We start from the raw sequence: 72089 nt of genomic DNA, 5'->3' as shown, positions 1-72089 counted from the left end.
AACAAATCACAGAGAAAACACAGAGAACATACAAGTATCATGAACAAACGTAACACGAAACTTAGACACTGGGGAACAGGTAACGAGGGGGCGGAGCTACAGATTACAATCAAAAAACATGGAGACTGTCAGGAGACAACAGGGGACAGGACAAGGACGTGACAACAGCCCAAAAACTCATTTTGATTTTGTGAAAGCTAAATGTCTCTACATTTTTTTTTGTATTAGGTATATAAATTTATCTAAAAATGGAAATTGAACCATATTAATGGTATGCATTTATTTCAACAGTCTAAAAGTCTCTGGATATTAAAAAAAATAAATAAATATGCATTAAAAGCTTGATTTATTGATTTGTTATTAGTCTACTGATATCTGCTTATAATTTTATGTCCCCCACCTCTCCTAGTTTCTTCAATTTATTTTTGCCATCAGCTCTTTTAGTAGATTGTACAATTTGGTAACAATACAAACTGAACTGAAGATGCTTGCAGTAAAAAAACGCACAATTTTTGTGATCATTTAATTATTTTGTAAGTTTTCCTTTAATTAGTCATGTTTTCAATGATAATAAAACACAGGACAAAGCTTTCAGGCGAATAAATATACTTTTATAAGGTAACTCTCTGAGAGGTCCAGCGGTCTAAAGCGCTGCCACTATGAGCAGGAGGTCGCAGGTTCAAACCCCCGCTCATGCAGCATTGCCATCAAGCTGCCGGCGCTCAGAGGGAGCAAAATTGGCCCAGCTCCCTCCGTGTGGGTAGATGGCGCTCTCTCCCCACATCACTACTATGGTGATGTACACAGCACAGGGCGTCTGTGAGCTGATGTATCGGAACCAAGTCGCTGCGCTTTCCTCCGAGCGCATTGTGATGCTGCTCAGCAATGCTGCATCAGCAGCAGCTCGAAAAGAAGCGGTGGCTGACTTCACATGTATCAGAGGAAGCAGGAAGGGGAGGGGCTAATTGAGCGAGTGAGTGAAGTGAGAGAAGAGCGATGTTGTAAAGGTGTTGTCACTCTGTAAATGCCTGGAGTTGAAGCGAAGAGAATCTGAAACAAGAATCAATCTCATCACACATTGGGTATCGATCAATACTTAGTACCAATATATTTTAAATCGATCCGCACACCCCTACAAATCAGAGTAAAATTTAATAAAAGAAAAATTATTTTTCACTGAATTATTTCACAAATAGTCATAATGGAATTGAATCATGAGGTCAGAGAGTTCCACCCCAAATGTCTATGGGTGTTTTCAGACCTAAAGACAGTGTGTGTGTGTGTGTGTCCGTATGTGTGTGCATTTGCGTGTGTGTGTTGACCACAGGAGAAAAGACAGCAGGCAGCAGGGACTGACCTGTGAGCCAGCGCCATCACATCAGTTCTGTCAGGACACATTGTGCCTCAGTGCCCTGATGGAATAAGCCTGCGAGGGGTGTAAGACAGCCTAGCGACAGCACTCCACGCACACACACACACACACACACACACACATGCACACACACGCTTACATGCATGCACGCACAAGAGCATAAACACACAGGCTGATTATTAACTCCAACAGAAACACAATGAGACACAATCCCACACACACACGGCATGAACATAAACATCTCAGGTCAGTAAGTTCACCCATAGACATACATTTAAATCTGGATCCCATCAGCCTGTAGCCCCCAGTGCTTACGTTCTGGACCTCCTAATGCTCAGCAAGGTCCCACATGCACTCCAACCACCATTAAGGCGTAATGTTCATAAAGTTCAAACTCAATTTTGTGGCTTATACGAAATTGAGTAGTCTGAAAAACAAAAAGCCACATAAAATCCATGGGTTTTTCCAAATGGACTGAAGCCTCATTTGCATGTGGCTTGAAATCTAATTGGATTTCAGGACATGCTCTGTCAGAATTGAGGACATTTTAGAAACGTAAGTATTTGAGGGAACCTGATTGAATTAAATTCATAAACAAATAGCTCAACATTTTGTGATTTCAACAGTTGTTGGTTTCTAAAAGTCAGATTTCATGTGGAAGTTAAGTTCTTAGGGGTGTTAAGGCCAAACTAAAGGCTAAACCAAGGTTCACGTGTTTGTTACATTGTACTAGTGCATCTCAAAAAAATGTAATACCGTTGAAAAAAAGTTACTTTATTTTAGTAATTTAGTTAAAAATGTCAAAATTATATATTATATAGATGTATTACACACAGAGTGATCTATAAATGTAATCTTTAAACATTATATAATACCAATATGTACTTTTGGCAGTGTGGGCAGTGTGCCAAGTCCTGCTGGAAAATGAAATCCGCGTCTGCATAAAAGTTGTCAGTAGAGGGAAGCATGAAGTGCTGTAAGAGTTTGAGGGAAAACAAAACTGCACTGACTTTAGACTTGATAATAAAACACAGTGGATCAACACCAGCAGATGACATGTCTCTCAAACCATCACTGATCATCAGTAAATTTTACATTTCACTTGGAAATCAAGGGAGCAGAGTCTGGAGGAAGAGTGGAGAGACACACAGTCCAAACTGCTCGAGGTCTGGTGTGAAGTTTCCACCAATCAGTGATGGTTTCTAAAGTCAGTGCAGTTTTGTTTTCCCACAAAATCTTACAGCACTTCATGCTTCCCTCTGCTGAGAACTTTTACACTGCAAAAAACTAAATTTAAGGCAATAAATCGTATTTTCTTCTCTGATAAGACTTTTTGTCTTACTAAGCATGGTGTAAGTGTTAGATTATTTTGCTTATTTTCGGGATAATTATCTTAATTATTCTTACTTAGAATTTGTACCTTATTTTAAGTCATTTGAACTCAAAATAAGCACAATCAAGCAGCAATCAAGTTATTCTAATTCTTGTGTCCAAAAACAGTGACTTTTTTGCTTGATTTAGGTGCTACTTCACTTATTTTGAGACTTTGCCACTGCTTTTTGTAAGAAATCTTACTAAGAAATGTTTGCTTACCCCATTGGCAGATTTTTTTGCTTAATATACATATATTTGTGTGATTTGCATATATTTTGTCTAGTTTTTGCCAAAGGATTTTTTGCAGTGTATGGAGATGTGGATTTCCTTTTCCAGCAGCACACTGCCAAAAGTACCAATTGGTCTTGATATAATATTCTAATTTTCTAAGAAATTTACTTTTGGGTTTTTTATTGGCTGTAAGCCATAATCATCAACAATAAAATAAATGAACGCTTAAAATAAATCACTCTGTGTGTAATATATCTATATAATATATGAGTTCAACTCAATTACTGATTTATTTCTGTGTTTTGAATGGGATTTTACACAAAAACAGCATTTAGATTAGATTATGGCAGGGAGGCAGAATTTAGTACAATACCTGGAAAGTCAATTTACCAAATTAGCAACATGTGGACATCAAAAACAGGACATTCTACAAACCAATCAGTAGAAAAGATAGGGAGACACACCCCTTATAGATGAAAACGACAGGAGACAGGAGTTACGTATTTAGTCCCCCTTAATTAACCACAGTAAAAAAGAAACTAACAGGACTAAATGTATCCAATGTAAAACTAAAACATATTAGAGGAGCATAGTTATTTCTCTCTATAAAAATCAAGGGACTCCTAAGATATAAAACAGTAAATACTTTATATTGACCCCCACCCATCTTCTCTTCTGATTAAATGATGAGTCCAGAATCAGATCTTGACACATTTGCTGAATGACTTTACTCTAATTAACTCTGATTAATTTCATTTAGATCACTGCATTCTTGGGAATTATTCCCCCAGATGTCTTTTGGGGTCATCTCTTGGGGTTGATCTAATTTTTGACATTGGATAAAAGTGAACAGTGAATTCATATGAACTATATAAATTAGATAAAAAAGTAGACACATGTAAAAATAAAGGGATTTAGAAAGAGTCGCACAAGAGATATGAATTATTATTACTGAGAGTAATGCACACCTGCATTCCTCTTAGAGGAAATTACAACTGCCACACTGATTGGTTTATTTTACATTACGCCCAAAACACACCCTTGATTAATTAAGAGAATTAGTGCACTTCGAGTCGCGCAAGACATATTTTCTCTCCTTCACACACCATGTGGCCTCAGTTGCTCGATCCTGCCGCATCGTGCTTTATAACATCAGAAAAATTAGATTTCTGACGCAACAGGCCACCCAACTCCTGGTACAAGCAGTCGTCATCTCACGCCTCGACTACTGCAATGCCCTGCTAACTGGCCTCCCGGCCTGTGTAGTAAAACCACTCCAAATGATCCAGAATGCAGCAGCACGTCTGGTCTTCAACCAGCCAAAACCAACGGGCACATGTCACCCCGCTGCTCATTGAGCTCCATTGGCTACCAGTTGATGCTCGCATCAAATTCAAAACTCTTACAATCGCCTACAAGGTGATGACAGAACAGCTCCTTCCTACCTGCACTCACTCCTGAAGGCTTACGCTACCTCCCGGCCGCTGCGCTCCTCCAATGAACATCGCCTCGCTTTACCAAACAAACATTCACACAAAGCAATCCAAACCGTTCTCATACAGAGTTCCCTAATGGTAGAACAAACTACCTTCCACTACCAGATCAGGAGAATCTCTCACTATCTTTAATAAACTCCTGAAGACAGAGCTCTTCAAAGAGCACTTACTCTCCTAACACCTCTAGCTAACTACCTTCCACTACCAGATCAGAGAATCTCTCACTATCTTTAATAAACTCCTGAAGACAGAGCTCTTCAAAGAGCACTTACTCTCCTAACACCTCTAGCTAACTACCTTCCACTACCAGATCAGAGAATCTCTCACTATCTTTAATAAACTCCTGAAGACAGAGCTCTTCAAAGAGCACTTACTCTCCTAACACCTCTAACTAACTAACTACTTCTAACTACATTTCCTTCTTCCCCTCCTTCACTCCTCTATCCCATTATTTCCCTTTGACCTCCTTTAGGCCCTATATAAAGATGTTTTTACCTTCTATTATTTTTGTACTTCACTATTGTAAGTTGCTTTGGACAAAGGCGTCTGCCAAATGTAATGTAATGTAATGTATTTTTTTTACCAAGATACACAAAAAAGGCCCTAAATCCAGCTGCACTATAAATCACAAAAATAGAGCTCTAAATAACCTGCTGCCCATATTTACACATTACTCATACACCAGACATTTCACCACATTTTCTCTATAATTTCCCAATAATATCTTGCAAAACATGAACGACCATTTAGTTTTAATAGACCTTAAAATAATCCAACAGTGAGTCTTATTAGCATCAAGCTGAATCCATAAATCATTAGGTTTCCTTTCATGCATGGATTTACTCACCCATAAAATCATGACCACAAGCTGTGACCTGTGATCATATGTACTGTACATTATAACTACTATATAGGTATTAGACGCCATATATGGGTTACAGCATATGGAACCAACATGAGATGTGTAAGTGTGTAGGTGTTCTTCTGTGCTCTTCTATGAAACTTACAAGAATAAGCACCCAAACAAGTTCATTAAATTTCACCCCCCCCCCCACACACACACACCCTTACACACACACACACACACACACACTCATGCTCCCATACAGTGATGGCATTATCACACTCTGATGGCCACAACTGTTCACATGACTGACTTTCAGTGTTTCTGAGTACGCAGCTCACCCACAACAAGCATGGCACATATGCTAATGTGCAAAATGTTTAGGCCTAATGTTTACCACACACGCACACACACACACGCACACACACGCACACACACACACAACCCTCCTTGACTAAATATGACCGCAGGGGCTTACCAGAAAAACACTGCCTTCTCCCCTTGGCTGCTGTATAATTGGAACATTAAGTGTTTATGTGTCCACGTTCGTTTTATGTCAGAAATGATCTTGCAGGGCATTTCCATTCGCTGCCTGGATCTTGATGCAAAACAGATGCTCCAGAGACCGAATGAATATTCAGCTTAAATTAACCAATTATACCTTTTTATTTTAGAAAATCACTATATAGGTTATGGTAAGATTTAGATTTTTTGTTATTTTTTTCCCAGAATTTGACTAAAAAAGACATTATCTTATTTTATTGCAAAATTTAGGGCACTAGATTTGGAGGTATAGTATATGCTGTATTGAAGATGATTTATATTGCAAAGGATGATTTAGTAATGCTTTAATCATTGGTTATATTGTATACTTAATATCTATCAAATATTGAGTAAGATGTTTTCATTTTTCATGTTAAAATGTATTGTAATCACATACAGAACCTTAAACATATGTATAACACAGCTATGAAGCATTATTCCCAATAAACATAACATATACAAATCATGAGATCTAGTTAAGAATGTTATTTCTTACTTATGTTTACTTCTTCCAATGGGTCCGTTTTGTTTGAAAAGCAGTGGTATTAAGCCAGTAGTGCGTAAACTTACACTGTTAGCTGAAGCCACAGAAATTGTAATTTTATTTTATTTGAAGTTTATATTCTATACATATACATAGCACAGCGTTACCTATCCTAAATCCTACACAAGGCACATCGCAATGCTCATTACTATCTTACACCCCATCAACAGTCTATTTTTCACACCTTGCGCCCACGCCTTTATAATAGTGTTGGAGTTCAGGAATAAATCTACACTGATGGGCGTGGTGGTCTGGAAGTGAGGTGTGTTTAAGTAAATTACTGGTGCATTTGTATCTTGAAGGCAGAAATTACAGGTGCGCCACTGACCGATTTAAACCCTGAGAACAGTCAGTAGTCACCTGTCCATACCTCTCTTGGCTACACAGGTACACCATCCACAAGGCATGCACTCAGCAAACAAATTCAGCTTTTACATCAACAATAAACAGATTACAAAATAAAATAAAATTGCTATTCCCATAAATTACCTTTTAGCGCACCTTCACAGCGTGAACATGCAGGTCAGTCTTGTCTGCTGAGACGCACTGAAACAGCACTGTGCTGTTAGATACGAACACCAAAGTCAGAGCTCACCTGCCTCTTAAAGGGAATGGCCATTGTTTTGTTTTTTTTCATTTTCACATTCCATTTAAAACACACCTATGATTAATTAAGAGAATTAGTACACGTCTTTTGCGCGTTTTGTGCTGCACAAGGCAAGCTTTTTGCGTCCTCACGATACCAAAGACACATCGACACGCCTTAAATCCAGCTCCACAGTGCTCAATTGATGTCTCGCTTATAGATCCCTAAAATCAGGTCCCTAATATCATCTGAAATCTTGTTTTTTCCTATTTTTCTCAATGCTTTCTCAATGAACATCTAATTTAGTCCTTCAAAGTCTGCCTTCAAACACTGTGAGTAAAGAGTAAAGCTCACGTCTAGCTGTTGACAGAAAGGATGTAGAGAAGGTTTCTTCATCTCTTCAGTAACTTCGCTACCAATTCCCCGTTCACCTTGTTGGTGTGAGCGATTAGGAGAGCAAACTGTGCTCATGTTAAATATTCTGTATTGGTTTAATGTAATTCTTTTCTAATTCTTGGTTTATTCAATTTCAGCTGCTCAAGGCTGCTGGATATGGTAATAAGGCCCTTTTCTTTTTTTTTCCTCCCTCCTCCCCTTCCTTGTGTAAATTGCAGCTATCACCTGGAGCATTTTGAACAAGATTACCCAGATGGCCTAGCGTTATGTGCCCCAAGTTTTATTTTTCCTCTCTTTCCCCTCCCTCCTCCCTCCTTCCCTTCTTTTCCTCCGTGGCTGGAGGGGAGAAAGCAGTGGCAGGGCCCGATGAAGGCCTGGGGGACGGCCTGCGAGGCGACAGCTGTGGTGGAGGGGAGAGAGAAAGTGAGAGAGAGAGAGAGAGAGAGAGAGAGACAGAGAGAGAGAGACGGAGGTGGTGGTTAAGTTCATACCTGAAGCTGTTCTAAGGCTGCCTCTTTAAGACACAAACACACACACACACACACACACAAACACACACACACACCCCTCCTCCCAGTGCCGAAGGGACTGGATTAATCATCCAAGTAGTGTCTACCATGTGTGGTGTGTTAGATAGAATTAAAACCCATTTACCAACAAACGGCTATACTGAGGTGAGATGGACCAATGGGTAACAATAACATCACCACAGAAATCACACCGAACATAATAAAGACCATTCTACAGTAGCGGTCAAAAGTTTGGACACACCTTCTCATTATTGTCTGCGGGGCGAGGACAAGGTGAGACAAGTGCTGATTAGAAAACACAGGTTTATTGTAAACACTGATCCCAAAGGGATTAGTGTACACAGTACCGCAAGTAAACTAAAGAGCAGCAATAAATAACAACATACCAGAAGGTAAAGCCAAAACCAGAGTCGGTACATGGTAAGGCAAGCAGGTTAAACGGGGATAAGCAAGAGAGAAGCCGAAGAATGAATTATTACTCGGCTGGGAACAAAGGGAACAGAGGACTATTTATAAGGGTACACACAGGTGAGAGCAATTAGCAATCAGTAGGTAGGTGAAGCTGAACTTTGCAGAGTCACATGATCAGCTGAGACACTGTAGTCCATAGACAGGGATTGCTGCTGAGAAATTACACCATTACAATCCATCATGACTACCCACCTATTCAGATTCCTAACTTCCTATTTGTTGATGATTAGTGTACCCCAGAAATCCAACCTGACCCGACCCTTTTTATCTGCAGTAAAATAACTTATTTGCATTCTGAAAACTTTTTTGAAATCTTTTACAGGACACTTGGAGAAGCTGCCTGTTCACTCCCTACTCCACTTAATAATTACAGATCAGTAACAGGAATCAAACCCAAATTCTGCAGGTTTAGAAATATATTGGACATAAAAACTAGACAAACATAAAGAAACGACAGGTTTAGAGGACACGAACTGTTTAATTTGTATTCAGGTAAATACTGATTTTAAAATAAAGTTTAGGAAAGTGACAATTTTATGACTGTTATTCATTATATCTTTAATGTTGCAGATTTACTTGTTTTACTATTGTTTTCAATCATTTCTATCCCAATTACAATTAGAATTTATTTGTAATGTTTTTTTATTAAACATGAAACCTTTTTATTTAACGCTTAAATAAAAGTCCTCAAGATTTAGATGTGTAATATCAGGCAGAAAATTTACAAAAATGCTGGCCTGTACAGGGGTAACATTGCAACACTGAAGAAGCATAGACCTATCATTTAGGAAAAATGTTAAGAATATTAAAATCCGATCTTCCCATCTACTTTAATACAATTAACAATGTCTAAGAATAAAATAACATTTTACAAACATTTTAAACATAAAGCCTTAGTGCTAAACACAAAAAACAACAATAAGGCTATGCACAGACAAGTGGAGGAGCTCATGTGTGCACAGTGCTCACTGCGCAGTTCCAGAGCTGTGTGATTATATCCTTCTAACTTGTGCAACTAAAACACAGTGTGATGTGTTACTTTACTATATTGTGATTATCATGCCATAGCCTTATATACAGTGCCCTCCATAATTATTGGCACCCCTGGTTAAGATGTGTTCTTTAGCTTCTCATAAATTGAGTTTTGTTCAAAATAATATAGGACCACGATGGAAAAAAAGAGTAAAATACAACCTTTAACTCAAGTGAATTTATTCAGTAGGAAAAAAATCCCACATTAAGAAATAATTATTTAACATCAAATCATGTGTGCCACAATTATTAGCACCCCTGATGTTAATACTTTGTACAACCCCCTTTTGCCAACAAAACAGCACCTAATCTTCTCCTGTAATGTTTCACAAGATGGGAGAATACAGAAAGAGGGATCTTTGACCATTCCTCTTTGCACATTCTCTCTAAATCATCCAACGACCTGGGTCCTCTCCTCTGCACTCTCCTCTTCAGCTCACCCCACAGGTTTTCAATGGGGTTGAGGTCTGGGGACTGAGATGGCCATGGGAGGAGCTTGATTCTGTGTGCGGTGAACCATTTCTGTGTAGATTTGGCCACATGTTTAGGGTCATTATCTTGCTGAAAGACCCAGTGACGACCCATCTTCAGCTTTCGGGCAGAAGCCACCAGATTTTGTTTTAAAATGTCCTGGTATTTTAGAGCATTCATGATGCCATGCACCCTAACAAGGTTCCCAGGGCCTTTAGAAGAGAAACAGGCCCACAGCATCACTGATCCCCCGCCGTATTTCACAGTGGGCATGAGGTGCTTTTCTGCATACTCAGCTCTTGTGTTACGCCAGACCCACTTAGAGCATTTGTTGCCAAAAAGCTCTATCTTTGTTTCATCTGACCAAAGCACACGGTCCCAGTTGAAGTCATAGTACCGCTTAGCAAACTCCAAACGTTTGCGTTTATGATTGTGAGTGAGAAATGGTTTCTTCCGTGCATGCCTCCCAAACAGCTTGTTGGCATGTAGATAGCGCCTGATGGTTGTTTTGGAGACTTTGTGACCCCAAGAAGCTACCATTTGTTGCAATTCTGTAACAGTGAGCTTTGGAGAACTTTTTATTTCTCTTATCATCCTCCTCACTGTGCATGGTGGCAAAATAAACTTGCGTCCTCGTCCAGGCTTGTTTACCACTGTTCCAGTTGTTTTAAACTTCTTAATAATTCCTCTGACAGTAGATATGGACAGGTGTAGGCGAGTAGCGATTTTCTTGTAGCCATTGCCTGACTTGTGAAGGTCAACACACATCTGCCTCACTTGAATGGTATGTTCCTTTGTCTTTCCCATGTTGAAGATAAATGGCCTCTGTGTCACGTCATATTTATACCCCAGGGAAACAGGAAGTTGTGAATTACTAATTAAATGTTCCTACATACTCTGATCAACTTCGTAAACTACTGTAGAAGTGACAGAAATACTTTTATTAAATTTATTTCCTAAGAATTGTTAGGGGTGCCAATAATTGTGGAACAGGTGATTTTATGAAGAATAATTGTTTCTTAGTCAGGGATTTTATTTCCCCCTTAAAATTTACTTGAGTTAAAGGTTGGACTTTACTTTTTTTCCCATCGTGGTCCTATATTATTTTGAACAAAACTCAATTTATGAGAAGCTAAAGAACACATCTTAACCAGGGGTGCCAATAATTATGGAGGGCACTGTAGAATAAAAATAGCCTTAAAGAAAACAGAGCCTGACCCAGCCCGAGGAAAGTGGTGGGAAATCTTGACCCGAGTTCGGGTCAGGCTTCGGGTCGTGTCAGGCACTGGCAGAGAATCTAAACTCTAGTACAATACAATGATACTAAGACCTTGTGGTATAAGCTGTAGCCAACTGTTACCAAGAACTGACAACATTAAGTTGAGAGACCATCGCTTTTTTACGGTTCTCAATATGTCCTAAACAATCAGCCATTTCACAGCATCATATTCCCTTCAGTCATGCGGTTTGTGTCCCCCTTATAGCTCTATATAAGACAGAATCATGGCAGGCGTCTTCAAAATGCACAGTAGCATCATGCCTGTCGTCTTATCTCAGCTATAATTCCTCTTTACCTCCCAGAACTCCACGGCCTGGAGTCAAATTACAAATACTGTATAAACATAAACACGCCCGAGTGTCTCGCAGTGCTGTTGTTGCCACATTATGCGAGACGGCAATGCTCACCTATTTAGCATTCCCCCGCTCCACAGCACGCAGCTAATCTGCCCGGCAACAGGCGCTGTGATTGGTGATCTTGGCCTGAGGGCCAGCGGTGGAGCAGATTCTCACCTGAGATAGGTGCTGCTGGAGGTGAGGAGAGCGGCGGCCGCCGCAGCAGACACGGAGAAGGCCAGACCCGTCAGTTTCCTCATTAAAGAGAAAGAAACGGGCAAGGCTGATTGCTAGCCTTAGTGTTTCTAGATGCTGAGAACGTACTAAAGCCTCAGGTCCGGTGACTCATCGAGTAAGATACTCTCACAGATACAGACTTAGGCCCAAGGTCCACTCTCGCTTTTATGCCAAAATAACATTGGTGTGAATATATATTAAAAACTTCAACAGCCTATTGCTAAACTAGCATAGAACAGGTTATCTGAAGAGTTCTATAGGAGATGCACTGATATGCTACATGCCTGTCATGTCCCATGACTTTTGTCCTGTCCCATGCAAGCTAAAGAGCACTGCCCTGACCTCTAGGATATGCATGTACACTGAAAAAAATGATGCACAAAATTTACTTTTCGCTACTTTCGCTACTAAAGTTTTGCTACTTTCTGCAGTTGCTTTTTTGTTAATTTAATTTTAGATAAATGTAAATAACTTCAACTCGGTTTCAAGACTTAAATGTTACATAGAGTAAATAAGTGAACCAAACTTCAGTCAATCCTTTCTTTTATTAAACTTTACTCTTAGCAACATTCAATTAATTGCTGCATACAATATTACCTAATTACAATTACTTAATTTATATTACTCAAATAATGTATGATACATAATACATATTACTTAAAACTAAAATATACATTAAAACTAATATATTTTTAGTTAAAACACACATATTACACTGTCTCGACACATCCCTATCCTAATTAATCATGGGTGTGGTTAATTCTGGGTGTAACGTGAAATAAACCAATTGGTGTGTCACTTGTTGTTCCCTTTAAGAGCCAGGTGAGTTCTGACTTTGGCACGCTCGTATCTAAACAGCGCTGAGCTTTGTATGTCTCAATAGAGGATACTGACTTGCGCTTTCACTCTGTGAAGATACACCAGCAGCTCATTTAAGGGAACATTAAAGTTATTTTATTCTTTATTCTGTTTATTTTTTAGTTAAAAGACAGGTTTAAAATGGACTCTAATGATTGACTGTAGGTTCATTTCAGTCAGTGGCACACCTGCGTTTTCTGCACCCAAAATAGCAACACACCAGAAATTTACCTGAAAACACCTCACTTCCAGACCACCACACCTATCAGTGTAGATTTATTTCTAAATTCTGGAGCAAGGCGTGAAAACAGACTGTTGACGGCATGTAAGATAGCAAAGAGCATTGCAATGCACTGTGCACAGGGTGTACAATATGGACATATGTGGAAAACTTCAATTCCTGGTTCATTTCCTTGTTTGGGTGACTATGCCGCGCTGCACCAATAAAAGTCCTTGGGCAAGACACTTAATACTGCATTGCCAGCTTTGCCATAAAATTAATTCAATCTGGTTAAGAGCCATAAATATAACAATCAGAAGAAGAGTGTAAGGAAAGTAAGAAAGTAAGAACATGATAATCCACCACATAATTCACCAATGGTTCTTAATAATGGAGCCAGTTGTCTGATTAAAAATCAGATGTGGAAATAACTGAAAGGTTATTGACATTTTACTGTGATTTAGACATTATTATAACACTGTAATTGTAGAATTGATTTTTATTGATTGTCTTCTGGCTGTCAGGCATATTTATGAAATTGTATACCTCATTATCCCCAGGCTGCTACATTCCCCAAGGCCTTAATCTTGGTCAACCGTGTTTTCGGCCTCTGTTCTAATTGGGTTTCTTGGTTATGGTTTTGCTTTCAATCATAATGAACAAACCGCCATCCCTCTTTCTCTCTCTCTCTCTCTCTGTTTCTCTCTCTCTGTCTGTCTCTTTCTCTCCCTCTGTGTGTTCCTTTCCCCCTCCACTCTCCTGATATTTAGTTATTCACATGACTGGAGGGGAGAAAAGGAGAGAGAGAGACAGAGAGAGAGACAGAGAGAAAGAGTGAGGGAGAGAGAGCCGTGGTTTGATGAGAGGTTGAAATGAACTGAGCCTCAGCCATGGCCCCGAGCGGCTGAATATCTTAACATAAGTGATGGGCCGCCCGGGGCCCGAGCGTTAGCCGCCAGCGCCCGTGGGCGCGCCGAGCTGACAGATCATGTATTTATAGGTCTGTTGAAAGAGCGCCATTGTGTCCCACATAGCCTGGGACCATGTCTGTCCTCTGTATTAGAGGAAAGCCTCGGGGCTGGTGCTGCACCGTGATGGATGGCTAGTCCCTCAGACGGCCAGCAACAGAATTATCCCAGCGCACACAAAAACATACCGGACGAGCAGGTTTGGGTGCGCCTGCCCACCCCGCTGCGGGGAGAGTTGCTGACCAGGTGATCCAGCCCACTTACCCTTTCAGGTGAAGGACAAACGAATAGGGAAGGTGTGTTCTCTGTACAGGATGTTATGAGTGTGTGTGTGTGTGTGTGTTTGTACAGCAACTGTCCGAAAGTTTTACTTGTGTCATAAACCTTTTTTTGGATGATTTGCACGCAGTAAGATAACAATTATATATAACATACAATATAAAGTGTTTTAATGTGTTTAAATGTAATGAACTAGATACTCAGAGGTAGTACAGTTTACAGGTGCATCTCAAAAAATGTTTTGAATATTGTTGAAAAGTTACTTTATTTCAGTAATTCAGTTTAAAACACCAATGAAAACCCAAAAATCAGTGTTTTAGAAAATGATAACATTCTATAAGACCAATTGGTACTTTTGGCAGTGTGGGCAGTGTGCCAAGTCCTGCATGAAGTGCTGTAAGATTTTGTGGGAAAACAAAACTGCACTGACTTTAGACTTGATAATAAAACACAGTGGATCAACACCAGCAGATGACATGTCGCTCCAAACCATCACTGATTGGTGGAAACTTCACACTAGACCTCAAGCAGTTTGGACTGTGTGTCTCTCCACTCTTCCTCCAGACTCTGCTCCCTTGATTTACAAATAAAATGTAAAATTTACTGATGATCAGTGATGGTTTGGAGAGACATGTCATCTGCTGGTGTTGATTTTAACACCTTAGTATCACTACTGGACTGAAATTAGACCACCAACAGCATCCTGTGGGCTGTGAATAGAGTGAAAGAGTGTAATAAAGTAAACAGAGAAACAGATACATGGCTACAGTCTTTAATTATAGAAATACAAATTGCTCCTGTGAAGCTATGATCAGGGAAGCTGATAAAATGGGCACTGAGTACAAAAACTAGTCAAAGTTCATAGAAGTATTTTATCTGTATATTTAAATTTAAATTAAATTTTATATAGTGGTTTTTACAAGATAAGTGTACCCTTTTTATTTTAAAGATGATGTCCGTAAGTTTTGGGATTTGGGGGATTGAGGGTCCTCTCTGTTGAGAATGGGTAATTGCACTGAGCATGCGGAAGAATAATTTTAAACTGGGTGGGTGTGATGCGGTCTCCTTTCTGAGTGGATAATTCTGATTCCAGGTTATGGTTAGTCAAAGAGAGAAATCATGGTCCCAACGCTCTCTCCACCATTTAAATGCCAATCCCATATTAATCCTGTTTTTATCATGGACTCTATTGTGTTCCTTTTTGGCTTCAGAGCTTGCTTTATTTCTTCATTTCTTTGTTTTTACTAAACAATGAATGAATGAGCCCTTCTGAAGTCTCCAATGCTCCACCAGCCACTTGCCTTGAGTAAAACTGAGCCAGATCCTCTTTTAGAAGCTGTACGTGTGATGAAGTACATAAAGACGAATGACGTGGCCAGAAGAACCCCTGCGAAAAATGAATCAACACCCCAGTTTTTAATAATAAATATATTAGGCTTAGCAGGGATGGTCGTTCCAGCACACTGGTACCATTAAACACAATATTTTGTTCCTTTTCCACTCGGAAATGCTTCTGCTTTCAGTTTAGAAACAAAATAATATGGACTGCCACTTTAAATCACAGTATTATTCGCCTTAAAATTTCATCACTACTTGAAGTGATGAAACATTCATAATTTGATCGTGACTTTACTCTTGCTGTTGTGGCGCTTTCGGAATCATTTTTAAATTAAATAATATGTACCTTTTTTACAAGGTCTAAAAATGAGATGTTTACAGATCAGTAACAAGATGAGCTTATTACAAACCATCTGTATAAGAAGTATGTACCTGCAAACCCTTTTTTTCATATAAAAATATTTTAAATTATAATAAAATCTATTTAAAGGCTGATTACCAACTTGATTATGGCCAGTATTGTGAGCATCTATATCTATATGTATACGTATGTGTGTGTGCTTGTCAGTTAGTGTATGGGTGTATGGGTGTGTTCTGATGTTCTTGTAAGACTTGGCTGCAGGGCGTGGCTCAGAAAAGGCAAAGCGCAGTGAGAAACACAGAGCCTGGGCCTGCGAGGCTTTTATCCCATAAACACACATCCAAGTGAATGAGTAACTCGGCTGGAGCGCTTGCATCAGTTAGCTTTCTCATTACTATGAGGGGGCACTGCGCCTGGTTTTGAGGAGCGGCCAGACTTTCGGAATCTGTAATAAATAACTATTTTAATATTCTCCATAACATACCAGCTCCGCGGCCCTCAAGCGCCCGGGGCCACTTCGGAGTGGAGTTTCGACTGTCTCCCCAATCTCATGTTCCTCTCTAACCTCAAGAGTGGAATATAAATGATTCTCGGGAAAAAAGCACATGCCAAGCAGCCCGCAGCCAATGTGCTCCAGCCCGAAAATGTCTCGGCGAGATGGCGGCGTGACCCAAGGCTACACTGATAAATAAACAATGCAAAACCCCTGCAAGTTGGCTATTAGTCCCTCCTCACATCCCCCCCCCCACGCTCCCCAGCCCCCGTCCTCCATCCTCTGCTTGGAACCCTGCCACGCATGTTGGAGCCATGGGTCACCTCGGGGATGGGCCTGGCCCCGGGGTGCTTTCACGCCACGACCAAACAGCGCAGGGGCAGGTCTGGGTTTCCGGGCCTGCTGATCTGATTGGCTCTCACCTGCGTGCATTGTTTGTGCTCCAGGCTAACTATTGGCTGCAGGACTGGAGAAAGATGCATGTGTGAAAGCTGTGCCGAGCCTTTGTGTGATCAAAGTGTCCCTTAAAGTCCTTCAGATGAGCAGCAGTCCTTTAAAGCTATGAAAGTTCAGGGATATCCCATAATATTTTGAAGAATTACAAATAATACATCTAATCAAAACTCAAAAACACACTTGAAGCTTATGCTTTAACAGAGTACTGCTATTACTTTTAATATATTCTAATATTTTGGACAAATCTTTTTTTATAATACTCGTGTTGGATGGTATACTGGGAAATTAAAACCACTAAAGGCGCTGCAGAGTGTTGTGTAGAACAGCACCGGCAAAGAAGCACACTGGTACAGCTCGCTAGCTAATGCTAATGACAGTAGCTCAGCTCTGTGAAGTCAAACGCAAGTAAAAGTCCTGTCTGGAGAAAAATAAGAAAAGCACTTTATCTGAGGAGCTCCTTCTGCTGTTCCTCACCATATGAATGTTTTTTTTTATTAGAGTAAAATAGAAAAACAACAGCAAACAGCAATCATACACTCAAAAAATGAGTGTAAAGGAGAGTCTGGAGGCACTAGAGTGGAGTGGAGAGGCACACAGACACACAGCTTGAGGTCTACTGAAAAGTTTCTACAATCAGTGATGGTTTGGAGAGACATGTCTCAACATCTGCTGGTGTTGGTTCACTGTGTTTTATCAAGTATAAAGTCAGTGCAGTTTTGTTTTCCCACAAAATCTTACAGCACTTCATGCTTTCCTCTGCTAACAACGTTTATGGAGATGAGGATTTCATTTTCCAGCAGGACTTGGCACACTGCCAAAAACACCAATTGGTCTTATATAATATTAAAATTTTCTGAGACACTGATTTTTGGGTGTTTATTAGCTGTAAGCCATAATCATAATCAACAATAAAATAAATAAATGACTGAAATAAAGTAACTTTTCAATAATATTTATTTTTTTTCAGATGCACCAGTATATACAGTTTTATCAGTCCATGGTAAAAAAAAAACAATGCATCCTCTTAGATTTCACAGCTGTATATCCATTTGTGTGTACTTTAAAAAGTGTTGAGTTGTATAAAAGTGCAGATATCTCTTATTATGCGTTGATCATACATTATTGTAACCTTCTAACACAAGAAGAATAACACAGGATGAGTCCAGAAAGATGTCTTGTCAGAAATAGACTCACAGCTGCTCCTCTAATAGGATTGATTTTGACTTTGCGCTAATCTAAAGGAAAAACAGCATGATCTTAATAAATCAGCAGGGATCGTCAACCCTGTTTAGCACTATATTAGTCATCAGGGCAATTAATGCCTGTGATGTGATCCCTTAATCTACTTTGCCGGGTTAAAAATGACTTATTGTCTCGATAAGGGCTGAATTTGGTTAAACAGTTCAACAAATCACCATCTGACTCTGAGTGCTAGAAGGCCTGAGATGATCTGCCAATGCATTCATCAAGAAAATGAACAGGACGCCCTTGCCCTGATCCGCAGGAATAATGAATGGATATGTGGGCATTACAATTTCATAAAGGTATTTATGAAACCTCAATTTCTCCTACTTCTCAGCATGGAGCCTTCTAAAACCAACTTCCGCAGGCACAAGCTTTGCATGTGTGTGGGTATGTGTGTTCAGGCGGATTACAAATCCAAGGCAAGTCAATGGGAGATTTTTCAGGCAATATGTACACTGCATCAACTCTACATGGGAAAATAATTCATAATGATGTGGCAAAACGGCATTTTAATAATAATATTATACAGCCATATATATATATATATATATATATATATATATATATATATATATATATATATGGCCATTCCACAGAATGGGTGCCATTTGCTTGTTGTAACTCTTCCTAATTGAAATTTTTTTTAAATCTTGTTTTAACTCTGAATCTAATGACATATATTTAACTATTCAAAACATGTCCTGATTAAACTCAGGCTGTTTTACTTATTTTTTTTTACAAGGTTTCTAAGCCAAATATGGTTACAAAATGCATGCGACATTTAAAAAAAAACATGTTTTAAAAAGCTAGTTCACTAATTCCTTTGATTTTATATCAAGAAAGTGTTTATTTTAAAGGAATAGTCAATAATTCTAAATAAAGTCAATAATAATGGCCTGAGTTAACTTCGCTGATCTTTGTGGTCCTCCGGTAATTTTAGTCCCGTCCAGATGGACACCTCTGAGTTTAATAAAATAGCTATTTGTCCACTGCCGCACACCATAATTACACTTTGGATGCGCGTTTCCACTGAGATTCACGTAAACACAACAGCGAGTGGAAATGGAGGAGCTACTGAACGTGATGTCATGTGACTGAAAAAAGCCAAAAAACTCACTGGTCCTACTGTTTTTTCAACTGCAGTCCAGATGTAAGAGTTTTTTCACTAAGTAGAAGTGTAAACAAATCCAGTACGGATAGGGCTTATGGCTATGCCATGTGTGAAAATTATGTGAAAGGGAGAACAAGAGATGAAAGTAAAACAACAAATAAGCGAGTGCAGGTCATAACTACAACCTTGAATTTGTAAATATGAAATGCTGCATATTGGTTTAGTTATGTAGTTTATGTAGTTTACGAAGTTTATGTGAAACTTATGCGTCTGATTAAAAAGCTTTTTACCAACATGCATCACACCATGAGAACAAACAAGATGAAGCTTGAACGATATCAGTGTGTCTTTATAACCATAATAAGACTATAGACACAATACTGTGCAATCACAGTAATTAGCTTAGCTCTACCAAGTCCACATACACACACACACACATATATACACTCTCCTCTTAACACTCTACTCTACTCTATTTACTCTACTAGTAAATATGTTTACAGTCAGAGCAAAGGCTGTGCTTTAATATTCTGCAGTAGTGTTGCAGAGGGTTGTATAGAGTCTCAGGGTCTCTGCTCCATCCACAGCAGGTCAATAGCTAATTCTGTTTCAACTAAGCTGCGAATCCTGTACGTTCAGCCCAGCAGTGGACCTCCACTGATCCTTGTGGATGAGCAAAAAGCAAGTGAAAGCTAAGATCCAGGAAAAAGAGAGCTGGGAGAGCTACCTCTCATTTAAGAGCATGAAAAAGTTTCCCCAGCTAAATGTTTCATGGCCCCGAAAGCTAGCGGACTCGCTGCCAAAAGGCTTGTTTGTAGCTGAGCACACGTTCTTCTACGTTCTTCATCGAAAATAGCTCACCTGCACGGACTTTGCTTTTTTCCCCTGCCCATGTCAAGCTCTGAAAGTCAAATCGATGCTAGCGATGCTAAAGAAAACAAGCAACATCAAGGAGGAATCATCTGATGCAATGCCTGATGCTTCTTCGCTGAATGTGGTCCAAATCAGAAGTGAACAAGAAAATGATTCCTGATTCCTGCTTTTTTTTTTTTTTTTCTCTCTCTCTCTTCTGTTCGAGTGTCAAGAAAATGATCAGACGTTGCATGTATCAGCTCTGTGTGTACAGAAAAGAAAGCAGATTTGACTGCTTGTCTAACCGTAGCCCCGAGTGTCTCGCAGCTCCTGCTTGCTTAGCACTGCCGGCGGAGTCAGTGTCGAGCTGAAATGGAGACAAATAGGAACCAACGTGAAGGGAGTCTAAGAAAGAGGAGATTCTGCCAAAAGCAATTAAAGACAGACAACGGGCCCCCGGGTGGGGTTTCACTTTAGATCGCCACACTGGAGGGAGACGGCCCAAGCCATGTGACAGGGCTTGCGTGTAGCAGTCCTCCTCGTTCATCAGGGCCACACAGGGGCACGGCATGTTCGCTGATCAATCTGGCATCAAAGACAAGCGGCGCTGAGCTGAAGATTTCACCGCAGACATCGTCAAACGTCAGCTGACGCAAGGGAGGGTTAGAATAGGCTAGCGCAGTGAAACCGAACCTGTGGCGTACTCTTGAGCGTTTTTACACCAGCACTATTTGGTCCGATTAAAACAAACTCTGCTCCAGTTGTAACTTAGCAGATGTGAAAACAGTAATCGCACTCAGGTGCGGATCAAAAGAACCTAGAAAAAACACCTATGAACTCTGGCGCAGTACACTTGTGGTGAGAAAGTGATCCAGTCTCGATTTGACACATCTATTAAACAAATTCAATTTATTTAAGCTAAACTGCTGATAATGCATAGTTTAAACTGATATATTAGCCAGATAACGCAAATTACCACAGGTATGAATAAACGCTGTGTCCATGCACATGCGGTCTGTGCTGCGTTCACTGCTCACAGCCGCGTGACATAGTTTACTATGTGTACATCTGCGCTGCACGTCCAAACACTGTGTTTGAAAGCGCAGCGTTCCAGTGTTCAATGTTAAAGAACACTGGAACACAGTATCTTTTCGTTTTATTTACTCCCATGCCAGACAGCTCTGACCAATCAAAGGACACAGCCTGCTTGCGTGGTTTATTGGTGCGTTTGGTTTATGCCTTTGTGCCTTAGTCCGCTGGACCACCAGTAGCCCAACAAGTCACAAAAATACAGATACCTGTGCTTCACTAGCTACATGTAGATGTTGTAGTTTTACGACTTAAGTAGTTTACTATACAGGGAGTAAATAGGTACAATTGAATTCAGTTTGGTGATTGACTGGTGACTACGGTTGGTTTGTACCCTTGGTAAGTTTAATTTGGGCAGTTGTGAAACAGGTAATCGCACTCAGATGTGGACTAAAACTCCAGATCAGTAAATTTGTGGTGAGAATGTGATCCGACTTTGGTCTGACCCAACCATCAAATGTACTCCTCATATTTAAGCTAAACAGCTGTTCAGGTGCAGTTTAACTTGATTTATTAGCCAGATGCAACTCTGTTTACAGCGTGAACATCTGCACCACGTATCCCATTAAAAACAATGTGTTTGAAAGTGCAGCAGCGAATTTTGTCCCCTCCTGTTTATTGGGAATTTCATGTGTTTCATGTATGAAAGCATCCTGCATCCTACAAATTGCATCCTACAATACTGTTTAAGGCTACACACAGTATTGTCCCGGGTCTCCAGTCTGAAACATGCTCACAGGTTTTGTGTCCACTGTGGGCTGAGCACCTCACCAATGGATCTGTGGCTGACACAAATACCATGGTTATGCTAGTAGCAAGTTCTGAGAAGATTCACACCATTAACTCCCTACTTCTGAAACCAGAATTGTGCCCATGGCTCAAACACACCTGGTCCAACTAATTAGCTAATTAACAAGCCCTTTCTGAGACTATGTCAGTGTAGTAGAGCAGGAAAACTCCAGAATATACAGGACAAGAGCTGGGAACCACTGAGCTCATTTTGATTCAACTTCTCTCAGACACAAGATATCCTTTAGAAAGTAAAAAAAAAACACTTCTTAAGCATTGTGAGGATGGGGCAGGGCATCTCACGATCCTGATATTGTGATACATTGATTGTGTGATAATCTATATATCTTAAGAAAATTCTCTCTGATATTTCACTGCATCAGTGTTACTGAGGATACTATATGGGTTTAAATTCTTGCTACTAAGCAGCACACAGTGGAACAAACTGGAGCCAATGGTGAGCCAGCAGGGTTGCCAGATTGTTACACAGGCGTCCAGGTAAAAAATATTTAAAATCTGCCAAAAAGTATAGAAAACCTCCCAATACACACATTATTTCAGGATGTATTCCAACATCTGCCTCTACAGTGGCCTTTGTTAATGTGTGGGATATATTGGCAGCAAGTGGACAGTACTGAAGTTGATGTGTTGGAATCACAAAAAAATGTTTGGTGTGGTGTTAATGTTATGGCGGATCGGTGTATATTGGCCAATACTGATACTCATTTGGCATTTACTGGCCTGTAAAATTACCACTTTTTCCATAAAGGGAAGGTAATATTATTATTAGAATTATTTATTTATCATTTATTTATATTTTCTCACTGGCTGTTTAGACAAAGTGATATTGGATCATACTGGATATGTCTTGTTTTTCAATACCAGATATAAATCTGTCTCAATACGGAATCGAAAATGTCGGATTCTGTGTGTTTTTGTCATTCACATATGACACGTTATATAACATCAAGGTCTGTCTTGCCTGGTGCTGAAATCAACTCTGCCTGCAATCTCCAGTCTTCGGACTATGCTACCCAGAATGCACTTTACATTGTCATCACTCCCCCACACGATCACATAACTCTGCACACGGCACTAACAGGAAGTCATTCACCAGAGTATTGATTTCACCTGTTCCCCTCAGTATAAAGACACCTTCACTCCACACACACCTTGCTTAGTATTGTTTGGTTCATCCACTTCACAGAGCGGTTCTCTTTGCCTGTGTTTACGTACATGGTATGGTTATCGTGTGGCTGCTGTTTACCGTTATTGACTTTGCTTATTCAGACTACCCTCCGTCTTAACTCTTTATTTAATAAAACTGTCTATTTTCAGTCTGTGCTGTCTGTGCAGCCATGAAAATGTCAATGTCCATCATTATTTATACAATGAGTCGTCAGGTCTTACCCACCTGTCCTTCGTGCTGCTGGAGTTTGGTCAAGCTGACGAAAACAACATGGTGACCTCTCCACACACCAGCTCCAGAAATAAAAGTTCTGCTAATGGACAGGAAATTTAGCATTGGGGTGAAACTCCGCAGCCGGAGCCCTGAAGCCCCTCCCAGCAGTGCCGGGCTGCTCTGAGGTACCGGTGCCGGGGGCAAGGGCATCTAAAATAGAGCTCGTCACCCAGTCTGCACACCAGGAGGGGCTATGAGAGAGGGACACAGAGAGGGACAGAAAAACAGAGAATAGGAGACATTCAGAATCATTCAGAATAGTTCTGATTTAGGAGTTTAGGAGTCTGTATTCTTTAGTCTTTTGTGAAACTAAAGGTCAAACCTAGTGGTTACCTCACTATGCTTTTAAGAACATTTGAGAATAAGGATTTTATATTTAATGTACCCTTTTTAAAATAACATTCTGTCCAAAATATAATGATGAGAACATCAGTTGTAAGCATTGCTTTGAAACATGTCTTACAGCAGTGGGCATTCAATATTTAAACTGGAATACCCACACAAGTCAGATTTCCCACTCAGAAGGTCAGGAGAGCCACCAACTCCGGGGTTCAGAATCCAAGATGGCTGCACTGCGCATTAACAGTAGTAAATAAAAAAATAATAATAAAATAGAATTATTAGCACTTCTCTCATTAAATCATTATGTATGTGCAAAATGTCGTATAATAAGTTATCAGGTAAATTATGCTAACCTAGGACAATGCTAATGATGATAACCTGGGACAGGGCTAATGATGCTAACCTAGGACAATGCTAATGATGATAACCTGGGACAGGGCTAATGATGCTAACCTAGGACAATGCTAATGATGCTAACCTGGGACAATGCAACTTGTTGACAGTCACGTATATTTACTATACGTAACATCACCAAAGTGGCATGTTTAAGGCAGTGTTACTATGAGCAATACAGTAAAAGTAGTAGAAACTAACTAACTTACTTTTATGACTTACTCTCATACTACACTCACTAAATAGTGTCGTTATCATTGTTATTATTACTATTAGTATTTATTAACTCTGTAAATAACTCTTGCACACAGATTTATATACACACATATATATATATATATATACGTTGCCATGTACATGTACTGAGTGATGACAATCAAGTTGAATCTATCTATCTATCTGAATATTAGAAAACCCCTTTTGTTTTTTGTTTTTTATATTGCACACAGCTCCACAGTTAAACTGATTTAATCAGATTCTCAGTGGAAGTTGAACTGAATTCTGAGTTGGTGGCTTTTTGAGAAGGAAATCTGAATTTGTGGGACGTTCCAGCTAAAATAACCTACATGGAACCTGGAAATTCTGGAGTGCAGCATTAGTTACTACTGCTAGGAAATATGATTTTTGCTAGTATTGTCCCACGCCCTTGACTGGACAGAAAAGAAGAGAGGGGGGGGCGAACTCAGAGTATTTGGGCTGGAGTTCAGGGCAGCTTCGCTGGAAAAGCGTGAAGCTGAAGCCCCTCCACGCAAAGAGAAACATACGGAGAAAGGAGAAATTAAAGAAGCAGGAGGATGGGGAGGAGGTGGGTGCGAGGTTGTTCAACAAGCTGGTAGAGAGAAAGTGACAGTTTATATAGGGAAGAGAGTGTGAGAAATGAGGGCGTGGATCAATCTCCCAAAACTAAGTTATATACATAACTCCACTTAATTATGAACCTGCTAAAAAACACCTCAAGACCAGCTGATCAGCAAAAAAAACAAAACAAAAAAAAAAACATACCCTATGCTGTAGTTTTTTTCTGTATAACCAGCTGGTTTTGAGTTATTTTTTATAGCAGGGTCATATATTGCAATAATATATCTTAGCCAACTGTATTATAATCATTTTAAAGGAAAAAAATCTAAATACCTTACCTCAGTTCTTCCTCTGGATACAAGGGCACTAAACTTCACGTCTCCAGTGTCCATTTTTTATGTGTTCATACCTCTCCTACTGTCTGTGCTCTTTAAATACACACAGTACATGCTAGTCAGTGCAGCTTAGATGCTAGTCAGCATTAGCATTTTGTTGTTTACCTTAGCTTAGCTCACACTCACAATTATAATTAAAGCAAGCTGTATAATACATGTGGATTTAGCTGGGGAACCACAGGTGTGAACAGAAATTTTAAAAGGTTTTATATTTTTAAAAATATATTTTTGCTGTGTTTATTTTTTTTGTAGCTTGTTCTGCTGCTTGATGTTAATAAATTAAGGAGGGATATTTATCAATTTGAAGTGCTTTTAATTATTGCCAGATTAAAATTACTAATAATATTAATTATTCATTTAAGTGTTATAAAAATAAAATAATAATAATAAAAATAATAAATATATTTATTATTATTATTATTATTAGTATTTTATTTTATTTATTTATGTATTATTTTTATTATTATTATTATTAGTAGTAGTAGTAGTAGTAGTTGTAGTATTAATATACAAGGAAATTAGTAATAAAAAATGAAATGTCTGGCAATACCAGAGGGGAAATTAAAACCGGTAGGCTTTTTTGACACACAGCCATACCGTTAGAGGCGCTGTGTGGAACAGCACCACCAAAGAAGTAGATACAGCTTGCTAACTTATGCTAGCCAGTAACCAGCAAGCTAACACACTGGAGTAACTGTAGCTTAGAGCTCTGTGGAGTCAAACGCTCGTCTTGCTCCATCCTGCCTGGAGAGAAATGAGAACAGTACTTTGTCTGAGGAGCTCCTGCTGCTGTTCCTCACTGTATGAGTGTTTTTTTTGTAATAAAAATACAATGATATACCATGAAACCATCAGAATCTTGAAGAATACCATGATATACATTTTTGGTCATACCGCTCAGCTCTACTGGCAAAGCAGAGGTAAAGAGTATTGTCACTGCCATGCAAAAACTCCAGTCATAGCCAAATAATATACCTTTACACTTTACAAGAAAGAGAAAAACCTTATAAACATTCAATGGAAGTCAATGTAAAATACGTTTGAAGGATTTCTATTGGTCTATTGGTTTGTCTGTTTCAATTATTTAGTAAAGAAAAAATCACCAAAAATGGAGATACTTGTTTTCCATTGGACAGCGATGATATATTACTAATACCAAGTACTTTTGGAGCATTTCTTTCAGTCCATTCACACTGACACAATATAAAGAACAACCAAATTTACATTATGTCAAAAAGGGAAAAATATCCAAAATAAATACACAAAATAAATATGCTGTGCAAATAATATCTTTATAACTGAATTCTTCTATAATAAAAAAGGATTACTGAACTCATGTATGAAACAATATTTAATTGCCTTTAGTTTAACTACCTTTCCCCCCGCCATTAGAAAAAAACACAAGAACTCTAGGACAACTTCCTGAATATAACTTGGACCGATTTATTTCACATTTTCTTGCTACATTCTTCATTAGTTCGGGCAGTTGGGCTTGCTGTGAGACACCAACCAACATGGCTTTCTCAGGTTAAGAGAAAGAGAAGAACCTGCATTTAATGTGGAGCGTCACAAATTCAGTCAAAAAGAGGATCAAGGCCAAAAGAAAAACATGTGCATGTACATGGACAATAAAAAGATATAGCAGTCTGTGAATAAACATCATATCAAATTATAAATTAAGAAGAAATGTGTATTTCTCTGTTTCGGCCTTCTGTGTGTGTGTTGACTGGGATTCAGGATACTGTACTGAACTGAGGACACACAGTAAAGGTCTTCTTTTCTTTACATAATGAGAAAATGTAAAATCTTACATCACAATCTGTAATCTGACAGATATAAAAAAAAAGATTAGAACTTAAGTACACAATCTTTGCTCGCACCTTTTTATATGGAACAAAAAAAAAACTTGAGTGAGACAAAACCGGTGCGGTGAAGGCGTGCGTCAGCTTATTGAGCGTTTTTTTGGACAGTCAGCCTACACAGGAAATTTGGCAGTGTTAAATCAACACTATCAGTGTTAAATTAACACTGATAGTGTAAAGTTTAACACTAATAAGTGTTGATTTAACACTAACAGTGTTGATTTAACACTGCCAAATTTCCTGTGTATCGGTACCAGATTAGGAAATACCACAAATGATACTGGCACCTTCTTTTTGAGGAGTTAGGAATATCCATGAGTCAATTTTATATGAAATAGCAAAATATATACATATTTATATATATATATATATATACTGTATATAGCACTGCAAACAGAACACACTTTAAGGTTGTCGTAACGTTTGTCGTAATTCACCTGCTGAAATTTCAAAGTTTTAAAACAAACTCAATGCGGGTAAAGGGACAATGTTTCTAACAAAGTCCTCAAGTGGACAGTCACAATCGTCCCAGACGTCTTCAGGGGTCATGAATATGCAGAATCGTCTTACTGGATTTACACACCCCACAAAAAAAAAGTTGCTTCATTTAAAAACAAAAAAACAAAATTGAGACAACTGTCCGACCTTTTTGTGGAGAAGTTGGCAACTGCTGAAATGTCTGGTGCCTTCCAGGGCCCTCTGAGGCCATTTTTTGTTTTGAAAGCCTGCGGGGCAGTTTTTGGCCCTTTGGGGCAGTTCTGGGCCCTGTATAGTCTCTAGTCCAGCTGCTCCTGTTTTATCCTGTTACTCTGGAGTCCGCGCTGGACCCGCCGGAGCTCGCGCCGCAGGACGTACTCGCTGAACTGAGACGAGTCCACGCCTCCTCCACACGAGCCCACGATCTCAAAGCCGCGCTGCTGCAGCCGCTCTAGAACCTGCAAACACACCAACAGACAGCGAGGGGTTACAGATCTGTTATAACTAAAGTGGATGATGGGTATAAATAACGGTAGTCTTAGCATTCAAAATGTACCTGAAACATAGCCCTTGCTTTACTTTACTAGGACTTTCATAGGTTGAATTTTATGATTTTATCTCCATCTACATAAATGAAGGTGCTTTAAGGCCCAATCCCATTTTACCTCGTCACTACCACTTACCTCTAACCCTTCTTTTCGAGTGTGAATCTTCCACTACGATCAGCGTTAGAAGGGAAAGGGGTGAAATTGTCCCCTAAGAATTAGGACAACCCTTCAAGCACTGTTTTAATGCACTAGATCAGATAACCCAAAGTGCTAAACAAATACATTTGATTTAAATTTGATACTGTTGCAGGTATGCAGCAAACATTTTGTATTGCATTTTGTTGGTTTACACTTTTTAACATTTTTTCATAATTTAATCATAAATATATTGCTATAATCCAAAACTAAATGAAATATTCTCCTTTAAAAGACAAGTGTATTAAGTTATTTTTTTTAAAATATTTTAAAAGTGCATACTTTTTTTAATTAAAATATGTACTTAAATATATACTAAATGTACTATTCTGAAACAACTTCTGGCAACTTAGGTATATTTCAGTTGTAATTAAGCTATATTTAGTTGTGTTTTGAGTTCTTTTTTCATATATCTTCTTCAAACTTTAGAAAAAAAAAGATTTAAGTCTGTGCTTTTTAAGCACCTTTTTAATACAATTAAAGTATATTTTAAATGTACTAATTTGTGCATTGATGCACATATTGTGTACACCTTAATGCTACTGAAACAAAATACACTAAAGTGCACTTTAAGCAGCATTTAATGCCACTGTGTATATTTTATATCAACACAACATTAATTTTGAAGCATATTGCATAAAATACATTTTATGGAAATACAGAAAAAGTATATTTAATGTGTATTTTCATAAAGTATATTAAATTGAAAATGTTATTCTAAAGATAAATATACTGTTAATGCTCTTAAATATACTTCCTTTTTTAACAAGGGTTTTACACTCTAAAAAACAGAGGTACGATATAAGAACTTTTTTAATAAGGTACACTTTTAATAATTGTACCCTCAAAGTTTAGATGTGTTCCCTCTAAAGTACAACGTAATTTCTAACAGCAATAAGTACAGATTTGTACCATTTAACCAGCAGCCAAAAGGTACATCCAGTATTCTGTAACACTGTACTAACAAACAATATATATATATATATTAAATACACTTTTTTTATTTGAAAGCACAACAATTTTGAATCATTAAGTTTTTGAACCATATTCAGTTGATGATAATGTTTATAATCTTTATAATCTTTACTGCAAAAAAAAAAAATGGGTACAAAAAAGGATTTTCACTAAAAGGGACTTTTTTGTACCTCAATTTAAGGTACAAATCTGTACTTATTTTTCTTAGTGTGCACTTTAAAGATTTCCCTCTCCAGCACTGTTATATAGTTTCTGATACTGCGTTAAAAACTGTTATCTTAAACCATGCATACTGTACATTAGCATGATGCTATGCTAAACTAACAGATATTGACTTCTACTACTCATTAGCCGCTGTAGCCTCGTAGCGCCACTGCAAAACTAAAGCAGATATTAGCCCTCCAACTGAGGAATCAGCCAACGGAGAAAGGAGCATATTACAGTAGTGTGCAACTACATGTTTCACACACATTAATGCGTGTCCATAGGGGGGTCCAGAATCATCACATTCCATCAAAGGCCCCCGGGGAGCAGAGTGTGTGCCACTTGGAAGCACAAAATCTCAGAGCCTGAACTCCCCCGCCACCCCCAACCTCCATACGCTTGAGGCTTCAACCCCCCACCAAAACTACAAAGGTCTCGCTCTGCTGACAGCCCCTCCCCTAATCTGCCTCCAGACAGGCACACACACACACACACACACACACACACACACACACACACACATCCTGACACCATTAGGCGCAGATACAGCATCCACTGCGGGCTCACTTTAATAACCAAACAGGATTACGGGCCGTGCCTCAGGACTACCTGCCAGCATCTGTGCGTATGTGTGTGTGTGTGTGCTGCTGCTAATGTGAAATCTCCATCCCTTGGATACAGATGAAGGCAACCTTTTCTAAAATGGCATAAAGATTCATACTGGTACGTGCAGTGTGAGGGGGAAAATTTATATAATATAATTTTAGTTTTCTGACTAGTTAAACTGATAGTTTGGCAATATATACAATTAACAGAAGTACATAGTAACAGTTAATTGCCTATTATTTACCAGAAGCCTGAATTTGATAGATACAGCTGTCTATTTAAATAAATGTTAGTGTCAGGGTTGACCCAGGCAGAGAGACGAGGAGGCGGACGTATACACAGGTAGGGCGAAATTTATTAAATAAATATAAAAAAACAAGTAAACAAGAAACAAAGAAAAACAAGAAACAGAGGCGAGCTAAAACTAACTAACAAACAAGAGGTACTAAAGATAAACAAACGGGGAGACTATAAAACTAGGCAAGATAAACTAAAACAGGGCAAGGGAATAAACAAGGGAAAACACAGGGAACTAGAAAATAACAGAATAAACAGGAAGATAAATATATACTACAAACAAATAGGGAGGCTGACAAAAACAAACGAGGAGAACAATAAGGAACTAAACTAAACTAATAACTAAAGCTAGACAGGGCAAGGATAATTACAAGGATTAAACTAAGATAGACACGGAGAGAAACACTGAGAGAAACACTGAGAGAAACACTGAGAGAAACACTGAGAGAAACACTGAGAGAAACACTGAGAGAAACACTGAGAGAAACACTGAGAGAAAATCTGGGAACACGGGAAGACAAACGACAGGAGACAGTGCAAAGACCGACAGAGGACAAGTGACAGAGGAAGTCTATTTAACTAAACAGGAAACACACTGGGAGTGGAAACACCTGGGGAAGGGGTGGAGCTACAAATGAGACATGAGGTAATGGAAAATCACAGGCAGAACACAGGGGCACGGGTCACGTGGGACAACACAGGCACGAGGACAGACAGGAAACAGGGCCAGGCGTGACAGTTAGTGGCATGCTGCATAAGCAAACTATATAAAAAAGGTCTATTAGATATTACTTAAGAACTCAATGGGCTTCATGGCAAGTATGTGAAGATTTAGACCTGCATCTAAACTTAGAATACTCATTACTTTCTTAACATAGCAGTAACATAAATCTGGTAGTGGCATGGAAATTAAGGATGCACCATGATATCAGCATTATAATTGCTTTTATCAGCGATAATAGCTCTTTGAGCCATTAGCACTGGATGATGTATAGATATTACAAACTTGCTGATGTATTTATTGTATGCTGGAAAAGGACCAAGCAATGCTTACTGCACTACTACAACAAGATAACACTGGTCATACTACTTAAAATGTATTGATTTTTTTTTTTTTATTAATTTAAAGCTGCAATAAATGTAAAACCAAAACAAAAAAAATCATTTTAGTAGTTGGTTGAAAGCTAAAATGCACAATTTATAAATGTTACATTTATTTCTAAAGTAATACTGGGGTGATTAGTCTTTCTGTGAGGTATAAATGTGTTTTTAGCAGATACAGACATGTGTAATATAGGATGTCTGCATCGGCAAAGAATTCCCACACTGGTGCATTTCTAATGGGAATGTATGTTGTACTGGTATGAGTATATTGTACACAGCTGTATTGCTAGCATTAAGAGGAAGTTCTCAAAAAAAAAAATCACAGTTAGTGGAAGGTGATCAGGACTAATCACAATCAGGAAGAGGTTTCAATCAGAGTCAAGGGGAGGTCTCAGAATAAACCAATTGATGATTAGGGCAAGTCATAGTATTGAAGATTTCTCCAAACAAACCAGGTGATAATAAAGACAAATAACCAATGACTAATAACAGTCTTGAGAGGTCTTGGAACCAATCAGGTTGTGACTAAGACCAATCACAATTGGAGGGAGATCTCAATAAAAAAACAGGTGATTATTACATTACATTACATTACATTGCATTACATTACATTTGGCAGACGCTTTTGTCCAAAGCGACTTACAATAGTGAAGTACAAAAATAATAGAAAGGAAAACATCTTTAGACAGGGCCTAAAGGAGGTCAAAGGGAAATAATGGGATAGAGGAATAAAGGAGGGGAAGAAGGAAATGACATTAGAAGTAGTTAGTGTGTTAGAGGTGTTAGGAGAGTAAGTGCTCTTTGAAGAGCTCTGTCTTCAGGACCAGTCAGGACCATTCACATTCAGGGAGGGGGGGTCTCGACATAACCTATGTGGTAATTAGGACCAATCATAATTATAGGGAGGTTTTAGAAAGGAGGAGATGCTTTGGAATATTTGGAAGGAGTTCTTGGAACAAATTAGGTAATGACTAGGACTAATCACAATTAGAGGGAGGTCTTAGAACAAACAATGATTAAGACCAGTTGCATATGGGAGGAGGTCTCAAAACAATTAAGACCAATAATATTTTGGGGGGTCTCAGAATAACCTAAGTTGTAATTGGGATTAATCACAGTCAGAGGAAGGTCTTATAACAAACCAAGTGATGGTTACGATTAATCATAATCAAATGATTACTAGAACCAATCGCATTTGGCTCGGGGGGGGGGGGGTCTTATAATAATCTAGGTAATAACTAGGACCAATCACAACAATTATAGGGAGGACTTAGAATGAACCAGGTGATGATTAGGAACAATCACAATTAGAGGGAGGTCTCAGAACAAACAATGATTAGGGTGGAGATGTTATTATATAATATATATTAAAACCAATCATTTAAACCTAGGTGGTAATTGGGACCAAATGCAATCAGAGGAAGGTCTCAGAACAAACCATGTGATGGTTAGGACAAAGGACATATTAGTCTCAGAATGAATGACATGTTGATAAGGAGCTCTGATCACCCAGATCACTCTGATCACTAAACACCATACCGTATGAACCACCACGTTGTTTTCAAGAAATATTTCTGGCATAAGGCTTATTACTCAGTAACTACAGTACATAGGAAACCATGTAACCGGGCATAGTGACTCTTATGTTACAGGTATGCAGAATCTAAGCATGAACCATCCATTGGCTTCTGGCCATTTAAGAGGTTAATAACGTTCAGTACACTGGTCATGCAGCCGGTATAATTAACCTGTGCCCACTTGATCCATGTCAAGAACATGAGGTACAGCCAATAAAGCCCTCATTACTAACCCCAGCTGATAAGAGCATGGTTCCTAGGGCTGAGCTGGCTCAGTGTGATGCAGTGCGTCTCTTACCTGAACAGAGTTGAGGTGGCAGTAGCCGTTGAGGGGGAAGCGGATGACGTGTGTGGAGTCGTGGTTCCAGCCGGCGTTCACCGAGTTGCACATGACGTCTCCGATCTCGGGGAAGACGTCTTCGATCAGGGCCTTGTCCCCGCTCAGCGTGATCCTCTCGCCCAGATCTGGTGCTACTCTCACCACCACGCACTCGCACGGCCGCGAGAGCCGGTTCAGCTCGCGCTCGTGCCGCCAGCGCTCCAGCTCCGCCAGCATGGGCTGCAGCTGAAAATACCTTGCTTCTTCATACAGCAGACTGTAGTCCTGCACAGAAAAACACACAGTATAGATACTGTTTGTTAGAGCACATTTGAATCAGTATATCTTATTAAAGGTAGACAAATAAGGGTCAGGAGATATTTGACATGTTCTTGAAAGAACACTATATGTCCAAAAGTTGCTTCTCAATGCTTCTTTTGAACTCAAGAGAATTCAGTGGAAGTTTAATTCCCTTTTGCTGCTATAAAAGACAATGTTGTTCTCTAGCCCCATCTCTAGTCCCCAACTGTTCTCTAGAGAGTGACACAGTCCAATGCTGGGGGACTTTAAACCCCACATTCCTGTACAGAACCTCCTGAACAGTGGAGATCATAGTATTGTAATTTTAATTCTGCTGTGTTCTGATACTCACTATAATGGGCCTCGTGAGTTAAGAACTTTTGAGAGGGTTATCCAGTTGTATCCAGTGTTCTGATACTGTGGGATATGATCTATAGTATAGCTTCTTGGTCCTTTCGCCCCAATTCCATGCTACCAAAACAGCTTTTACTTTACAAGATTTCTAAATGTATCCTATGGTATCTGGCAACAAAAAATAGCCATTTAAATTGTAAGGTGGGCCCACCCTGAACTTGCTTGTCCAGATCAGATTTGGAGACCAAGTAAACAACGTGAACCCTTAGATTTGTTCAGGAATCATTTAAGGAACATGACTATCCTCTGTTGACACGCACAACGTGCTGCGCTGTTAAGATATGAACACGCAAAGTCAGAGTGCACCTGACTCTTATAGGGAATAGCAAGTGACACACTGATTGGTTTATATATCCATGGTTGATTAATAGAATTAATACATGCCTTTTGCGCATTTTGAGCCATGCAAAGTGTAAATCTTGATACTGAAATGCCCTAAATCCAGATGCAAGTTCCAGATCACTAAAATAGCGCCCTAAGAGTTCAAGTTGGTTCAAAGTGTTGACTTGGCCTTCAGATTCCTCAGATTTCAATCTAAAGATCACCTAGCATTCCTAGTAATGTTCCTCAAACCATTCATTAACAAAGTGTGCTATGTAATAGAGTGAACTATCCTGCAGAAACATTCAGTTAGGTGTTCAATTCCAGAACCCAAGACTTCCCAGCATACCACTCACTGCCCAGAGCATCACACAGCCTCTATCCTCTAGTAAAACTGATGTAAAAGACAACATGATTCATCAGACCAAGCCACCTTCCTCCACTGCTGCCTAGAACATAGATGCCACCTTATGACAACGAAGTATCATCTGGCAGTGGCTGTGTTGCACATGCTATAGCTAATCAGAATATACTTTCTTTTTGTATGGAAACTAAAACCCAATAAAGATGCCTAATATGGAAAATGGGAGATAAAAATAGACTACTTGCTACCAACTGGAAAATATCCCAGTATTACTCCCATAAACTCTCTCTCAAAGATCATGTGTGTGTAGAATCGTAGCCTCTCAGTGAACCAGGGCTGCTCCAGAGTCTTTGCTTATTTTAGCTGACATACTTTCCTCACGGACAGACCATCAGATAATGGGATTATTTGTTTTCTCCCAAGGCAAATTTGTAATTAAGGGGGTAAATGACACACAAGAGCTAGCCACTGGAATGCAAATGTGTCTCACGGCCAGCACAAGGGCTATGAATATGGGTTTTCAGAACACCACTATAGAATTGCGTTATGCATTATGAGTTTCATACATATACACAGAGCATTCCATCAAGTCTTGATCAAAGACTTTGTAAAAATCGCATATGCTTGTGCAGTGGTTCCAATGTTAAAAAATCAATGCTCGTGTTTCAAGGCCTAGGCTGCAGTAGAAGTAGGGTGGCTTCTCAGTAAGATTAATGTGCTTTGAAGACTCGTTCTCAGTAGCCTGCTAAAGCTGTTGTCTTTATGGAAAAATATATCATAAATATAATATTAAAAGTTTTAATACAAAATATTAATTTTCCACCATTTTTATCAGTTTTTCCCCTTCCATTACACATGCATAGAGAACTGTGGGCTCAGAAAGGATACATCAAATGCATACTCAAAATCATGCAAAACGCCTGCATTCTGTATATAAAGTGTTCTAACTCGGCTGCAATTTAGGCTTTTGGATCAGAATCAGAATCAGAATTGCCTTTATTGTCACATGGTCACAAGTACCAGCAAAATTAGCCATCAACCCATCCATACAATAACATACAAGGGGGAAACAGGACAGGACAGGAAGACAGGGTAAGCCGCAGCGTGTGCACACGCAGCCATCATTTCTTCAGTTAGAGGGGTACAAGGGGAAAGAAGAGGGTAAAAAACATACCCCTAGACTGTGCCCTAAAGAGCACAGTGTAGGAACATCAAGCTTGTAGCTACTGGTGAGTTTGAAAACTGTAGCTCTGAGAGTGAAGGACTGAAGTGTAGCTTACATACAGGTTCTTATGGGTAAAACACTAACTAGCACTACTAATGTAATGTTTGGAAAATTACAATTACAGGCAACTTTATACTTATAGATATCAGTTCTTAGTATTTCAATGCAAGCAGCTGTTTTTCTGGGGTCATCTAGTGTACCACCCTGGGATGCTCCGAGTACCACCAGTGAGTGGTTCCTGTACCACATTTGTCATGTCAGTGTCTATATGGCACATACGGATCCTACGCATTGAAAGGCATTTTTTACTACGTGCTACACAACAGCCAGACATCATTCTCTCACTCACTTTGAAGTCGTCAGGGATGAGGAGCTTGGACGTCCTGAGGAAGTTGAGGATATAGCGGAACATGTGACCATCCCTGTCGATGAAGTAGTGTTGCTTCAGGCTGTCCAGAACAATTGGCTCTGTGCCATCAAAAAGACGGCCAATTCTGCTCAGAGAGGGAGAGAGAGAGAGAGAGAGAGAGAGAGAGAGAGAGCAAGAGAGAAGAAGACATACAGTCACTCCACTATAATAGTGATCACCACAGCATAAATTAAAATTAGGTTTTTAAATTAAAACCAGGTTTTTTTTAAACCTGAGAAGGTGCAGTTATGCCCAGCGGTTGAAATGAATCATATCCATATCGGCAGACACTGGATTATTAAAAAAAAAAAAAAAAAAAAAACGTATTGCCATTGGACTGATTCTACTAATCATTTAAACCAATACATTACATTTAATAACATATGTATTTTTATTGCATTTTGTAAGATCACAGTGTTTAGCAAAAACTATGTTAAAGTATTAAAACTATTTAATTTCTTTTACTTTTACTATTTTTTGGGGTTAATAGTTAATCAGTAGAGTGAGTCCAATCTTAATAAAACAGATGAAATAAGAGCATTGATCAAAATCTATTATTTTGCTGTAAAATAATAATTTGATTCCAAAAATGAAGTAATTATTAGTTATATTAACACTGACCCTACTCCCAATCTGTACATTTTATAAAAGGCTTTGCATCACTTTTGGTGTGGACAGATACGCTTCACGTCCAAATGTTTGTGGACACTCTTTCTAATGGATGCATTCAGTTCATTTTGGCTTCAGTGAACCCACAGCTTGACTAGTCCCTGTAGAGAAGTATTGCCAATAGAATATGACTTTCTGGAGCAGATAAACAAATCCCAACAACCTATTGGTAGAATGTCAGTACTAGGGGTGGGCAATATTATATCGTATACAATATATCGTGACACAGAAATATCATGATATTAAAAATCCATATCGTGATAATAGGGCTGTTCTGTCTTAAAAGTAGTCTATTATTTACTGTGAAGCTTTAAGTGTATTTATTGTATAATTGTTTTAGTTTATAGTTTTTGTTTGCAGTTTATATGCATGAACATATTCTGCAATATTTTTTGCTGCATTATATTATTTTATTCTATATTATTTATTTTGCCACATTATGATTATACTGTTATACTATTAAACTATATTCCTGAAATTAATTAATTCTTTTTCTGTTTTCCTATATTGCCAACAATATCGTTATCGCAAAAATACCCTGAAATATTGTGATATTATTTTAGAGCCTTATCGCCCACCCCTATTCAGTACTGTATATTGAAGATGTTCATGTAGCTATTAGGGGAGGGTAATATGGCCCTGAAATAGCATCACAATATTTAATGGTATTTTGGCGATAACGATACTCCCTGAATAAAACAATATGTATTTTAAGAATACACTACTGCAACAAAATTAAAATAAAAATGTAGATATTAAATTAAGATATTAAAAGATTAAAAGAATTTTATCAATTTTTTAACAGAAGTCAGTGATCCAGAATGTCATGATACTAATAATACTAATAATGCACTCCAAATATGTCCATATATCCAGGATTAAAGCAAAATAAATGATACTGCACATATATAATCCCTATAGTCTCTAGTAGAAGATATATAATGAGAAATTTGAGAACAGTGTGATTTTTTTTCTTTTGCTAAAAACAGCAAAAAAGTAGAACCCTGATGTGATAATTATAATCAGGGGTGGGTGATATGGCACCATATTTCAGGGTATAATATCGTTCACGATATTCAAAAATATTGACAATATTATTGCATACGATATGATATGGCACACCCCTTGTACCCATCATACAGTGATTTAGCTCAAATGAAGCCTCAGTATTGAGCAGATTCAGTGGCAGATTCTTAAAAACTGATGATAAACAGCATTAATTACACTCTCTGTACTGAAATGTACAGTTTGGTCAGTGTTCTTTAAGTCTTTGTGATATGCTTGATATGCTTATTAAAGCGTATTGTCGATACAATAAGAAAATGTATTACCATACGATATGCATATGGACTAAAAACAAAACAGGAAACTGGTTAAAAATGTGTAACCCTTGTCTGATGGCACTTAAAGGCCCATCTGGTGGACAGTGTCTCCATGCTCTCAGTGCCCTTCCCGGGGCCACGGCCCACTGCCCTGGCTCCCAGCCTCCAAATGGGTATAGTACCCTGAGGCTCCGAGCGGCTGCTGGTACAGATTTACCCAATAACATTTCATTTAAAGGAATATTCCAGCATAACCATCTACACAATTTACCCAATTTACACAATCCCCCCTCTTATGCTAAATTCAGCTGATTAGTCTGGACATGTTTGGTGTCTGAAGATCTAGTCTGGATGTTTACAGCATGCACACCGATTTACATTATGCAAAATACAGTATGGCTTAAACCACTGCGCACTTACCATAAACAGTGTGGAGCTGTTCAGTGATCTAATCTAAACGACTCAGGTTACGTGGAGTATAACACTGTGTGACATACTGTTATCTGGGTCATTCCACACCAGCTCACCAGAAGTGGACACTAATAGTGTACAAGAACTTTTCTTTTCTACTGTATTTAAATACCTTAAACCTTTTAAAAGCTTAAATTTGAATCGATAATATATACTGTTTATGCACTGATCAGCCATAATGGTAAATCCATCAGACCAATACTGTGTAGGTTGCCCTTTGAGCCACCAAAACAGCTCTGAGCCATGAAGGTGTTCTGTGATATTTCAAACCCTGATCATAACAGCAGATCACTTAAAAACTGTAAGTAATGAGTTGGAACATCTATGAGCATCAGTAAGTATTGGGCACCTCGGGTAGGTACTGACAACTGAAAACCAGAAACACTGGCTGATGCTTTGGAGATGTTTCTTCCCAGTTATTTAACCATCCTAATTATTTCTTCTCAAAGTGGCTCAGATTGAAGTAGTTTTGGCCGTAATCTGGATTAGAACATAGAGCAAATAACTGTATACCAACTCTACCTCTTCACAACTTTAGAGTTTGTGCTCTTAAACACATTAAGAGGCAAGAAATTCAAGTATGCTTCATAATATCATATGTGGTCTGGACTAGTATAAAGTCAATCCACCCAGCATTAAGCAATGGAGCAGTGGAATGATGGAGCTCTATACAATACTTTTGGGATGAGTTGCTGAATTGGGGATGAATGAGTAAGTGATCACCCAACATCCTGACATCCTTCTTGTTTCTGAATGCAAAAAAATCCAAAATATAGTAGAACATCTTTTCTGGGCATTAGACAAGGTGACAATTTTTTTCTTTAAAACCAATACAAAACAAAATTAAACCTGTTGCAGAAGCCAGAATATGTTTTATATTTTAGATTATTCAAAGTAGCACTTCTTGCTTAGATTAGACAGTTTTGCACATATTGGCTGGATTTTCTTAGTCAGCTTTATGAGGTAGAGGTAGAGAATTCAGGCTTTCAGTTAACAGCTGTGCTGAATTCGTCAAGAGTTCATTACTTGAATTTCTTGCCTCTTAATGTGTTTGAGAACATCAGTTATAAAGTTGAGAAGAGATAGAGTTGATATACAGTGAATAGCTCTATTTCAGTGAAGTTTTAATCCATATTACGGCAAGCAATACTCAATAAATCTACTAAATAAAGAAAAATAATAATAATAATAATAAATCAGAAAAAAATAAAGAAGTCATCAAAAATGGTTATGATGAGGATAGGCAAATGTTTCCTCTGTTGCACAGGATAATCTCATCAGAATTACCAGCCTCAGAAACTGAAAGTTAACAGCTCCCCTAATATGAGCACTTAAATGCTTCTTCACAGAGTATTTAGGTTTAGGTTTAGGTAACACTTGTAAGTTACTACATAATTCCTTATGTGCTTTTTTAAAGAGTGGATGACAACAATGTATATAAAAAAAAAAACACTGAAGGAAAAGATTGAAATGTAGAAATTTAGAAATGCAGTTTCTATATGATGACATATGTTTTATATAAATTTCCTCTACTCTCTAATGCTAAAGAACCAAGCCTCAGAACACCAAACCAAATCTCCTGGCTGACTGAACAGATTTGGTTAAATGGGGGAATTGTATAAATTCCACATTTTACTGAAGAGCTCCATTAAAGCACGGCTTATAAACGATTTCAAAGGCCGAAAATATTTCCAACCAAAAATAGCAGCGATTCCAAAACCGCAGTTTGGTCTGTTTTTGGAAGGAGTGGGAATGATTTACAAATGAGTACCACATTGCCTTAACAGCGCTAATAGCGTGTCTGGGTCGGTTTCATACCGCAGGCTAAACACACTGCATATGTTCTTCTGGGCTTTCAGCAGTGCGGGGCTTTTAGCGTTTGGGTCGAGACCAGCGGCCTTTACCACACAGGCTGAACACAGCAGCAGTGGAAAAGCCATCAGCCGCTATTGAAGATCTGCTGATCCCGGTTCAAATCCCTGCCCGGCTGGAGCGAAGGGCTCCACGTTCTGCCGCCCCGCTTCACCCCGAGAGCAGGAAGTCAGGGCAGCATCTGCGTGCGTGAACGACGGCAGCTGCTGATAAATGTGCTTTGACACGGCGCTCCAGCGACATGGCGGGTGACATTACGCGGCCAGGGAGTTAATGAGAGCGACAGGCAGACACATCAGATCCGTTTCATATATGATTCACCCCCACGTCCTTAAAAGGTCGTCACCCGCACTAATCTGCACTAATGTTCTTATTAATCTGTGGTGTTAAAGGAGAGCCTGCAGAAAATCAAATAACCCAAATGTAGTGAGTGTGAATTGGAATTTTATATCAAATTAGAATTAAAATTAATCTAAACACCAAATAACATATTTTGAATACATTTTTCACAGGTTTCAATTATAGCAGTTATAAAAAAATACAGTTCATAAATTATTATTGAATATATAACATTTTTTAACATCCCAGATAATTGTGATTAAATCACAATTAGTTCAAAATAAAAAGTGAAATAACATGCTTTTTTGGACATTTTCTAACAAATAATTTTGGTTGCCAAATATTTAACTAATCCCTAGAATATGATGTATCTATTAAACCAAAGATCTCACCATGTGAGAGAGTTACGGATCAGGTATTAGGATTGACAAACATTACTTTTCTTTAGTAAAAGTAAAATGTGAGCCTTGCTGTTTGTTTTTACTTATTTTTTTGCCAAAAAAAAATAACACAAACATGCCAAAAGTCAGGAAATAGAAGTAATAAGTGAAGTGCTGCCTCTTGTGACTACTGGAATTACTGGAGTTTGAGTGAGGCCAGATAGATAGATCCAGAGAGATTAATTTGTTCTGGTATTTAATATTCCTTAATTCACAGAGTCATAAGTGTACCTGGAATATGTCATAGTTGGCATTACCTCCTACAGTGGACAGGGCAGTGGGTGCTAATGATCATGATCATTGTTGTCTGGCTAGAATTGTCCATGCAAGCAGATTCTTGCAAAAATCAAATGCACATTCAATACAGGAGAACCCACACACACTCTGTATCCCACAGAACAGTGCAACATTCTTTAGCTCCCACAGCTAAAGTGCAATACTAATTCCTGTCCCATGACATGTGGCATGTCAGAGTATCATCTAGGAACATGACATTATCAAAAAGATATTTATTGGTGTTTAATTAGATTAATCATACAGAAAATGTTGTGATTAATCTTGATAAATCACTCTTTTTGATAAATCCCCTTCTAAGACTAAGCTTTTAATATGGGTATTTAAATATATTTATGGTAGCTTAGTGGTTATCATGTGTGCCTAGCAGTGCTGGGGTGCATGGTTTAAGTCTCTATCTGGGTGGAGTTTCCATGTTCTCCCTATGTCTGGGTGAGTTTTCTTCCAGGGACTCTGGTTTCCTTTCACAGTCCAAAAACATGAAGATCAGATAAATTGGATATTTTTAAATTGCCCAAAAAATAGCTTACTCTAAAAAACATGCCCAGATATGGATTGGGTCAACTCCGCAGTGACCAATGCAGTCTTCCAGGTGGGTGGTCATTCTGGTTAAGAGTATGCTCCGTGTGATTGGCTGCCACTTTTCATCGGTGTGTGTTGAGTGTATTTGGAATGTAATTGTAACCGCCCTTGAGTGGCAAAAAGGCAATATGTAAATGTTAGTAAGTAAGTTAATTTATTCTGTGATTAATATTTTTTTATGCTGCTACTTCCCTGTATTTTTTGAAAGGGGACAGGGTGAACCTGGCAGACAACAGCTTTTGTTTGTTTTATTAGAATATCTATCTCAGGCCACACTGTCCATCAGAATTACAGAAGGGCCTCACCTAGACTCTGGGTACTTGGTTAGTGTGGCCAGGCTGCTGGTGTACATGTGTCCCCCTACGTCGATGTGCACTGGGGCGTTGGACTTGGTGAGCTGGGCCGGGGTGGGGATGCCCTGGTTACTGAGGGGAGAGGCTGGAGATCTGGTGATCATGGGTCTGGACATGTTGGAGCGGTTATCCTGCAAAAAAAAGGAAAAGAAAAATGGCACTCATTACTGGAAGTACACACAATTCTACAACACTGGCCACAATGTGCCTCAGGAACAGCTCTGGAGTCAGGAGAACATCGAGAGAACGCCACCACCACTAATACAACTATTTGCTCTGCTTTAGTTCAGGCGAGCAAAGAGGGTTGGAAGCTGAGCCATCACTTTGATTCAGGACCAAACTCACATCTAGTTTGAAAATTTTCTGTGGTTTCTGTGGTAAAACACAGGGGGTAAGATTATTTAACCAAATCTAACCAGAAAACAATAGGGGTGAATGAATGGGGTGCAGTATTGGTACCCTTTAAATCTAACAGTAAAACACAGTTACTACACTTGTAACACCAGGCTATCAACATTGGGTAGCACAGCAACCACTAGGCAACAGATGAGCAACCAACTGGGACACCACAGCAACCACCTGTGATACTACAGCAACTTTCTTGCTACTGCTTGAAATACCAAAAGCAATCACCTTACCACATTATGGCACCCATGAGATGTCCACTTAGCAACACCATAGCAACCACCTGAAATACCACAGTGCCTACTAAGCAAAACTAGTGCAATCATTTCACAGTAATCTAGCACCAATTTCACAATCCCAGAGCAAGTAGGTGTAGGAATCACATGGCATTTCAGGATACAACATTATCACAATACTTTCTCCACAATAACTATGACATCACGCTACTGTGATTCAACAATGCGCAGTATATCACAAGACAATTCTCTTCACAGCATCTGTGTTACTGAAAAAGACAAAATACTCCTAATACTAAATACCAAATAAGCAAATTTCAGGAATTATACCAGGATTTTTGGTGTCACTTTCACAGAATTTCACAACCAATATTCTACATCACAGATTTACCCTATTCATTTGATTAGCACCATTACGTGGAATAATAAAAATATACCACAAAAATATATGAGATATTGTGATATCGATATACTGTCCCAAGTAGCAACAACTAGCCACAACCTAATTTATATATTTCTTTTTTCTGATGGATTTTTAAGCTATCTTGTCCTACAGTTTTTGAGGTATTGACATTGTTCCAATTCCAAACAAATGGGCTGCAGACATTTGTTTTACACTTAAAATACCATATAACAACCCCTAGCAACAAAAAAGACACATGAATAGCATAAACTCCCCTGCAACCACATAGTAATTGTTTCAGAAATAACAATACTGACTAATACTATCAAATTGCATCACCCACCTTTCATTGAGACAAAAACACTCAGCCACCCCAGAGACCCACCCTGATACCAATACCCAAACTTTTGGTATCAGCCGACACCCTGTATACAGTACCTTCTTAACCGGCTTGCCACAAGACACCAAGAGATCTAATGCTGCTGCATTTACTCAACTGTTCTGCAATTGGGTTCAACAACCCTCTGGGCTGGAGAGCTACTAGTCTGTATCTCATTACACTTCATTTTACAAAACAGACTGTTCTCACCATTCTTCTTCTCTGCGTTTCTGATATCTTTCTTGGCCTGCCAATTCTGGGCTTAACAAGAACTGTCCCTGTGGTCTTCCATTTCCTTACTATGTTCCTCACAGTGGAAACTGACAGGTTAAATCTCTGAGACAACTTTTTGTATCCTTCCCCTGAACAACTATGTTGAACAATCTTTGTTTTTAGATCGTTTGAGAGTTGTTTTGATGAGCCCATGATGCCACTCTTCAGAGGAGATTCAAATAGGAGAACAACTTGCAATTGGCCACCTTAAATACCTTTTCTCATGATTGGATACACCTGGCTATGAAGTTCAAAGCTCAATGAGGTTACCAAACCAATTTTGTGCTTCAGTAAGTCAGTAAAAAGTAGTTAGGAGTATTCAAATCAATAAAATGATAAGGGTGCCCATACTTTTGCACCGGTCAAATTTTGGTGTAATGCATATTGCACATTTTCTGTTAGTACAATAAACCTCATTTCAATCCTGAAATATTACTGTGTCCATCAGTTATTAGATATATCAAACTGAAATGGCTGTTGCAAACACCCAAATATTTACAACTAAAAATGATTAAGATTAATAGGGGTGCCCAAACGTTTTTAATATGACTGTATATACATTAAAGGATTGGAAATCCCATATCAGTACATTTCTTATACTCTCCACTAGTGGTGCTACTTTACCCTGAATGATCATCACTACACACCAGCCTGAGAAGACCCAGGTCTACTTTACACACCGCAAAGCAAAAAAGCCCCCCTGAACGTCCCCCCAGCAGCTCCCTGGAAATGGAAAAATTATACCGCAGTCGCTGTCATAATAATTACCAAAAATGGAAAAAAAAGAGAGAAAAAGTCAGAGGTTCTCAAACCCATCTGTGTTTTTCGCTCCTGGTCGGGAGTGTGGCTTTCACACCTAGATCCCAATTACCAATTAAGCCTGCCTCAGAGTGGAGGCCCGCGCCGAGCACGGCTCCATTTGCATGGCATTTGTGCTGCTGCTGATAAGAGGGCTCCGGCAGAAGCCATGCATAGTTTTAAAAAAGGCGACGTGTGTGTGTGTGATGAGGGGTGTTTGCCAGGGAGCCCTCGGGGGACACACTGCTGCTCTTTAAAAGACAAACCTGGGTGAAACTGCATGGGGATCACACTCCCAGTGCAGGTAATTTGTTTCTTCACTAATTCACACAGATTGCACTCTCCCACACCACACGTATGTGTGTGTGTGTGTGTGTGGGAGGCAGGGAGGGAGCATTGTCACTTAAAGTTAGTGAGGAAGGCTTCACTATATCTGTGTGTGTGGTGTGTGTGTGTGTCTGTGAAAGTAAAGTTTGCCCACAAGCACATGGCTGCACACGTTTCCTACTCTCTAATTACTTGTAGCTTCAGTCAGAATGCAGAAATCATGATTATTCTGATTAGAGGACTACTGAAAACTGATACGGTATACAGATGTGCTATCTACAGGTGCATCTCAAAAAATCAAAAAGTACACGTATTCTAGTAATTAAATTAAAAAAGTTAAATTCATATATTATATAGATATATTACACATAGAGTGATCTATTCTGAATGTTTAGGTTCTTTTAAGGTTGATGATTAAGGCTTGTCTTCTGCTGGTGTTAGTCCAGTGTGTTATATCAATGTTATGTTAGTCATGCTTCCCTCTGCTGAGAAGCTTGGTAGAGACTGGATTTCATTTTCCAGCAGGACTTAACACACTGCCCACACTTCCAAAAGTACCAATTAGTCTTATATAGTGCTGGACGATATGGCCAAAATTTATATCACGATATATTCCATAATTTCGGTCGATACGATATAATTTCGATATCGACATCTTTAAAGCCTCCTTTCACAAAAACTATATAATACTTTAGAAATAAAAAATGGTCAAAATAAACCAATGATCACTTTTAATCACTTATAGCAAAATAAAAACATGACATCTCTGTCAAACACAAGCCTGTGACCTATATACAGTACAAGCCAAAGGTTTGGACACACCTTCTTACCGTATTTTTCGGACTATAAGGCGCACCGTATTATAAGGCGCACGATGAGTGAACGGTCTATTTTTAGTGTTAGTCCATACACAAGGCGCACTGGATTATAAGGCGCACTAAATGAAACTTTATTTATATCAGTAACAATAACTCTGAGCAATAAATCCTTCACAATATCTGTGAAAAATAACAACATCTCTGAGCAATAAATCAACAAGCACAGCAAGTACGTATTACTCCGCGACGCTCCTGACAACGGTAGCCGCAACGCTCCGACAGACCATAATATTATGTTGAAGCACAGCAAGTACGTATTACTCCGCGACGCTCCTGACAACGGTAGCCGCAACGCTCCGACAGACCATAATATTATGTTGAAGCACAGCAAGTACCGCATTACTCCGCGAAGCTTCTGACTATAATAGCGTGTTGTGCCGAATTCGGTGAATAAAACGGTTTTAAAACAGAGATAAAGATTGGATAAGTTTCATTTCTGGATGAAGTGATTTCCAGCGCTGTTTGGATATAACTGTGGATTACAGGAGACTGGATTGATGGATTCTCTTTAGTCTGGACGCGTTTTGAAGGTAGGACCTGTGGCTGAGCGCGGGTGTGTGTTCGGGGGGTGGCGGCAGTGACCGGAGGTTACCCCAGGACAAAAGGAGAGCCTTTTATTACTGGAAACATGCGCTCTGACGCAGCTCTAATTCATGAAACATACATCCTACAGTAAAAGCACAGTTCTGGAATCCGGAGAGCCAGACGGTTCGAATGGTGTATGACATGACCGCATTCGATGAAATATGGACGAACGATAAACGCAAATATGAGAGTTATGAATTATTAAAATCATAACCAAGGCATATTTCGCCCTAAATGTTTATTTTCTGAAAGGATATTCCGCTAAATAGGCTAAATAGCTCAAAAGCAGAGATTCTAAGCTTTAAAATGGTATATTGGATGTCTATATTGAACCTGTAACTGTTCATAACTATTCAGAAACACAGCCAGTTATGAAATATTAAATATTTCTGGCCCGCCGGTGGGCCAGCGCGTGTTAAGAGGTTAACTTTACTTAGAAGTGGGCGCTAAAAAGAAACAGTTTGTGCTATTACCCCAGAACGGGTGGAAAGGAAAGTTTACCGGCACCTTGTTCTGGCCACGGAGCTACAGTGGAAACTAGCTACCCTGAGCCACAGCCGAGAGGCAGTACGGCAGTCAAAGGTAACCGCGCGCTAGCCCAAGAGGGGGATCTTTTTCTGGCGTGGGTGAGGAATTCTGCACAACAGAGCGCCGTGTACCACATAAAAATCGAGGTCAGTAAACACAAGCAAAATCCATACACAAGGCGCACTGCATTATAAGGCGCAATGACGATTTTTGGGAAAAAATAAGTATTTTAAGTGCGCCTTATAGCCCGAAAAATACGGTATTCAATGAGTCATGAAATGAAAGAGTCATTAAAATAAAGAAAACGCATTGAATAAGAAGGTATGTTCAAACGTTTGGCCTGTACTGTACATATTACCAATATAAATAACTTTACATTTACAACAAAGCTTCTTATTCTTCCGTAAACAAATTTAACAGATCAAAACAAAAGTGCTTCAACCAGGATAAGGAAAAAAAGCCTTTATATACATAAAAGGAACATGATATCACAGTCAAATAAGCAAACCTATAGGCTTTTATAACTATAAATAACTTAGATATAACATAAACTACAAAAGTGTTTCAGCCAGAATAAAGAAATTTAGGAAATTCTAAAAGGAGATTTTAGATGCTGACCGGAGTGCGGCCGAGTCTCAGCGCGAGAGATTTCAGCACGAGAGATTTTAAACGCGAGTTTCAGCGCGAGAGCTTTTAGATGCTGACCGGAGCGCGGCCGAGTTTCAGCGCGAGAGATTTCAGCGCGAGAGCTTTTAGATGCTGACCGGAGCGCGGCCGAGTTTCAGCGCGAGAGATTTTAGATGCTGACCGGACCGCGGCCGAGTTTCAGCGCGAGAGATTTTCAGCGCGAGAGATTTTAGATGCTGACCGGAGCGCGGCCGAGCTTCAGCGCGAGAGATTTCAGCGCGAGTTTCAGCGCGAGAGATTTTAGATGCTGACCGGAGCGCGGCCGAGCTTCAGCGCGAGAGATTTCAGCGCGAGTTTCAGCGCGAGAGCTTTTAGATGCTGACCGGAGCGCGGCCGAGTTTCAGCGCGAGAGATTTTCAGCGCAAGAGATTTTAGATGCTGACCGGAGCGCGGCCGAGTTTCAGCGCGAGAGATTTTCAGCGCGAGAGATTTTCAGCGCGAGAGATTTTAGGGGCCGAACGGAGCGCAGCTGAGCCGTGTTTCTGTAAATAATACATATCGATATGACACAAAAATGATATCACCGTTATTGAAACATTTCTTATCGCGATAAATACCGTTATCGAATTATTGTCCAGGCCTAGTCTTATATAATATTCTAATACTAACTTTTTGGATCTCCTTCACGAAATCATCAACATTAAAATGAATAAACAGTTGAAATAGATCATTCTGTGTGTAATGAATCTGTATAATGAGTTTCACTTTTGCTGAGTGTTTTCCAAATATTAGTGATAGCTTGTGCTAAACAAAACACAAACAAGCTAGTTCATTCTTAACTGCGATACAAACACAAAACCCATTGTTTGAAAGTACTTCATATCTCCACAGATGAGCGCTGACTTGCCATGGACAGTAAGTACAGATCCCTCCCTCAGACGAAATCTACTGCCCAACCCAGATCCAGATACACAGGTACCTACAAGTACCTTGGTCTGCAGCTGGACAACAAACTGGATTGGTCAACAAATACAGACACCCTGTACAGGAAGGGACAGAGCCGGCTCTATTTCTTGAGGAGACTGCGGTCCTTTAACATCTGTACGAAGCTTCTGCAGATGTTCTACCAGTCAATCGTGGCCAGCATTCTCTTCTACGCTGTGGTGTGCTGGGGAGGCAACATGAAGAGGAGAGATGCATCACGGCTGGACAAGCTGGTCAGGAGGGCCGGGGCAGTGGTTGGAATGGAGCTGGACTCTCTGGTTACAATAGCTGAGAGAAGGACTTTGGATAAACTGCTTTCTATCATGAACAATGATAGTCACCCACTTCACACCACCATCATGAAGCAGAGGACTGTGTTCAGTGGCAGACTGCTGTCACAGAGCTGCACAACAGACAGACTCAGAAAATCCTTCATTCCGAGAGCCATCAGACTCTTTAACTCCTCCCATCGGGGACGGGATGCTGCTGACGACTGAGTTTAATCCAGGCACACCACTTGGACATTATTCAACAACTTAATTATTTATATTAACACTTCCCCAACCTCGTTTACATTAAAGTATACCTTACTCATGATTGGGTATTCACATTTTCACATTCTCTTTTTAGAACTGTCTTGTAACGTATGCATACTTATATTATATTATGTTTCTATGTCACATCAGTCACTTTCGTAATCGATGTCATTGCACTTTACTCTGTTAATTATTTATGACCATTAGCAACATCTATCTATCTATCTATCTATCTATCTATCTATCTATCTATCTATCTATCTATCTATCTATCTATCTATCTATCTATCTATCTATCTATCTATCTATCTATCTATCTATCTATCTATCTATCTTTGAACTTATTGGCACCATGCCTAATGTCAGGTGTGAGCTAGAGTGGTGCTGTAAAGACCCCCAGCATTGAGCTGTGGAGCATGTTCTTTGTAATGATTAAGCTCCATCCAGTACTGGGATGAATTAGGGAGCTGTGGACAAGTGAAGTGGTAACTAACCAACATCTTGACCTCACAACAATGCTGTAAACACTTGTAGAGAGCATTTACTTGAGAATAGAGACTGTTACTCCAACAAAAGCAGGGTAAATTCTACAGTTTATGTTACTACCTTTCAATTTCAGGAGAAACAATGAATTAACATGTGTCTATAGGACACTATTCAGAGTCCCATAACTCCAGAATGAGCTTTCTGACGCAGGTCTGAAGGAACATCTGAAGATGAAAAGGCTTATTTACAGCATTCACAAATGAGGGAGGAAATAAAGTATGACATTTACTGGAGCTTTCATCTTCTGTGGAATTTGTCAATGACCTTACAAGTATGCCGTTACCATGGTCGTTAGGTAAACAAGCAAATCTGCTCTGTTCTGCTGTAAATAAAGCATCAAACAGTGCAGATTCAAACAGACTCCACTAACAACAGCCCAACGTCAGCCTCTCTTCCATATTTCAAACAATTTGGAAACACTGTTAGCCATCTTTTATCAGTTTGGTACTAACATTTTATGCAAAGTAAAAATGGCAACTGTATAAACTGTGGTTGTAAAACAGATGCTGTATATCAACTGGACATATGTATCAGCTAATATTAACATGCCATGGATTTATTGATACTGTCACAAAATAAAGAAAATTAATCTTGGGTAGTCCAACACCAGTGGTATCATATTTATATTATTTAAAACGGTGATGTTCCAATGGTTTATTATAAGAATATAAAACTAAGATTTTTTCATTCTAAATGTAGGTAAAAACTATTAAATATTAAATCAAAATAATGAGTCTAAAATAATGGGTTTGTCTCAACTTTGCATCATTCCAGAGAATACAGTTTCACTGCTCCACAGCTCAAAACTGAGGGATTATACCCCACCAATCCTCACCTTGCATTAGGGATGATGTCAATATGGTCATGTTTATCTGCTCCAGAGAATTCTATTCTATTGGCAATATGTCACTTTATGAACTGGATCATAAGGCGCATTAAGTGACACTAGTAAGGAACAGGGGTTCTGCCATGTTTTCCTTCTAATTCAGCAGGTCTCTTTGCTGAGGGGTTGCCTAAGTACACAAAACTTTAATTATTAGAAAAAACATTTTCTTTCTAAGTCAAACAAGCGCTGGATGTTAATCTCTACAGATTTATTTACAGTAAACTTAGATTTTCCAATATTGTCACTATTTTCACCAATATTTGCGCTAGTCGTAGTCTAGCTTGTTTTAACATGGAGATCACATAGACTACCGACCAATATACTCACTATACTAACAGCGGAAGAGCTAGCGCTGTGGTTAGCAGCTAATGCTAATACTGCTCCAGCCTTGGTGCTGGAAAAACTTCACAGAAACTCCTGTTTAACACTGTGCTTCGGCAGAATGGCTTTACTGCTCCATAATACCTGATTGAAAATTCATACATAAGAAGCACTGTCGATTTTTGGGAAATTTAAGGATTTCAAGTGCGCCTTATATAGTGAAAAATACGGTAAGTATCGCATTGTGTTAGAGCTCTTTGACTCTTTGACTCACACCAAAAAAATAATACACAAAAAAACTTCAGTTGCTATGCTAACAGAAAAGAATACTTCAGGAAGTATAAAGAATATAGGTCCAAAAGTTTTTGTAAATGCATTTAGTTTATTTCAGCAGAAAACATTTTAGGCAACAAACTACCAGCCTTACAGGACATATACCAGTCCTGCTGCTGCAGGAAAATAAAAAAGATTAGGTCAGACAGCAGTCATCCAGCACACAGCCTGTTAAACTTACTGCCATCAGGCAGAAGGTACCGTAGTATCCAGGCCAGAACAACCAGACTTAGGAACAGTTTCTACCCACAGGCCATCAGGCTTTTGAACAAACTGTGAGACTTACGATTTATTTATATTTATTATATATTGCTGCTAAAGTAAATAATTTTAAATTAATTTTAATTTAATTTTAATTAAATTGCCTAAACACTAGAGTTTTTGTTGTATTTTATTTTTTTGTTGTTATTGTTGCTATGTTGCACTGTTTTATTACTGTAAAGTGATTATCTGAGCCTCACACCAAGCATTTCAATGCACGTATGTCTTGACATGATGTGCAAATGACAAATAAACTTGAAACTTAAAACTTTATTTATACTCCATCCACTACTGACACAGATGTGCAAAGGCACCCAGACATAGCTTGTATTTTTCCAATAGGACTCTCTAAAGCACCATGCTTAACACCAGGCATGGGCTACAGGGGTATTAATACCCCCAGCAGGTGGTGATTCCTGAAAAAACTCTCATCACTCCTGAATGCAATCAACTAGTCACACCAAAGCTTCAAAATCTAGTAGAAATCAACCAATCCGGTGAGAGATTTGTGGTTTGCATCATCATGATTGCTCAATAGTTCTGTGCTAGTAGTTGCTGTTTTGTCCCAAATGCAGCTAAATCAAATAATTATAAATAATCGCAGTGTTAAGTGGTCCAGGATCTGCCTGTCCCCTCTTTACTGCACCACAGACCAAAGCAGAGCCTGGAGACGTTAATGCAAGACTTTCTCAAATAAGAACTGACAAAATACAGAAACTCTTTCCTCTAACAACACACCCACTTTTCTTAGAGTGCACGGACCCTCAGTGCCCACAGAGCTTGACCACAACACTTTTCACAGTCACTTTATCCACAGCAGCTGGCTCAGTACCCACAGTGACCTCTAGCGGACGTGTGGGGTTTAGACAAGACCTCAAAATACACAGGTATGAATCGAAGGTACAGTAAAAGACTGTAGGACCTGATGTTGGTATGTTTTGTATTAAGCGGGTAAATATACAGGTGGTTATACAGCTATTTAAATAAACATAACTAGTGTAGGATATTCATGAACCATACCTCCTATTTGGGGAAATAAGTGATGTATAGTAATTTTAGAATATTTGGACATGATACTTTTGCACTATTGCACAATATAGTACTACGATTAGTCGTGCACTTATAAGTATGACCTAGTAGTAGTAGGTGGTTTGGACACAGCCAGTTTACACTACTACAACACTTTATTAGGGCTATACTCTCAGGTATACTATGTACTTTAGTAGTATGTGGTATTGGAAACATCCTGTAAGTATACTCTATAGTATATAGTCTGTAGAGCATTGCAATTTTAGACAGCATGACTTACTATAGTAAGAGCATTAGTATGGCTGTGTCCCAATTCACATACATACATATTAAGGCTCTTAAACAGTATGCTATGTATATTAGGCTAAATTAGCAGATGGTTTTGGACACAGCCTGTAAGTATACACAATAGTCTAGTGTTGTAAGAATATTACTATGGCTGTGTCCTAAATATACATATATATATATATATATATATATATATATATATATATATATATATATATATATATATATATATATATATATATATATATATATACACAGTTATGCTTTTAAAAGAGTATACTATGTACAGTAGGGTATATATTAGTAAGCGGTTTTGTACACAGCCTGTCAGTTTACACAACATAATTGACTACAATACAAATATTTTAGTATGGCTGTGTCCTAGTTCACACACATACATAGTTAGGCTTTTAAACAGTATACTAGTATGTATATGAAGCTAAATTAGAAGATGGTTTTGGACACAGCCTGTAAGTATACACTATAGTCTATAGTATTGCAATTTTAGACAGCATGACTTACTATAGTAAGAGCATTAGTATGGCTGTGTCCCAATTTACATGCATACATAGTTAATCTCTTAAACAGAATACTATGTATATTAGGCCAAATTAGGCTAAATTAGCAGACTATAGTGTAGTATTGTAAAAAAATATTGGTATGGCTGTGTCCTAAATCACATATATACATATTTAGGCTCTTAAAACAGTATACTATGTACAGTAGGGTACATATTAGGAAGCGGTTTTGTACCCATCCTGTACAATCTTACACAGCATGATTGACTACAATACAAATATTTTAGTATGGCTGTGTCCCAATTCACACACACATAAATAGTTAGGCTTTTAAACAGTATACTAGTATGTATATGAAGCTAAATTAGAAGATGGTTTTGGACACAGCCTGTAAGTATACACTATAGTCTATAGTCTATAGTATTGCAATTTAAGACAGCACAACTGACTAGAGTAAGAATATTAGTATGGCTGCATGATAAATTATATATATATATGTATTCATACTCTTAAACAGTATATTATGTACAGTAGGATATATTAGTAAGTGGGTTGTATACAGGCTGTACAATCTAATGCAGCATGACTGACTATAGTAAAAATATTGGTATGGCTGTGTCCTAAATCGCATTTATACATAGTTATGCTTTTAAACATACTACTATGTATATGAGGCTAAATTAGAAGATGGTTTTGTACACAGCCTGTAACTATGAACTATAGTCTGAGGTAGGGGTGGGCGATATGGCTCTAAAATAATATCGTGATATTTCAGGGTATTTTTGCGATAACGATATACTTGGCGATATAGGAAAACAGAAAAAGAATTAATTAATTTCAGGAATATAGTATAATAGTATAACAGCATAATCATAATGTGGCAAAATAAATAATATAGCATAAAATAATATAATGCAGCAAAAAATATTGCAGAATATTTAGTGCATGCATATAAACTGCAAACTAAAACAATTATACAATAAATACACCTAAAGCTTCACAGTGAATAATAGACTACTTTCAAGACAGAACGTCCCTATAATCATGATATGGATTTTTAATATCACGATATTTCTATGTCACTATATATTGTATACGATATAATATTGCCCACCCCTATAATATAATAGATTATATATTAGATTATATTAGTAAGTGGTTTTGTACACAGGCTTTACAATCTAATGCAGCATTAAAGACTATAGTAAAAATATTAGTATGGCTGTGTCCTAAATCGCACATATACATAGTTATGCTCCTAAACATTAAACTATGTATATGAAGCTAAATTAGAAGATGTAAACACATTTAAACACTGCCTGTAATTATACACTATAGTCTAAAGTGTTGCAATTTTAGATAGCATGGTTTCCTATAGTAAGAGTAGTAGTATGGCTGTGTCCTAAACAGCATACATCGATAATTAGGCCACGATATGATTACACTCATTAATATATTATGTAGAGAAGGATATATTAGTAAGTGGTTCTGGATGCAGCCTGATATAGGCACAGACAGCATGATTGACTACTAGAGTAAGAATATTAGTATGGCTGTGTCTTAAACAGCATACATATAGTAGTTAGACCCTTAAACAGTGTATAGTACATAGTAAGCTATATTAGTTTAAGAGCTAGGCTCTTAAACTGTATACTTTGTATATTAGGCAATGTTAGTATGTGGTTTCGGACAAAGCCAGAAACCATATAGTCTTTTTCGTATTGCATTCTTAGGCTCTATGATTGACGAGAATAAGTACATTATGTATGGCTGTGTCCTAAACAGCCTTTAAATGATATAACAGTATTAGAAGTATACTCCTGAGTCAACTAGGTAGAGTATGCTTTATTTGTATGTGGATTTGGGACACAGCCTGCAACTATAGAATGTAGCACTGCGATCTTAGACAGCATCACTGGCTATTACAATAATATTTGTAAGACTGTGTGTGTCCTAAACAGCATATGTAAAGAGTTAAGCCTTTAAACAGTATACTTTGTACAGTAGGATATATTAGTAGGTGGTTTTGGACACAATACTAGTCTAGTATTGTAATCTTAAACAGTATGGCTGTGTCCAAAATAGGATACATACATAAGTATGCCCTGAAATATTATGTCAAAAATATTATGAGGTATATTGTAAGTATACTATGTAGAGTAGGCTATATTAGTACATTGTCTAGTGTTGCAATATTAGACAGCATGACAGGTTATAGTGAGGATACTGTTATGTTGTGTCCTTACATACATAAGTAGGCCCTTAAATAGTACATCATTACTAGAGGTATTCACACTAGGGATGCTACAAAATGACAATTTTGTTCCAAATAAAAAAATGAAACAGGCTTTTATTCATTTTGCTACATTTACATTACATTGTAATTTGATTGCGTCATCATCAAAAATTTTATTGTTCAGTATAAATTATTTTGTCCTTTTTCTTTAAATATTTTGACATTTTTGGTCAAATAATATCAGTTGCTGAATATTCGATGCATCCATGAGGCCATCCAAGTGCATGCACTATGTACAGTAGGCTGTATTAGTAGGTTCGTACAAAATAACAGTTTTTGCATGTCATCTAATCATATTTTTTTATTAATTAATAAACACTTCATAACATATTTTAAGCTCAATACGTTTTTCTAAGAGTCACACTGAACACAAATGAAAAAATGTCTATAGAAAAAGAAACCGCACCAGAATTAAAAATGTTTTAAAACTTTTCCAAATTAAAAGTCCCCAGCTAAACTGCCAAGACAAATCCTGGGGTAAGTAAACATAAAGCTCATACTCACACCAGCCATTTCCCTTTACTGTACTCATCTACGTCTGACGTCTACAGCATGTGCTGACCCATAAGAGAGTGTGTGCGTATCTACACTAGCTATCCCTCGCTAGATCAAGTTAAGGTCAGCAACCTGAGGACAGTGAAGCCAAAAGGAGAAGCTCTGGTTTCAAAGCGTCGCTACAAAAGGACTGATTCACTGAATCAGCACTGATGTGTGTGAGTGTGTGTAGGAGAGGGTGTGTGTGTGTGTGTGGAAAAAAGGTGCCTCCTGTCTTCAGAAAAGCCTTCAGGCACATTTACTCCACAATGGCGCCTTTCATTTGCAAAATCTGGGGCATCCAGGAACATGGAGCCGGTCTGAGAGAGGGAGAGAGAGCGGGCGAGAGAGGAGCGAGCTGGCTGGAACTGGGTCAAAATGACCCGGCAATGTTAAAATTAAACAAACAATATGTAGCTACTAAACTACTAAATGACAGCAAGCATGTAAAATGGCTACCAGCCTAGATTCAAAACACTGGAGAAAGTATATTGTATGCCCTGCCCCCTCCTCCCCAGGCAAAAAGCTCACATGGGTTGCCAGGTTGAGGACACTGTACCTACACCTCCGAGCGCAAGATCATCAGAGTTCTAGAACTTTTGCAACGCTGCAAGTGATGATAAGTCACACTCAGTGGGTTAATGAGCTAATGCAAATGTTTGCACTTTCTATAAAATCTAAAAAAAATGGTTTGATGCATCACTGTCTGTGATAAGTCTGTTCTTTTCTTTTTAAAGACGGCTGCTACAAAAATGCACACTCTAGAGTTGGAGTCAGTTACTAATGTTGCTTTACAGATCCCCATAAAATATTGCTCCCATTAACAGATAAGGTACTAAGGTACTTTTTTGACAGGAGAAAAAAAGCCAGCTCAGCAACTGTCTTGTAGTCCTTCTGGGCTCCAAACAGTTTCCATATCATGCGCATTGCCGATATTTAGTCACATTTTTCTACGTCTTTGCTTATTAAGCTTTTTAGAAGATGCTTAGTTTGCAGCATTCTGTGTTTGCCTGCTAGTGTGTTCCATACATGGCAACCCATTTTACTTTCAAGTTTACATTAAGATTTTCCAGTTTTATGCCTTAAAAATAATTATTTAAAAAAATCCAGCACCAGATCAATTAACGTGTTGGAAAATGTTTTCTTTTTTTATATATTTTTTATACATTATGTTTATTTTCTGTATAATCTTAGTGTTGTTTTTAGCCAATTTTTTTTGTCTTCTATTGTTTTTATTTGTGCTTGTTTTTTTTATTATTATAATTATTTATTTCTTTATTTGACTGCTTTAAATTTTAGTCTGTCCAATTTTTCTTTTATGCTGAATTGTTTTTTTTTTTTTTTTTTTTGGTAATATTTTTTTTTTAAAAATCCATTTAAGTTGTAAATTGAAAAAAAAATAACATTGTTGTTTTATTCTATAAACTACAGACAACATTTTTCCCAAATTCCAAATGAAAATATTGTCAATAAGAGCGTTTATTTGCAGAAAATGGGAAATGGCAAAAAAAAATAATAAATGCAGAGCTTTCAGACCTCACATAATGCAAAGAAAACAAGTTCATATTCATAAAGTTTTAAGAGTTCAGAAATCAATATTTGGTGTAATAACCCTGGTTTTTAATCACAATTTTCATGCATCTTGGCATCATGTTCTCCTCCACCAGTCTAACACACTGCTTTTGGATAACTTTATGCCTTTACTCCTGGTGCAAAAATTCAAGCAGTTCAGTTTGGTTTGATGGCTTTTGATCATCCATCTTCCTCTTGATTATATTCCAGAGCTTTTTTTAAATTTGGTACAATCAAAGAAACTCCTAATTTTTAAATGTCCCTTTTTTTTTGTTTTTTAGATTTTGTAGCTACCAAACTAACCTACAGCGAGAACAGCAGTAGCAGTAATAGTAGTAGTAGCTATACAACAAACTGCACCATGACCGGACGACGACTACACAACGACGAGACCAAGACCACGATTTAAAACCAGAGCGCGCGCACGCACGACAGAGCGCGAGACACCGAGGCAAAGCGCATTTGATTTGTCTCACTCCTCCGACAGCGTTAGGACACTTTTTAAACGCAGAGAGAAAGAGAGAGCACTAAGCGCTAAGTGCTAACCCCCTTAAAAACAGAGCTCGAGCTCGGGCTCGCGGAAGTGCTGGAATATATATATGGGCTTTTTCTGGGTTGGATCTGAGGCGCGCGGCACATGCGTAAAAGCGACCAGTCAAAAGGCAGCAGCGCAGCACTGGGAAGCAAAAAACGCAGCGAAAAATCCCCCCTTCTGCCGCTTACCTGGAACATGGATGGACATGAAAGTTTCCTCCACTCCTTCTTCTTCTCTTCCCCTCGCCTCTCGCTCCGTTTTCCAGCTTCCTTTCCGGGTTTAAGTGTCTTTTTTGCTGCCTTTTCGCTCGCTCTGCTTCCCTCGCCACGCCAGGGAGAAATGCAATAGCTGGGCTGAGGTAGAGGAACAAAACCGAGAGAGGGAGACTCGCTCCGGGGCTTCCAAACCCCTCCAGGCAAGAAAAGAAAAAAAGATCAGGATACAATTAGCTCATGTCTCTAGCCTAGTCTAGCCTACCTAGCTTGCTTGCTTGGCTTGAACCAAGTCTACTCCCCCTCCACTCCACCTTCCTGCCTCCAGTGCTGGAGAGAAACTGCCTCCTGCTTTTTAGATGCAGGCTATCTCTCTATCTCTCTGTCTGTCTATCTGTCTATCTATCCTTTAGTCCTTTAGTGCTCTAGCTATCATATATATAAAAGTATATATACATACACTTATATAGGCTACAGCTCAGGTTACAACTAGTTTTTGTACAGTAGTAGTCTAGAACAGTTTTTTTTTAAATAGTAAGAAGAGAGCCCAGTTTTTTTATCCCTCTTTCTCTCTCTCTCTCTCTTTTTTCTTTATTTCCTCCCCAGTTCCCCCTCTGTGCTAAACTGCCTCAGCCTCAGCCCGAGCCCTGCCTGCTGAGAACTTGCCTCCTCGCCCTCCTCTCTCTCTCCCTCTCTTTCCCCCTCTCTCCCTCTCTCTTTTCCCTTCAGAGAAAAAAAAGAAAAAGAGAAAGCTGATTTTAATCGTTATGATTAGTTTTGATGTAACATCCCCTCAGGCCATCGCTGCAAAAAAAAATGGATGGAGTGAGTGCTGGAGTTGCCAGAGAGGAAAAGAAAGGAGGGGAAAGGCAGGCAGCAGATGATGGTAATTATATAGATTGTAAGGCAGCGTTTGTGATTTTGCCATTTTTCTCGTTTGCTCGCTTTTCTTTCGTTTCCTCAGTTTCTCTCCAGAGCTGGAGGGTCTGCATGGGTCTATAGGTGTGTGGACACCCAGCGGGAGCAGGTCGAGGAGGGACTTTTATTTTATTTATTATTATTATTTTTTTACATTTTCTTCTTTTTTTCGGGAGACACCCTAAAGAAAAAAATATATCCCCAAGAAAAATACATATACATTTTAAGAGGCTGCAAAAAAAAAAAAAAAAAAAAAACTGGACCAGGTCGAGGAATATGGCATTTTTATTTTTTTGACATCAGTTTTTTCCTTTTTTCTCAAAAACAAACAAACAAAAAAACACTCGAGGACCCACCCCATGACACTCCATGAACTGGGGGTCTTTGGGTGTACATGGGAACTCAAGATTCAGTATTTTTTTAATCTCTCCTTTTATTTAAAAAAAAAAAAAACACCTGGAGATAACAAATATTTCTTAAATGTAAAGTCGGGCAGGTAGAGGAACATTTGGCGAAACATTCAGCATTTTATTTTATTATTTTATATAAAAATATATAATAGTAGTTTATTTCATTGTTTGTTTCCCTTTTTTCTAAAAAGAACATAATAACTTTTTTCAGTAATTTTCCAGTTTTATGTCTTAAAAAAATTCAGCACCAAGTTAAGTAACGTGTTGCAAAAAAAAATAGCATTTAATTTTTTTCTTTTTTTTTAAGAAGCTGAGGGACTCCCACCAGGTCACGGCAGGTTGAGAGACTTGTTGCAAATAATACGTGTAATCAGCTCTGTTTAAAAAAAATACAAATAAAACTAAAAGAAGCTGGTGTGATGAGTGGACACCCACCAGAGGCAGTTTTTCTATAAAAAAAAAAAGAAGTTCTTTTTTTATGATAAAAAATTTAAGCAATTGGTGTTTTTTAGGGTACAGGATCAGGTTGAGGGACTGCCTGCATTCCTTTTCTCTATTCTAAATGTGTGTGTGTGTGTGTGTCTGTGTGTGTGTGAAGGAAATGGGTGGTTGGTTGTATTTATTCTTTCTTGTGCTCTCTCTCTCTCTCTCTCTCTCTTTATTTCTAGGTCTCTCTCTCCTCCGTATGGCCCACCTCCAGCAATGACGTGAGACTGTATGTGTGTGTGTGTGTTTGTGTGTGTGTGTGTGTATGTGTGTGTGTGTGTGTGTGTGTGTGTGTGTGTGTGTGTGTGTGTGTGTGTGTGTGTGTGTGTGTGTAAAATAAGCTACTTTCAGCCTGCTTTGCCCCAATCAAGTGTGTGTATCAGCGCCCCGGGGCACCAGAGCAGCTCATTTCACATGTTCACCCATGCAGAATTTACTCCCAACTCTGAGTCTCTTCTCTCTCCAAGCTTTTCACTTTCACACGCTGCTCACAGACCTCAGCAAACGCCAACATGTGAGAATTAAAGACACCAAAAATCACATAAATACAAGTTTTATTCTTCCCGAAACATGACTCAGTTATACTGTATGTAGGTTATGTTGTATTTACTGTTATTAGCAGAGTGTGTGTGTGTGTGTGTGTGTAATATGTGTGATTATGGGGGTGGCAGATGAATGCAGGGTGACAGAATGGTAAGGAGTTCATGATCTCACTTTCAGTCCATCAGACCCATTTTCATACATTTGCCCCCTCCCTCCTGTAAGCCAGCCCTCTCTTTTGCCCCCTGCTGGTTAATGTCATTAATAACAAAGGAGTCTGATGGCTCTTGAGCTGATATAGCACTCGGTGACACACTGTAGAACCTGATTGGTGAACTGATTACGATGGTATGACACAGCTCTGAAAAAAAAAAATAAGAGACCACTTAAAAATGATAAGTTTCTTTGATTTTACCAAATTCAAAAACCTATGGAATATAATCAAGAGGAAGATGGATGATCACAAACCACCAAACCAAACTGAACTGCTTGAATTTTTGCACCAGGAGTGCAGGCATAAAGTCCTGCCACATGTGAACATATATCTTGTTTTGACTATTTAACACATTTATATATGATTTACAAAGCTGCATACCATAAAAAATGTTAAAGAAATTATTAATGAGAATATTTCATGTTCAAAATGTGGCAAACTACTAGAAAAAAAAAAATCACTGCAAACAAATAATTACAGTATAAGATGTTGATAAAATGTAAACAAATACTGGTTATACTCAAATACTAAGCTTATTTCAATGTTTAAGCCATTATATGAATTACTATATACTATATGAGGCAATTTTTAAGAACATTTAATGAGAAAATCACATCAGTCATGCAGTTGATCATGTGTTTACACACTGTACAGTCATGCTGGACTCCAGTCGGATCTGTCCCCACTGTAGCCAGTAAAATGTAGTGTATCCAGGCTCGTTGGTGGAAGGCATATGGCTGTAGTTGAGGCGATGTTGGGAGCAGCATGTGGGCGAGTTTAATAACGTGCCACTGGCTGTGTAGGTTCAGCGGGTGTGTCATGAATCTTCTGCAGGCGGGCAGAAACTCTAATACTGTGCTTTGGCATTTCTGCCCCTCTCCTGCAAACAGGTGCCCAGGCTTTATTACAATTCCAATTAGCCTATTTATTTTCATCTAGTTTTTTATGAATTTGAAGGGAAACAAACTTTATATGCACAATAACAGAAAGAGATTCATATCAGCTAGAGTTTAGTGTTCTTCTTTGTTTGCTTTATTATGTATTAATATTTATAAAATATTGGCATGTTAAATCAAGCCTTGTTTCTTTGTTTAGTGCTTTTTACAACCTGATGTCACAAATGAATATTGCAAAAATCAGAAAATAAAACAGAACTCATAATGTATGGTGGAACTCATCTCTTTGGCCAAAACTTTATGATTTTTGTTAATTTTACATACAGGATATTGTTTAGTCAAAAAAAAGAATGGTTCTATATTAATCTATATTATGTGAGTGTTGTTTTTTGATTGGTTGATCATGTGTTATTAGCAATGATTCATGAATTTTAGGTATGGTAGATGTTTTTCACCCTCTCAGTGTTGTGGTGGAAGGTGAATAAGAGCCTCCACCGGTGAGCCACAATTTAATTTAAGTAAAGAATTACTGCTTGTTTGGTGGCTCTCATCTATTCTAAGTACAGTTTGTTCAAATGCGAATAAATCTTTTAGATGTTTTGAGAATATTATTTGTTATGTGGGCTGTGATTTTATGCTGCATTTGAGTGTTCTCAGAAAGGTTGCAGATGGTTAAACTAATAAATACAACTTTGCTATGGGGCTCATCGAAAGATCTGCCCACTAGGAATGGAGCTTTGTAAAATATTCCACATTCAATTCTTGTCAGCTAAACGCTAATCTGGCACAGTGCTAAAAATGCTAATCTGGCACAGTACTAACAATGCTAATCTGACACAATGTTAACAATCCAAATCTGGCACAGTGCTAACAATGCTAATCTGACACAATGTTAACAATGCTAATCTGCCATAGTGCTAACAATGCTAATCTGGCACAGTGCTAAAAATGCTAATTTGGCAAAGTGCTAGCAATGCTAATCTGGCACAGTGCTAAAAATGCTAATCTGGCACAGTGCTATTAATGCTAATCTGGCACAGTACTAACAATGCTAATCTGACACAATGTTAACAATCCAAATCTGGCACAGTGCTAACAATGATAATCTGACACAATGTTAACAATGCTAATCTGCCACAGTGCTAACAATGCTAATCTGGCACAGTGCTAAAAATGCTAATCTGCCACAGTGCTATCAATGCTAATCTGGCACAGTGCTAACAATGCTAATCTGGCACAGTGCTATCAATGCTAATCTGGCACAGTGCTAACAATGCTAATCTGGCACAGTACTAACAATGCTAATCTGACACAATGTTAACAATCCAAATCTGGCACAGTGCTAACAATGCTAATCTGACACAATGTTAACAATGCTAATCTGCCACAGTGCTAACAATGCTAATCTGGCACAGTGCTAAAAATGCTAATCTGCCACAGTGCTATCAATGCTAATCTGGCACAGTGCTAACAATGCTAATCTGGCACAGTGCTATCAATGCTAATCTGGCACAGTGCTAACAATGCTAATCTGGCACAGTGCTATCAATGCTAATCTGGCACAGTGCTAACAATGCTAATCTGACACAATGTTAACAATGCTAATCTGCCACAATGCTAATCTACCACAGTGCTAACAATGCTAATCTGGCACAGTGCTAAAAAGGATAATCTGGCACAGTGCTATCAATGCTAATCCGGCACAGTGCTAACAATGCAAATCTGCCATAGTGCCAAAATTATAATCTGGCACAGTGATATCAATGCTAATTTGGCACAGTGCTAGCAATGCTCAACTGGCAAAGTGCTAGCAATGCTCAACTGGCAAAGTGCTAGCAATGTTAAACTGGCACAGTGATAGCAATGCTAATCTGGCACAGTGCTAACAATGCTAATCTGGCACAGTGGTAAAAATGCTAATCTGGCACAGTGCTAACAATGCTAATTTGGCAAAGTGCTAGCAATGCTAATCTGGCACAGTGCTAAAAATGCTAATCTGGCACAGTGCTATTAATGATAATCTGGCAGAGTGCTAAAAATGCTAATCTGGCACAGTGCTACTAATCTGGCACAGTGCTAAAAATGTTAATATGGCACAGTGCTAACAATGCTAATCTGACACAATGTTAACAATGCTAATCGGCCACAGTGCTAACAATGCTAATCTGGCACAGTGGTAACAATGCTAATCTGACACAATGCTAATCCACCACAGTGCTAACAATGCTAATCTGGCACAGTGCTAACAATGCTAATCTGGCACAGTGCTAAAAATGATAACCTGCACAGTGCAATCAATGCTAATCTCGCAAAGTGCTAGCAATGCTAAACTGGCAAAGTGCTAGCAATGCTAAACTGGCACAGTGCTAACAATGCTAATCTGGCACAGTGCTAACAATGCTAATCTGGCACAGTGCTAAAAATGCTAATCTGGCACAGTGCAAACAATGATAATCTGACACAATGTTAACAATGCCAATCTGCCACAGTGCTAACAATGCTAATCTGCCGCAGTGCTAACAATGCTAATCTAGGATAAAAAAGTGGCACTTATTTTGTCAGGATTTATTAAAAAAAAAAAACACTGCGAAATGATTGTTAAACCAGTTGTGATTAAACTCTTTTAAGGTCTTTAACTGTTAATTTTGGAAATCATTCAAATAGTTTTTATTTATTTTGATATTGAATTTTGGAAATAATTCAAATAGTTTTTTTATTTATTTAGATTTTGAACTGGAACACTGGTGGAGTACAGTAAATGCTCCTACTAGTTTTAGAAGGTTGCGTTTGGTATATTTGCTGTATTTCTTTGTTTTTATACATTGTTTTAAAGTGTTTGAATCTGCTGTATTGGTTATTAATCTAAAATAATATATAGTATAAGCACATTAATGGCAAATTACAGTTATTTTGATTGTAAACTATGATGTTCCAGACTGGAAGTCACTGAAATAAAGGTAACAGCTAATTGATTGCCCTATGGTTTTACACTTACCAAAGACACAGTTTTGTTCTAGATGGGTTTAGTTTTTTTTTTTTTTTTTGTCAGAATTGTTATGTATTAAGGTAATAAAAGTCCAACATGCACACGCAATAATATAGGTAAACATACATGATGCAGGACAGTCTTTTTTAATCATGTCACAGTGAAGGTTTACCAGTGTATTTACATCCTAATATAAGATGCATACTGCAAAATGTTGAAGTATAAATGCAAAATAGCATTCTGTCAGTATTCTGCAGTCCCACAGATTTAAATATGACCTCTTAATGCTGTCTGCACAAAAAGCCCCAACCCCTCCACCCCCCGCACCTTTAATTCTGTTCTGCAGAATGTTGCCCCAAGCTAGCATACCAGTCTGTGTTTACTGGACCTGAAAGGGTTTAAACCAATAACAAATGTGTCTTTGCTTTTGTACCAAAGTTTATAGGAACAACAGATCGCCGTAATGAATAGTGCCAGTTTAGCATTTGTACAAGTACCATAGCGCTGCAGTCCATCTGCCAATACTTGCATGCAGGTGCTGCACTGATGATCTGGAGATCGGCTACAGGCTGGAACTGCAAGGGTTAAACTCGGGGACGTGTGCAGTCTGTAATTTTCCTTTAAACACCCCAATCAGGACTTTCCAATCAGCACCGTGGTCCGCCCCGGGGCTCGCTCTGAGCCCGATAACAGAGGAGGCAGTAAACATGCAGGAGGGAACGTACTGAGCATTTTAATGGAGGTGCTGTTATTGTTGCTGTTGTTGTTGCTGCTTGGAAACCTCTGCTGTTGTAGCATCAAACGCTAGCATGCTAGACTCTCTGCTAGACTCTCTGCTAGACTGGGAATTTATTAATTTAGCATTAGCCTCTATAATTAGAACTGTTTTCTGTGCTGTTCTATTTTCTGCTTTATGTGGTACCATGAGAATGGATGTGCATCTGTTACTTTGCTATTGCATATGTCAGATAAAAAAAAAATGTATGTACACTGGCATGCCAAAAGTCATGGGACAAACTAGTATCATGTCCCATGACTTTTGCCATGTCCTATGGAAACTAAACACTAAAGAAACTACACTGACCAATGAAAAATGCAAGAGATCAGATATATTTCTGGTACACACGTGACACTGTGGATAGAGGAATTTTAAATATCTGCACCCACTAACAGACCTCACTCCAACTACAAGGAGTCATGCCTTGCCATGAGCACACTGGCACAGTGTTTAACCGCACTCACAAATTAACATCTCACAATGTATACACAATGTTATACAAGATGTAAGGTTTAAATTTTGAGCATAGAATGTCTGGGATTCTTGATTTCACATGTTTTTTGTTATATTGGCTGTAGATTCTTAGCGTTAGGTCTGGATTCTAATGCAATATTTTTTTTTAAATGGGGTAATTTGTCATTTAGAGCAAAATATACTATACATTTTATATATAAGATATACCATATACTGTAGAACCTGCCAGAGGGCACCTCTCAAGCCTGAAACAGTGTTTCTGTCAGGAAACCTGTGAAGTTATTTTTTATATGGCAGTGATTTTCACATTTTACTTTTTTTTTTTTTACAGAAATACAAGATTATTTTTGCAGCTTGTTCTACATAATAACTGCGGGTAAGACTGAAGAGAGCTGCTTGCTATTCTTAAAAAAATAGCTAAATGGAATTTAAATTTTTGTTGACCCCCTTGAAAATAAATGTTAAAGAAACATTAGTATGCATGTTTCATAGCTCTAAATGGTGCTGTTTGTTACTATTTTGGCACATCTATATTACAATAAAACTGTAAAAAATGTGTAATTGAGAATAGCTCATGAATTTAAAGAATTTCAAAATATTTTTTACAATATTACAAAGCCCTCCTCTAGGGCTTTTTGTTTTATGTCTGAGCATGTATTATTGTGTATTATTGGCTGGACACCATGATTTTAGATGTTGGATTGTATTTTCTTGTGCTAATTGACATCACCCTAGGAGCGATGAGGGCAAAGAGCACCATGTACCCACCTCAGGGCTCTGGCAGCTGATGGCAAGCTACATGAAGGGGATTCGAACCAGCAATCTCCTGAGCATAGTGGTAGTGCTTTAGATGGCTGGACCACTCGGCGCCCTCAAGTGTTGACTGTATGTTTTACTTTTAGATCTTTGATCATTGCATTATGTAGTAGAAAGTGTTATACTTGTTATAGGTCTTAATTTTAAATGTCTGAGCATGTTTAAACTGGGCGAATCATTTGATTGTTAATGTTTGAGCATAATTTGGTTGTCTATGAATCTTGGTTTTAAATGTTTTGCGCAAATATATTTTGGTATCTTTATTCTGGCTATAGGTCTTGGTTTTAAATATGTAGACATGCTTTATTGGCTGTGAGCTTTAATTTCAGATCTTTGATCATGCTATATTGGCTATGGCTGGTTGTATATGTTAGGGGTTGTTATCTGTCAGCCTGAATGCATCTTACTGTATATTCTCTGTATATACACACTTTTAGTTACAGATGTTAAAGTTGGCACTGAAATTTTGCTGTATTGTTCGTTAGGACTGACTTTCCTGGCAACAGTAAAGCTTCCTGTCTCCTATTTATGAAACATTGCATTTTTTCCCACTCTGATTAATCCATGAAAAAAGAAGGGGAAGCTATGTTCAGGTCAGGCTGTACCGTATTAGGTCTGGAGAGATGCGGGTGTGCTTTTAGAGATCTGGTGTGTTCTTTTGTCTCGAACATCAGGGCCTGTTTTCCTTGGATTGGTGCTGCGCTGCTGTGGTAACAGCCGAGCGAGAACTCCATCAGAAAAATGTTTTGGTGGACGAACGGGTCAAATGACTTACAGATGTGGATCGCCCTAAACAACAGTGCGGTGGTTTCAAAGGTGGATGAAGTCATGCAGACAGCTGTGGAACTGTGGAGCTGTGCATCATGGGAAGGAATCAGAGGAGCTTTTTTTGGCCCTCTAACGTACGTCATGTTGACCACAGATGAGAGAGTCCTGACCTTCTGTATACGTCAGACATTTAACTAGCCGCCATTTGCCATTAATCTATTGGTACATTTTCATGTTTAAGGTTTTATCGTTATTTGTGTTATTTTCTTACTAAATTTTTACTTTATTTAGTGTTATTTTTACTAAATGAGAAACAATTATATGTAGGTGCATATCATAGAAAAGATAAATTATTTTTTCACTTTTCCTCTTTACTGATGTCTGTGATGGTATGTAGAGTCATTGGGGTTATTTCCCTCGACTGTATTAAAAATATGCTTGGATTCAGGCATGATGCCAACATTTTTAGTTTATCTGCTCCAGAGAGTCCTATTCTATTGGCAATATTTCTCTACAGGGAATTTTCACATTTGTGTGATCAATGGGCCCAACTTAAAGTAGTTAAACAATGTGTTAATTAGAAGGAGTGTCTACTAATACAGCTCTGGAAAAAAAAATGAAGGGACTACGGACAACATTTCTCCCAAATCCAAAATAAAAATGTTGTCATTTAGAGCATTTTTTTTTTTTCAGAAAATGAGAAATGGCTAAAATAACAAAAAGATGCAGAGCTTTTAGACCTCAAAAAAAGAAAAGTTCATAAAAAGTTTATATTCATAAGGTTTTAAAAGTTCAAAAAATCAATTTTGGTGGAATAACCCTGGGTTTTAATCACAGTTTTCATGCATCTTGACATGTTCTCCTCCACCAGTCTTACACACTGCTTTTGGATAACTTTATGCCTTTACTCCTGGTGCAGAAATTCAAGCAGTTCAGCTTGGTTTGATGGCTTGTGATCATCCATCTTCCTCTTGATTCTATTCCAGAGGTTTTTAAAAATGTGGTAAAATCAAGGAAAAGCATCATCTTTAAGTGGTCTCTTGTTTTTTTTTTTCCAGAGCTGTATATGGTCATGCATAAAGTATAGTATATGTATTGTCAATGTTGGCAGCTATACAGTAGAAGGAAAACACTTTCTTACACCTTCTTTGAATGGAAGTCAGTGTAAAGAGATTTAATCCCAACTAATTTTGGAGAGTTTCTATTGGTCCATTCATCATGAATTTTTGTCACAATGTAAAGAACAGCCCTCAAGACTCCCTGCTACTCTAGAAATATGCATGTTTAAGCTTAAATGAGTGAAGCAGGGCCTCCTCGTCTAGACAGATGTATTTTATTTACAATAATGAACTGCAGTGCCCCCGAAGCAGCAAGATGAAATGCTCCAGTTCTGGCGTTTTCTACACGGACCCCAAACTGGAGCCGAACCAGCAACCTCTCAGGGCTCCTGGTGTGGGGCGTGAACCCGCTGAGCCACTGCTACCCTAATCTATCACTGAAATTGTGCTCTGAATAATTAATATCATTTTTGTGCCAATCCGGCAGCTCCCAACTCCACTTCTCCACTCTCTTCACAGTGCCTTTCGGGCAGACTCATCAGATCACTGTAAACTCTCCAGAAACAAACTCAGCATTCCCAGTGGACAAACAAACCCCACTGGTGTCATATTAATGAATCAACTCCGCCGTGGAATGATACTGTAAATGTTTACACCACAAAGGAAAACAAACACGGTTTACGGAAGTAAATAGGATAGTTTGCAGGCTAATATTGAAATGGTGACTTTAATGATAAGCTCTTACTTTTGTCGAAACTAGCATTACAACCTCAATTAAGAATGTAAAGGAATCTTCTAAAATCCTTGTATGCAAAGGATAAGGCTGATATTCTTGAAATAGAATACAATTTGAATCCATGCTTGTGTCTCCTCAATGATAACTCCAACTTGGAGTTGAATAGGATACAGTGCAAGCTATTGTTCTCTGGATTTACTGCTGCTAAAAAGATGATTCCACAAAACTGGATTAAACCTGGTCTTCACATGGAATCATCATGACATCATGACTTCACCAGGCTAAGCCCATAACTGTTGAAACATGGCAGACTTTTGTGTTCAATATTTTGGATTTTCTGCTAAGTATGCATTGAATACTAACACTTACTCCTGTTGATCTCTATCTGTGAAGATGATTGTACCCATAGAAACTTGTTATTTATGCTCCCCTTTTATGCTCCCCTTGCTTTATGCCTGTCTGCTAAAATTCTTGATCACAAAAAAAAAACATTGGATGCTGGTGCTCTTCAGGCCCTCAGGTTGCATTATGTACTGGAAATCACTGCATGGGTTTGGGAACACTTCCAGAAATCATTCTGCCTGGGCCAAAGCTCATGTTTAGAATACTGAGATAGTTGAACAATTGAAAGATTGAACAATTGACCATTTTCCAGTTTGTGGATTGCATGGCGAACCCTGAGCTCATGCAGTGATTTTCAGCACAGAATCAGTTTAGCCTGTTTTATAAAGTGCATTTTTAAAATGCTCTTTTTAATTGAATTGATATTTCACATATTTTTTTTTTTTACTCATGAATAATAATATGTCTATACATCAGTTCTCCATTTACAATAACATGGCTTTTTACAAAGGTGTTACCAACCCAACTCTTTACCCTCCTAAACACGACCTTGTTTTTTTCCGGTGGTAGAAAAGGGGGTTCAAATACTTTCATTACTTTCCAATACACTCCAGTGCCCCCCCCCCTCCCCACCTCCTCAACCCACCCCAATATAAGATGTAGTGACACTACAATCAAATAGGAAGAGGGGGAATTTTGGGCGGTAGTGTGAGGGGGCTATGTGAAGCTTAAAGGCTCTAATAAAATGTAATCCTATTATGTGCACCCCCCTAGAGGGCAGTGATAATAAACGTTTCCCTAATAACACGACGAGGCCATTCCCCAAATGGGGAGCTTCTCTGGTTGCCTCCTGTAGCCACTTATTGCCTGCTCCACAGTGGGCCACTTTGCATGACTGAGGGTTGGGTCCAATCAAATAGTACATGAGCCATAACTGAAATTTGAAAGCCTCTCTAATTTCCTCTAATTTCGAGAAAACGCAGAAAGATCCGAGCCGAAGCGAAGGAGCTAATGAATGGACGAACAGGCAAAGTAAGCGAAATTGACTCGATCTGTCACCGCAATCATTCAATTATGCTATGCCACTCTCTTAAAGAGATTTGATTGAATAGGTGGCTAGTCGTTTTGCGCCTGACCCCCTCAGCTCCAGGCTCCGGTGGCAGGGGAGCAATAGTTAAACAAAACAAATGTCTTTCATCAAACTTCAGTTGGAGCTAATCTGCATTGTTTCTCCAGCAATATGTCTCGGGGGCTGCCGGGTGGAGGGAGGTAGGGAGGGAGGGAAGGGGGGATGATAGGGAACGAACGGGGAGGGGGGGGGGAACGGAGGTAGACTTGCAGAAAGCAGTGGGTGGTGGCAGGTCCCAGGAGGAGGCCAATCAGAAAGGCTCCGCCCTCATCCTGCCGTAGCGCCCAAGGTGGACTCAGGTGCACCATACACATGCTAATAACGCCTAAACTTGTTTGTTTACATACACAACTCCAGAGAATGAAGCAAAAAATGGAATTACACAAAGCAACAGGGGAAACAAAGAAAGCCGCAGACAAACAAATACGTCTCCGTCTCAGAGGCATCCACATTTCGTTCTGTCGTAATGTTTTAAACCTGAAACTGATATTTTTGCTTTATCTGATTGATTCTATTCAC

General features: G+C 38.6%; 1 protein-coding gene across 2 annotated transcripts; it reads right to left on the bottom strand.

Annotated features, from left to right (window-relative positions):
- Window positions 1–26613: 26613 nt before the first annotated feature.
- Window positions 26614–60042, bottom strand: LOC103030800 (BTB/POZ domain-containing protein KCTD1). 2 transcript variants are annotated; one of them, XM_022678146.2, is made up of 5 exons: window positions 58996–60042; window positions 42682–42860; window positions 36328–36472; window positions 33334–33639; window positions 26614–27987 (listed from the first exon to the last, which is right to left on the bottom strand). In XM_022678146.2, the coding sequence occupies exons 1-5, from the start codon at window positions 59002–59004 to the stop codon at window positions 27829–27831; spliced, it is 798 nt and encodes a 265-aa protein (XP_022533867.1). In that variant the 5' UTR covers window positions 59005–60042; the 3' UTR covers window positions 26614–27828. The 2 variants fall into 2 exon arrangements, with proteins under 2 accessions (XP_022533867.1, XP_022533868.1); XM_022678147.2 differs by lacking the exon at window positions 58996–60042 and adding an exon at window positions 56671–57974.
- Between the last annotated feature and the right edge of the window lie 12047 nt (window positions 60043–72089).

The sequence above is a fragment of the Astyanax mexicanus genome, chromosome 8 (assembly GCF_023375975.1).
Source record: "Astyanax mexicanus isolate ESR-SI-001 chromosome 8, AstMex3_surface, whole genome shotgun sequence".
NCBI classification, from domain to species: Eukaryota; Metazoa; Chordata; class Actinopteri; order Characiformes; family Acestrorhamphidae; genus Astyanax; species Astyanax mexicanus.
The sequence above is the reverse complement of the archived record's forward strand: the minus strand, read 5'-3'. Positions and strand labels throughout refer to the sequence as shown.

What these genes read in the sequence shown, in the direction of transcription:
- LOC103030800 (XM_022678146.2), bottom strand. An exon ending in ACCAAGTACCCAGAGTCTAG is followed by an intron (nt 36,473 to 42,681) that starts GTGAGGCCCTTC and finishes CTCTCTGAGCAG; the next exon opens with AATTGGCCGTCTTTTTGATG. An exon ending in GCCACCTCAACTCTGTTCAG is followed by an intron (nt 27,988 to 33,333) that starts GTAAGAGACGCA and finishes GTGTGTTTGCAG; the next exon opens with GTTCTAGAGCGGCTGCAGCA.